Genomic DNA, 72089 nt, shown 5'->3' with positions numbered 1-72089 from the left:
TAATTAATGCCTCATGATCTGAGGTGGAACAGTTTCATCCTGAAATCATCCCCCATATCCCATCCCCTAAATCCCATCTGTGAAAAAACTGCCTTCCACAAAACCTGTCCCTGGTGCCAAAAAGTTGGGGACCATTGGTCTGGACTTACCAGGTAAGTTAAAGACAAACCTTTAAGGAATTTTCCATTTAGTATCTTGATAGCCCTATATGAAGATATTTGGACTCATTCATATTTTTTGTTTATTTTTTTTTGTTTTTGTTTTTTATTTTGAGATTGAGTCTCACTCTGTCACCAGGCTGGAGTGCAGTGGTGGAATTTGGCTTACTGTAGCCTCCACCTCCCAGGTTCAAGAGATTCTCCTCCTCAGCCTCCCGAGTAGCTGGGATTACAGGCACGTGCCACCTCTTCCAGCTAACTTTTGTATTTTTAGTAGAGACAGGATTTCGTCATGTTGGCCAGGTTGGTCTTGAACTTCTGTCTTCAAGTGATCCTCCTGCCTCGGCCTCCCAAAGTGCTGGGATTACAGGCATGAGCCACCGTCCTGGCCCTCATATTTGGTTTTGCTTATATGTCTTATAAGATTACTTCACAATGGTTCTCTGCTTCTAAATGTAGTTTAAACAAAATTTCTCTTTGGATTTTCATTACCTTTTTGGCTTGTCACAATGAGCAACAGAGATTGGTAACAAGAGAAAAACAATCCACCTGACTGCAGCAGCCCGGTTTCTGATCCCATGCACCATTTACTAAATTAGAAAATGGGAAAGAACCAGGCTTCTTTTTCTCCAAGAGAGTTAGTGAGTGGTAAAAACGTTTAGGTGGTGGGTGAGGATAATGTTTCTTATTGGTAAAAGGAATTTTTATTAGGGAAAGAGACCAGGTGAGAATAGAACTTTAAGGGAAGCACAAGGCCATTTTTTTGTTTGCTTATTTTTGAGACAGGATCTCAGTTTGTCACCCAGACTGGGGTGCAGTGGTGCAAACATGGCTCAGTGCAGCCTTGAGCTCCTAGGCTCAAGTGACCCTCCGCCTTCGGTCCCCCAAGTATCTGGGACTACAGGTGTGTGCCACCACACTTGGCTAATTTTTGTATAACTAGGCCATTTTTGATAGAAATACATATGACATCTGAATTTCCTCCATGTTGAAAGTCCATATTTATTGTTCTTATTTTTCCTTGCACTTTTCTTTCATTGTTCATTAATTACACGGGGAAATAACACTTCAATGCAATTTATAACCATTTTTGGCAAATAAGAGTAATAATGTTGTTTACACTACTTTGTATGACACATCTAAACAATATGAACTTTTTGTTGTGTAGACTTTAGTTATTGTTCAGTACAGTGTCATCTGATGTGCATGACTATGTGTAGTCTCTTTCTAGAACGGTATAATTTGCTTAATATAATGAATCTCTTTTAATAGAGAAATTTTACTTTTAAAAATATAAATTATTGGGTTGGTGTAAAAGTAATTGCAGTTTTTTCCGTTAACCGCAATTACTTTTGCACCAACCTAATCCCTGGTGAACAGTGGCAAATGAAATGTGGCCACTTCTGTAGTGGGATAGGGGACTGTTTGTTTTATCTTCCCCACTGACTCTCCTGGCTGAAGTAGTTTCTACCAGGAAAAGAAAAAAATAATTACAATGAGACCCCATGGAAAGAAAACCTGTGGTGCAAACCTTGCTCAACGTCCAGAAGACAGGAAGCAACCAGCCCATACTGTTGAGTTGAATGCTAAATGGATCCAGTGTTTGTTTTTTGATTGTGTTTTGACTAAGTAAAAGCATTTCTCTATACACTTGTCCACTTTGGGATTTATCTGTTGATCTTTCTTTGCTTGTTTTTGGTCTCTAAAGATTTCAGTTATTTATAAGCAGATGCTTTTTCCATTATCTTTCCTCTATTCTTTGTATTAGCATTCCTAAAACGCACACTATCAGTATATCTTACCAGTTACACTAGAGGTTGGTTTGCTTAAAAAGTAATAGTGTTGGCCTGACGCAATGACTCACTCCTGTAATCCCAGCACTTTGGAAGGCTGAGGTGGGCGGATCACGAGGTCAAGAGATCGAGACCATTCTGGCCAACATGAGGACACCCTGTCTCTACAAAAAACACAAAAATTATCTGGGCGTGGTGGTGTATGCCTGTAGTCCCAGCTACTTGGGAGGCTGAGGCCAGAGAATTGCTTGAACCTGGGAGGTGGAGGTTGCAGTGAGCTGAGATCACGCCACTGCACTCCAGCCTGGCGATAGAGTGAGACTCAGTCAAAAAAAAAAAAAAAAAAGCAATAGCGCTACTTCTAGCCAAGTACCAACTCATTGTTGTCAGGCTGGAACCCAGCTGCTGTCCTGACCTGTGGCTTCAGCTCTGGGGCAGAGGATGCAATGTGTGCCATGCAATGCACACAGCGATGCAATGGTGCGCAGGAGCTGGCCTCCACTGCTTCATGAGAGCTGCTTGTATGCATCTTTTTCCAGCTTCATGTTAACCATAGTAGGAGTATTTATACTATGGGAGTCAGCAAACATTACAAATCAGATCTTTTTTTCTTTTTCCTCCAGGAAACCAGTAATTAAGCATTTACCAGCACACTGCTGGTGAGATATGAGGTGGAGAGAGAAGTTGAGGTGGGTGGAAAATGAGATCATGAACTATTCAAAGGGCCCATAATAAAACAAAACGGTGAACCAAAGCAGCTTCACGTTCTTCAGTCCTCATCAAGGCCAACAGGTCTCAGAGACTGCTCTTCGCTGAAGTCACTGTAACATTGCAGAGGAGCCTGGACTCAGAATTAAAAGACCTGGGTTCTGGTCCTCATGCTGCTACTGCATGCCTGTGTGACCTGGACCACTCGTTTAACTTCGCCCAGTGTCAGTTTTCTTCTCTGAAGCACAAAAGTTTAGAGGTGGGGTGCGGCCTAGATCCTCATTACTCAGTGTGCTTCATGAACTGGCAGAATGGGCATCACCTGGGAGCTTGTTAGGCCAACCTGAGGTCTACTGAAACAGAATCTGCATCTTAACACGATCCCTAGCTGTGCTGTGCGCGCATTTGGGGAAACACTGGAGTTAGGGAGTGGTCCTCCAACCTGGATGAATATTTGGAAAGATTAAAAAATATGTATTTTGCTGGGCATGGTGGATCATGCCTATAATCTCAGAACTTTGGGAGGCTGAGGCAGGAGGATCACTTGAGCCCACTGCAACCTCTGCCTCCCAGGTTCAAGTGATTCTCTTGCCTCAGCCTCCTGAGTAGGAGTTCAAGACCAGCCTGTGCAACATAGTGAGACTCTAGCTCTATCAAAAATAAAAAAGTTAGCTGGGCATGGTGGTACATGCCTGTGGTCCCAGCTACTCGGGAGGCTCAGGTAGGAGGATCACCTGAGCCTGGGAAGTTGAGGCTTCATTGAGCCATGATTGCACCACTGCACTCCAGCCTGGGTGACAGAGCAAAACCCTGCCTTAAATAAATGAATATATAAAATAAAAATACATTTTTCTGGCTTTTATTCCCCATAAGTTGGGTCAGAATTTCTGGAGATGAATCTTAGACTTTTTATTTTTAAAAAGTGCCCCCAAAGGGATCCATTAGCCTAAACAGTTCCCTGTGTTTTTCTATTTTTTTTTTTTTTTAAGATGGAGTCTCGCTCTGTTGCCCAGGCTGGAGTGCAGTGGCTTGATCTCAGCTCACTGCAACCTCCGCCTCCTGGATTCAAGCAATCCTCCCATCTCAGCCTCCCGAGTAGCTGGAATTACAGGTGCCTGCCACCATGCCCAGCTAATTTTTGTATTTTTAGTAGAGACAGGGTTTCACCATGTTGGTCAGGCTGGTCTCAAAGTCTTGACCTCAAGTGATCCACCTGCCTTGGCCTCCCAAAGTGCTGGGATTACAGGTGTGAGCCACCGCACCCAGTCTCCTTGTGGTTTTCTTAGTCTGTGGCTGCTCTGACAAAAGTTGCCAGCCTTCAAGATATGCTCTCCTTCTCCCTGCCCAATGGCGATAATTACTAGAATTGTGAAAAGCAATTCTTGAAGGGTTTAGGGAGTATTTGTAAACCACCTTTATTTCATAAAATTTAGGAAGGCACTGTAAAAAGCTTAGATTTTAGAGTGGATAAAATAATCTTCTAAATATGAAAAAAAAAATTGCCAGCAGAAATAGCTTACTTCATGAGGTTGGAAGAGAAACTTAAGGAAAATAAATGACCCCATAAATGCATCTATCTGTTGAAATCCTAGCTGGCATGAAATTCCTGGTCAGGCAGAGGGTTTTAGATGTGCTTGTCTGAGATAGTGAAGCTTAATGGACCCAATGTGGCTGAAAGACCAGGAAATCTACTTTAAGCCACAAATTATGAAATGCAGATATATAATTATTTTATTGTGATTCTTCAAGCGAATACACTTGCAAGATATAAAGCAATGGCTTTCTCATGAAGTAATTTTATGATCATGTGCCCTTTTCATTTTAAAATTTGTTGTGACCAAATCCAGCTATCATATAAGCAGCTTATTCCTGACCAAAAACCCACTTAAGGATATCAATTAGGAATTTACTTTGCTTCCAATAATAAAAAAATTGACTTCTAAGTAAGAGGGGTTCTTTTCTCACATTCAAAAAGAGGACCCAGATGTTGGGAGCAGTGTTGCAGGATTCTCTGGCCTTACCCTCTTGTTGGAAGAGCTGTTGCAGCTTCAGACTCCGTTGCCATGCGCTTCCAGGCAGGAAGGAGCTGAGGAAGGTCAGGGCCAGCCACACCTGCTCTGTATAGGGATAGCAAAGTTGTCTCACTCTGACACCCAGCAGGATTCTGCTGACTTTTTGGCCAGAATTAAGTCACATGGTCTCCTTTAACTAGAAGAGACTTGTGGAGTAGATGAGTTTTAAATTTCAAACTACATTGCCAGTTTTCTACTTTTCATTCTTCCCCTCCTCCACCCGCCAAGAGACTGGACCTCAGCCAGGGGCAGTGGCTCATGCCTGTAGTTGAAGCACTTTGGGAGGCAGATCCCCTGAGGTCAGGAGTTCAAGACCAGCCTGGCCAACATGGTGAAAGCCTGTCCCTACTAAAAATACAAAAATTAACTGGGCATGGTGGGGTGTGCCTGTAGTCCCAGCTACTCAGGAGGCTGAAGCAGGAGAATCGCTTGAACCCAGGAGGCGGAGCTTGCAGTGAGCTGAGATCATGCCATTGCACTCCAGCCTGAGTGAAAAAGTAAGACTCTGTCTCTAGGCTAGAGTGCATAGGTACAATCATAACTCACTGCAGCATCAAATTCCTGGGCTCAAGCGATCCTCTCACCTTAGTTCCCAAGTAGCTGAAACTACAGGTGCAAGTCACCATGCCTTCCTACCCTTTTGCTTTTACTCTTCATCCACAGTTCAAAAGACATTCTCTCTTTACTTTAACAAACAAAATTTTATAGTTCCTACAGTTGTCTGCTTAGCAATTAACCCTGTAATAAAATCTTCTCAGATTATTTCCACATCATGAATTCCTCATTTTCTAATAATGTAGATGCACCTTTTATATACCACCACAGCAGCTATTGATGTATCTACTGCTCTACTATAGTAGATCTTTTTTTTTAAGTTAATCACCTATGCTCCTCAGAAACAAGTTATTCTTGTAATACCTCCATGTCTTGAGTGCACTGTGCCTAGGAATGCCTGTTTAGCTGAACTGAGAAAAACACAGACTGTGTCACCCTATTCTTCTCAGCTATGCAGAGTGGCATGTTCAAAACTCTGTATGCAGCCCAAGCCTACATCTCATTGGTGCCTTTGTTTACACGGCAAACTCTTTCTGACATGTCATACAAATCATAAGGACCACAAATACAAATCATAATTGTAGATGTCATACATTTCAGTGATCTCTGTTGAAAGATTGAATTTGAGAGGTTTGCACAGCATCCAAAGAATTTTCCCGAGGAAATTAGTGATTAGAATGAGGCTACAATATTCCATCTCTTAGAAGAGTTGCCAGGAAATGAACATGCTGCATGCATGACAAGCATGAACCTGACAAGCATGAATCCTGAGAATACTGACAAGCACGAATCCTGGGAATCAGTGGCCTGGAATCCCGTTGGTGGAAGAATGAAGGTGCAGGCACCAGACAAACCCCATAGCAGGCAGTGACATGTGGGTTAGTTTATGAGGGAAAGAATCAACAAACTACTTATTATGTGTGTTTTCTCTCCTTCTTGCTTCTCAGCCTTCTGTTTCAATTTTTTTTTTTTTTTTTTTTTGAGATGGAGTCTCATTCTGTTGGCCGGGCTGGAGTACAGAGGCGCAATCTCAATCTCAGCTCACTGCAACCTCTGCCTCCTGGGTTCACGCGATTCTCCTGCCTCAGCCTCCTGAGTAGCTGGGATTACAGGTGCGTGCCACCACATCTGGCAAATTTTTTTTTTTTTTTGTATTTTTAGTAGAGACAAAGTTTCACTATATTGGTCAGGCTGGTCTTGAACTCCTGACCTCATGATCCACCCGCCTTAGCCTCCCAAAGTGCTGGAATTACAGGCATGAGCCACCATTTTTATACTTATCCCACGCTTTCTGTATTTTTCAGACATGCATTAATGAACTAGATAGATAATTTTTTACTGGCACTTGCGTATTTCTCCTAATGAATGTATCCCTGAAATGTATGTGTGAAATACATTAGTTTGAAAACTATCACAAGTGGTGAAATTGGTGATTCAGGAATTAGGAGTTCAAAAATGAAAAAAACAAGGAAAAATCAGAAAGGATTAAAAAATCTACAGGGAAAAATAAAGCTATGATGACATACATGGAAAGTGAGAAATATCAGTTACAACAGTCAAATTCAAAAGTCGAAAATATATTCTGCCTCTTTATGGCATAATTTATCAACAGATTACATTTCTGAGGAAGCATTCTGTTCTTCAAAGTGTAGCTATGTCTACAAACAAGTTAAAGGGGAGAAAAGTCTAACAAAAATAACATGAAGTTATTATTCTTAAATGACTTGATGTTACATGGCCCCTGTGACTTAACTTTTCATTTTCAGCTAGTTGGTGTACAATCAAGTCAGCTGCTTACATGGATAAAAAATGCAACGCATAGCTTATTAACAAATATGTGGTATATATATTATCTCATTCTTGATACGCATTCAGAAGAAATAAAGGATCTTGTTGCGAAAAAAGTGTTGACCACATCTGGTAAGTTGCCATTGTTCACCTTCCAAGCAATTGTGTTATTTTGGTTTTCAAGGCCCTGTAGTTCTAGGAGGCAATTCCCTAATAGTCAAAAAGGGCATATTGCCATGTTTCCATTGTCAGTGTTGCAGAACCTACTACTGTTTAGTACTTTTTAGAAGGAGGCGTACTTAAACACAAATCTTGTTTTAGGAAGGTGCTTCATAGAAAGAAAGTTGGGGAAAGTACCAGAGTCACTTCTATATATTTCGAGATCTGGGATAATTTGCTAAAAATAAAAAAAGAAAATTAAAAGAGAGAGAGAGATCTGTTCAGATCCATTTCAACAACCAATGGTTTCTATGGGATGTAGAACTTTTCGTTAGCCAAGAGAAGGAGAGGTCACACTCACACCATATGACTTCCTGGTGGAATGTGAAAACCCAACATTCAGATGATCATTTGAAACATCATCTTTCCCTTGTTCAGATTTTAAAAGATACAAAAAATACACACATGACCCAGCTATTCCACTTTTTGGTATACATCCAAGAAAATTGAAAATGTATGTCCACACAAATACCCATATGAAATATTAATAGCAACATGATTCATAATAGCCAAAAATGGAAACAACCCACACATCCGTCAGTTGATGAATGGATTAACAAATGTGATCCACGATCTGCTCATACAATGGAATATTATGCAGCATAATAAGGAGTGAAGAACTGATTCATGCTACAAACATGAACGAACCTGGGAACCCTTACTCTAAGTGAAAGAAGCCAGACACAAAAGGCCACATATTGTGTGATTCCATTTGTATGAGGTGTCCTGGTCAGGCAAATCCATAGAGATGGAAAGTAGATTACTGGTTCCCAGTGGCTGGGAAGAGAGCGAGAATGGAGAGTGAGGGCTCGTGGATAATGGGACTTTTAGGATGATGATAAACATTTTAAGAATTAGATGTGTGGAAAGTTGCAAAACTTTATGACTGTACTGAAAACTACTAAATTGTACACTTTAAAGGGGTAAATGTTATGGTATATGAATTATAGCTCAACAAGGAAATTATTTAAAAAATACTCCTGGTACCAACTGACTGTTAATGTAAAAGTGACGTTATCACATAGATGAGCCTGAGATATGACTCCCAAGCACTGCATACGTTTTTAAAAGGAAAGAAACCGAAAAGGAGTCTATTTCAATATGGTGAAAATTTTAATGAACTGAAAAATGTTTGTTTGTTGTTCCTTCCATATAGACAGCCTCATTTCTCAGCCAATTAAAGCAAATAAACTATACAGATTCACAGGATCTGCCATGGGCAAGTCTATGGATGGAGCCTGGTTGTCTCCGCCCCCTCCTGTCTCATTTCTGGGCTTTTCCTGTCGTTTTATTTGAGTGCCCTTCAGGTACTGAGTGCTTTTATCAAGTTGTGCACTCTTCTTTCTCCATGCCTATGTCTGCCTCCACACTGCCTCCGAGAAGCATGTCTCTGCTCTCAGCTTAACCAAAGCTGGAAATTTGGGGTCCCATGATTCTAGTGCTATCAGTTCAGCCCAAAGAATGACAGGTGAAACTTCAGGCAAGCAGAGAGATATCCTTGTGCTTATCAAGAAAAGCACTGAGGAGACAGCTGATAGCGGACTCACTCTCAGTCCTTAGCATGGCATCTGCCCTCTCTGGCAGCATTGGTTGGCCATACCATAGGTTTAAATGGCTGGATATTTAATATCTCACAAGGAGCAGTCTCCACAAGATTAAATTATATTAAAAGTCCAGGGAACTTTGGGTAGTTTAGTGAACATTTCTTTTCTTTTTTGAGATGGACTCTCACTCTGTTGCCCAGGCTGGAGTGCAGTGGTGCCATCCCAGCTCACTATAACTTCCACCTCCCAGGTTCAAGCAATTTTCCTGCCTCAGCCTCCTGAGTAGCTGGGATTACAGGCAGGTGCCACCACACGCAGCTAATTTTTGTATGTTTTAGTAGAGACAGGGTTTCACCATGTTGGCCAGGCTGGTCTCAAACTCCTGACCTCAAGTGATCCACCCACCTCGGCCTCCCAAAGTTCTGGGATTACAGACGTGAGCCATCATGCCCAGCCTAGTGAACATTTCTTATGTTAAACCAAATGCTATTTAATAAGTTTAAGCTTCAAGTGGGCTGAGTTTCACATCATTATAAAGGATAAATTTAAGTTTATCTTTGCTGTCCTCACAATCATCCCTTTACTCCCTCTTCCTTTAAGATGTTTTCTGCCTAGGAGGTTACTCAGACCCTTGCACATGTGGTCTCCTGGCAGCAGATCCATCTCTGATATTTGCATACAGTGCAAGAGCACAGATGAAGGCCTCCACCCTTGCAACTCATAGTTTGCCTCTTTTATGTTCTTAGCTGCTGCTCAGTCTGGCAACTTGACCCCCACGCACACTCATGTGTATGCGAACATTGCAGCTCAAACCCAGGAGCCTGCAAAGAGTTGCCTTTTGGCCTTTTTCAGGTTAGGAATGCAGTTAACAGCTCTAATGCTGTGACTTGAAAAGTAGCCCACACAGGCTGTGGAAGCAGCTGAGGGTATTTGGGAGAAAAGTTCAGAGTTCAAATACCTGAAGTATGGACAAGAAGGAAGTGCCTTGGTTCCAGGTAGGCATGTCCCCTTGGCTTCATGGGTCTCTCCTCTCTTAAAACTAAAGCAGGCACCTCAGGCTGGGGTACCATTTGCCTGGGTCCAAGGGGAGAACTGTCTGGAAATCTCATTCCACCAGTCTGTCAGCCAGACCCAGCCATGGAGCTGTGTCTTAACCCCTAGAGGAAGCAGAGCTGTGCCTTCAGCCAGCTCCTAAATCTGCATTGTTTTCTCTGCAACATTGGACACATTTTATTAATATATGTATCTATACTGCACGCAAATAGGTAAGAGGACCCTGACTAATTCTCTTGTTAGAGGAAGACAAGAAGTCCATGAGATTTGGGGAAACCAGGCCAAAGTTTGGGTCCTAAAGAGACCTCCTTCGAACACATACACACCTCTTCTTCCACATGTGGGTAGTTACTAAGCTCTCGTTGGCTCTCACCAAGACAACCAGCAGGACTCAGGAGTTTAATGTATTTTTCTCACTTCGATGGAGCAGTAAAATTGAGGTTTTATTTATTAGAAACCTAAAATGTTTTTGAATATGTCGGGGTAATTTAGAAATTGGTGTGAAATGTAATTGATTTGTATAAACATGAATGTTGTAGATTTTTCATTAAGAAGCATTTGCACTGTGATTTGTTTGTGCATGTGTGCCCTGGGCTTTCTGGATGCTAATGAACAAAGTGCTATAGTGTGCTGTCTACAAAGCAAAATTCATTATTTTCATTTTTGTTTTTAACTCTTTTCTCAAAACGAGAACAAGGAAAGCTGCTGGAAAGATAATTTCTAGAAAGAAGGGTGAACTCAGCTCTTTTGGATAATTATGTTTTTCCTTCCAAAGTTGTTCAGCAAAAGCTGAAGAACTTGTCTATTACACTCCCAGTACTTTCTCTAATTGGTCCTGGCTTCATATATATGCATATCTATACACATACGAAATAGTCTTTCATGTATATGTGAAAAGAGTATTTAGAATAATTATTTGTATTGCATATAATTAAGTAGGGCTGTGTCCTGGTCTGTAATCACTAGGGACTCCCTTCTGAGAAAATACTCCTGACTTAACCACACAATTTCTTCTACATTGTTGTGCCTTCAGGGATACACCCTCTGGACTACATTAGTTTTCTCAGACAGACCAGAAATGATTACCAAGGGAGGAACCTCTTCCCATCCCAGCCCTCCCTTTTCATGTCTTTGATATGTGTGCCTCAATTCAAAGACTCCTATAAGTCCTCATCTGGACTGCTACATTCATTTTCAGAGCCCAGGTAAAAACAAACAAAAAAACCCCTCAAAGTCCCTTCAAAAAGCAAGGGTGGTGTGTTGGTGGGGGGAAGATTTCCTTTCTTTCTCTCTCTCGGCCTGTCATGGGGTCTCTTACTTGCTATTTAATTTGATGCTCTCTCTGATACAGCGGTATTCACAGGGTGAGTGCAGATGATCCCAGGTAGTTGAGGCCTGCCCAGCCACTTGGTGCATGGGGTGTGTGCACCCAGTTTCCACCCTCCCTGCATGGATGCCCAGGCCCCTGCCTGCCCATATGGCTGTAGTCACTGGAAGGGGGTTGGGGAGCAGAGAATGGAGGGGTGGGAGATAATGAGAGTGAGTGGGCAAGCTTCTCACCACCGTTCCCTTGTTCTTTTGGACTTCACTTACAAAACGCAAACTCAAAGATGAAATTGTTATGCGTTTTTTTCTTTTTTTGAGATGAAGTTTTGCTGTTGTTGCCCAGGCTGGAGTGCAGTGGTGCTGTCTCAGCTCACTGCAACTTCCACCTCCAGGGTTCAAGTGATGCTCCTGCCTCAGCTTCCCAAGTAGCTGGGATTACAGGCACCCACCACCACATCCAGCTAATTTTTATATTTTTAGTAGAGACAGGGTTTCACCATGTTGGCCAGGTTTGTCTCGAACTCCTGACCTCAGGTGATCCACCTGCCTTGGCCTCCCAAAGTGCAGGGATTACAGGCATGAGCCACTGTGCCAGGCCGAAATTGTTATGCATTTTAAGGGGCAGCTGCAGAGCATTGAGCCCCAAGTGTGAGGGCTGCTTTTTGAGTCTGGGTCTGCCCTGGTCTTCACTCTTTTCCTCTTTCATGTCTTCTCTAGTGCCTAGCTTGGAGCTGGGCCCAGCATGGATTATTAATATACATGTGCTGAAAGCAGCTCTCTAAACGCAAGTTGCTTTGGACTCAAACTTGGTGCTACAGTCAATTGCATTCAGGGGACATTTTCTCTGAGATTGTCTCCTATCACATACCTGCCAGTAACCACCATAGAAAAATGAGGGGTCTGGCCATGATATTCATCTGTAATTCACATCATTGCTCTGACTTCAGGAAGCACCACACCTACATCACCCCTGAAATATGAGCAACTCTCTTGTCATACAGAATTCCACAGAAGGCTCCATAACTTCTGTGCCAGGCTAATAGTGCTCTGATTTCCTTTTTTCTGCCTGCAGTGATTATCCAGGGACTATAGATGGGGTCAGCAGCAGGCCCAGTCACCTGCATTGCCTAATGACTGACTGCCTCAGCATCTCCTGAGCAGAGGTGAGAAGGAATTGTTTACAGCCTGTTATGGTTAGTCTTTGTGTCCCTACCCAAATCTCATCTTGAATTGTAATTCCCAAGTGTTGAGGGAAGGAAGTAATTGGATTATGGGGACAGTATCCCCCATGCAGTTCTCGTGATAGTGAGTGAATTCTCACGAGATCTGATGATTTTATAAACAGTAGTTTTTCCTGTGCTCTCACATGTTCTCTGTTGCCTGCCACCATGTAAGACATGCTTGTTTCCCCTTCTGCCATGATTGTAAGTTTCCTGAGGCCCCTCAAGCCATGCGGAACTGTGGTTCAATTGAACTCCTTTCCTTTATAAGTTCCTCAGTCTCTGGCAGTTCTATTTTTTTTTCATACCTCAGGTTCTGAGGTACATGTGCAGAATGTGCAGGTTTGTTACATAGGTATACATGTGCCATGGTGGTTTGCTGCATCCATCCCCTCATCATCTACTTTAGGTATTTCTCCTAATGTTATCCCTCCCCAATCCCCCCACTGCTATCCCTCCCCGAGCCTCCCCACCCCCGATAGGCCCCAGTTTGTGATGTTCCCCTCCCTGTGTCTGTGTGTTCTCGTTGTTCCACACCCACTTATGAGTGAGAACATGTGGTGTTTGGTTTTCTGTTCTTGTGTCAGTTTGCTGACAATGATGGTTTTCAGCTTCATTCGTGTCCCTGCAAAGGACATGAATTCATCCTTTTTTATGGCTGCATGGTATTCCATGGTATATATGTGCCACATTTTCTTCATCTAGTCTGTCATTGATGGGCATTTGGGATGGTTCCAAGTCTTTGCTATTGTAAACAGTGCCACAATAAACATACGTGCACATGTGTCTTTATAATAGAATGATTTATAATTCTTTGGGTGTATATCCAGTAGTGGGATTGCTGGGTCAAATGGTATTTCTATTTCTAGATCCTTGAGGAGTTGCCACAGTCTTCCACAATGGTTGAACTAATTTACCATACCACCAACAGTGTAAAAGTGTTCCTATTTCTCCACATCCTCTCCAGCATCTGTTGTCTCCTGATTTTTTAATGATCACCATTCTAACTGGCGCGAGATAGTATCTCAATTCTGGCAGTTCTTTTTTTTTTTTTTTCTGAGACAGAGTTTCACTCTTGTTGCCCAAGCTGGAGTGCAATGATGTGATCTCGGCTTACTACAACCTCTGCCTCCTGGGTTCAAGTGATTCTCCTGCCTCAGTGTCCCGAGTAGCTGAGATTACAGGCACCTGCCACCATGCCTGGCTAATTTTGTATTTTTACTAGAGACAGGGTTTCACCATGTTAGGCTGGTCTCGAACTCCCAACATCTGGTGATCCACCCATCTCGGCCTCCCAAAGTGCTGGGATTACAGGTGTGAACCATCACACCTGGCTCTGGCAGTTCTTTATAGCAGTGTGAAAACAGAGTAATACATAGCTTAATTCTGGATTTATCTTGGCCTTCACTCCTCAAGCAGTTCAGGCATGGGGGCTCACGCCTGTAATCCCAGCACTTTGGGATTGATCTCTTGAAGCCAGGAGTTTAAGAACAACTTAGTGAGACTTTGTCCCTATTGAAAAAAATTTATAAAATATGAAGTTCCCACTTCATAGTGTAAAGACACATGTACAATTATGTGGTTTTTAAAATAACATTACTTTTCTCATAGAAAAGCTATATGTTACAGAAAATGTGAAACATCTAGAACAGAAGAAAAAAAATCACCAGAATTGCCATCTTACTGTCCAGAAATAATTATTTAGCATTTTAGCACATGTATTTTGGTGTTTTTACATATATGGCTATGGTGCATATGTTACTTAGATATTGTAAATATTGCTTTAAAACACACTTTCATTCACTCAATAATACACCATGAATATCTTCCTTATATTATTATTCATCTAAAACATTATTTGAAATTTTTGGGTGCATGCCACTCACCTGGGAGCATGTGGAAAATCGAGATTCTAAAGTCTCTCACTCACAGAGATTCTTATTAATAATCTCAGATGGGGACTCATAAATCTGGTATCTGCCTTTTGAAGAAGCATCAGAAGATTCTGATGGAGGTGATTCCCAGAGCTTGCTCTGACAAACACTGATGTACACTATGACTTTAAAATGCTGCATTGTGTTCCATCACATAGGTGTGCCATAATTTATTAAACCAGCTTCATATTGTTCATTTGACTTTAGTTTCTAAATTTTCACATGCATGATTAATTCTTCAAATAAATATTTCTGAATATCTTGAGCTATTTCCTTAGGAAAATTCTGCCAAATGGAATTACTGGGCCAAAGGGAATGCAAATCTGAGCAAAGTAGATAGCAGTGTGAATGAAAAAGCAAATCAGTAAGCTGTAAAATATGCCGCTAATATGATAGAACAGCTGCCATTTGTTGAGGAACTTTTGTATACCTGGCCAGGGGTTCTTAAATTTTCCTGTGCATCAGAATCACCTGGATGGCTTGTTAAAACCAGGTTGCTGCTACCGTCTCTCCGTCCTCATTTAATTCATTAGGTCTGTGATGGGACTGGGAATTTGCAATTCTAACAAGTTTCCAGGTGATGCGGATACTGGTTCTAGGCCGGGCCACACTCTGGACACCGCTAGACACTATTCTAGGTGTCTTATTAAACTTCACAGCAGTCTTTTACAGTCGATGACTGAGATGCAGAGAGGGTCTGCGGTTATGATGCTAATGATGGCAGAGCTGGGATTTGATTCAAAATCTGATGATTCAAAAGCTGATGGTTTTCCCACAAGGCAACCTGGTTTCTTACTTCATTTTACTGCCCACAAATAAAATATTTTAGATGTCTTCCTAACAAGCACGGAAGGTTTCAGGGTCAGCCCCACCCCTCTCCCACTCCAATCTATTAGGGATATGTAGGGGAGGAGAGAGGTTAGGAGGTGTTTGGCTGAGAAATTCCTCAGGGGAAACTGGTTGGATGAGTTACACTCCACTGTTCACATCAATATGAAGGGTTACCTCCCTCCCCTGCTGTGGTTTCAATGACGTGGACATCAAGAGAATAATTTCTCTTCTCTTACTGTAACCACGTAATAATCCTTCCTTGGAAGAGAGCTCTGTCTTCTCCAAAAACCACCACACAATGGCCTAAATAACCTGTTTGTTCAGGCAACTCAGAAAACAAATTGCATCAGTGCAGAAAACAAAGCACGCCTATCAAACTGGTTGGTTAATGATACCCAGCAGCACAAACACTCAGTGGATTGGCAGACTATGAGCCAGGTTGGCTTCTAACAGACCCAGCGTAAGACACCACGAATCACCAAGTGAATCAGACATATCATAACTAAAGACACTCAAAGACATAATTGTGCAAATTTTACCTGTTTGTTACCTTGGGCTCTGGCCCATCCTGCTGTCTTTCTGTGTGTTGATGGTTGTGTGTATAGATTATTTGTGTGTCATTTAGTCTCCATTTATTCATCCTGTAAGCTGAGGACTCTGCTAAGCACCCTACAAGGAGAAAAGGAATATTGTCTGTTTAAAACGTGTTTGGTATGGCTTCTTGGATAGTGTCACTGGATGTGGTTACCTGAGAATAATCCATCCTTACTGTTCCATTTTCTAACGGAAAATGCACTACCTCTAGCCATGTGAAATATAAATTTAGTCTGGAATGCTTTATCATGTAAGACAAGGCAGGCTGTACATTCCAAGAGATATTTTGTCTAGAGATGATAAGGAGCCTTGCACAGTCTTTATTATTTTCGACAACCCCCTAACTGGATAAGGAAAGGTTTTAGGTCAACAAGACTTGGGAAGTCTGTTTGCAGAGGAACTAGCATTCATAATCTGAGTTGCTCCAGCTGCCAGAACTAGTGTCTAATTGATTGTTTTGTGGCTGAAGGACTATAGATATACTTATCTGACATAAGAAGAAATATTCAATGACATAAGGCATTTCCTATAATGAAAAGAATTAACATTCCAACTGCATTGTTGCCTGTCAGGAATGCATTCAAAGACATTTCTGTATTAGGTGGGAAATTTGGTTAAAAGCCTTTCTCTCTCTCTCTCTCTCTCTCTCTCTCTCATATAAATGGCATTTTGTTTTTTGGGTTTTTTTGAGACATTGCTCTGTCACTCAGGCTGGACTGCAGTAGCACGATCTCAGCTCACTGCAACCTCCACCTCCTGGGTTCAAGGGATTCTTGTGCCTCAACCTCCCAAGTAGCTGGGATTACAGGTGCACATCACCACACCCAGTTAATTTTTGTATTTTTAGCAGAGACTGTGTTTTGCCATGTCGGCCAGGCTGGTCTTGAACTCCTGATCTCGTGATCTACCAACCTTGACCTTCCTAAGTGTTGGGATTACAGGTGTCGGCCACTGTGCCTGGCCATGAATGGTCTTAAAGGAGGAATTAAAGGGGGTGGGTGAGAACAAGAATCATGACTCCAAGGGAGTTTCTGGGTAGGACATGGGAGAGGGCTTCGAGTGTGTCAGGAATATATAATCTGTAAAACCACAGCATCCTCCTTTTTACAAACAATGCTTTCAGTTTTTGCACTGCATTTAGTGTTTTTCATTGCAGAGATTTTCCCCAAACCCAGCAATTCACAAAGTTACACATTCGTGGAATTGTTGAAATATTAGTATGTAGTTGAATCTTAGGAAACTGAAATCCAATTAGCTAGAATCATTGTAAAAATCCTATTTTTAAAGAAAATATAAGGAAATTACCTAAAACAAACACATATTACTGACAGTATAAAAAAGAACATTTTTTTCATGATATAGCACAGTTTCAATAGAAATTCCGCTTAATATAATTTTAGACTATGTTTATTGATAGCTATAATGATTCATAAGGAATTCTTTCATCAAAAGAAAATCTCATTGCTATTCTACTAAGAAAATGAGTACTAATAGATTTCAGAAATATTCCTAGTAATAAAGGTGAGAACAAAGGGAGCCTTCTATTTACCACTGATATAGCCAGCAAGTATAATTAGCCAGTGTACTCCAGTTACCTAGGGTATATGAAAAATTCAACCTATTGATCAGTAATCATACCATGAATATCAAATACTGTTGATAAAACTGATATTATATAGATCAGAAAATATAGCCCTAACATTCCCAGATACTAGTGTTAAATAATCATTAGCATTTTTAAGATTTACATTGTACTATATGTATAAGGAGATGTGAGTCAAATTTCTTCAGGAATGTCACAGTAGTATTTCCAGAGTCCAACTTATTTAAATAGAGAGGCAGTGAGGAGTAAAGTTTTTTGTTGTTGTTTTGTTTTTGTTTTTGAGACAGAGTTTCACTCTTGTTGCCCAGCCTGGAGTGCAATGGTGTGATCCCGGCTCACCACAACCTCTGCCTACTGGGTTCAAGTGATTCTACTGCTTTAGCATCCCGAGTAGCGGGCATTACAGGCATGTGCCACCACACCCGGCTAATTTTTTTATATTTTTAGTAGAGATGGGGTTTTCTCCACGTTGGTCAGGCTGGTCTTGAACTCCCAACCTCAGGTGATCCGCCCGCCTCGGCCTCCCAAAGTGCTAGGATTACAGGCATGAGCCACTGCGCCCCTCCGAGGAGTAATGTTTACTACTTGGGCTCCTATGTCTGGGTTCAGAGTCTCTGAGCCCCTCCATGTTCACGGCTCCCCAGATGCATGCCCTTGGGTAAATCATTTCTCTCTGTTCTCTGCGAAGTGGGCAGGGCAAACACCAAGGTTGTAGAGGTGTGAAGATTTAGGGAGATAACGTGAATGAGATGCTTTTCACAGAGCCTGGCACTGAGGAGGGAACAAATTAAGTCTTAGCTATGGTTATTAAATTTCCATTTGATTATTCATGCTACAAATGTATAGATCTGTGTGTGTGTGTTTTTAATTTAAAGGGCAACTATGACCATTGGTAGTAAATGTCTGCATAGTAACATGTCGTTTAGCCATAAATACTTTAGAATCAGGCTAATAAAAATATTTGGTATTAACACAAAGTTTTATACAGCTGTTTATTTACTTCTGTATTTATGAAGCAGGATCTTGCTCTGCGGCTCTGGCCAGAGTAGCTGGGACTACAAGCAAGTACTACTACATCCGGCTGATTTTAAAAAGAATTTTTTTTCTTTTTTTCTTTTCTTGTTTTTTTCTTTTGTAGAGACAAGGTCTCACTCTGTTGCTTAGGCTGGTCTTGAACTCATGGTCTCAAGTAATCCTTCTGTCGTGGGCTTCCAAAGTCCTGGGATTATATACATGAGCTACCACACCCAGGCAACTTGATAATTTTAAAATGAAGTATATAAAGACCTAAACTAATCTTTTTTTTCAAAAGGCTCAACAATCTTTCAAACATACAGAGTTGATTAAAAATACTCATTTTAAATAAGAATAAATAGTTCTGTATCTATATAAAGGTAGAAAACTGAAACCATACAAACAGATACTAACTGAGCAGTAAAGGTCTTCATTGACATTTTAAAATCTTTCCCTCCTCCCACAAGAATTTGTGTATCTTTCTAGAATTTTTTAATACACGTACAAGCATAAAAATCTGTGTGTATTTATTTACAAATGGAATCACTATACCCACTATTTTTCATCTGGATATTTTTAACTTGAAAGTATATCTTAAAAATATTCCCATTCTTTTAAAAGATGCATGGTATTCTATTACACAGATATTTCATAATTCATGAAACTTGATAAAAGTTCCTAAATGATGATGCTAGAGTTCCAGTTTTTAATTATTACAAAGAAAACTGGAAAATGTACCTTTGTACATATGGGTGTATTTTTATAGATAAATAAGGATAAATTCCCAGCAGTGAAGATCTAGCAGACCATGTTAATGACACTTAAAAAGCAAAGTTAAAATCTACATTTAATGAGATTACTTAGGGCAGATTGTTAAGTATCTGGATCACGCAGGTCGTCTCCTTTCCTCCTTACTAGACATCATATCTTGCTAGAGATTAACTTAGGGCATACACTTTTGAAGCCAAGAGTTTAGGACATTGGACTCCCACCATTTACTAGTGAGACAAGGTAGTTACATTCTCTAAGCCTAGTCCTGCCTGGTGGGGTTATTGTAAAATCAGCATTGAGCACAGCATTATTTATCACTGGTGTTTTAGTCCATTCTGCTACAACAAAAAACTAAAACTCGGTGGCTTGTAGACAACGGAGATTTATTTCTCATGGTTCTGGAGACTGAGAAGTTCAAGATCAAGGTGATGGCAGATTCAGTGTCTGATGAGGGCTCACTTCCTCTCAGACAGCACCTTCTTATTGGCAGGAGGTGCCAGGGGTTTCTCTAGGCCCTTTTTACAAGGGCACTAGTCCCATTCATGTGGGCTCTGCCCTCGAGGCCTAATCACCTCCCAAACGCCCTGTTTCCTAATCACCTTGGTGGTTAGAATTTCAATATAAATTTTGGAGGGACAGAAACCTTCATTTCATTACAACTGCTAACCCCTCAATAAATGATAGCAATAAATAGTTAATAATTTCTTATTAATACTTTCTAATTAATCTAGTGATAATGATTATTCTTAAGGAACACTACACCAGGATTTTCCAAATATCCAATTTTCTCATATCGACCAGGGCAGTGTTAGTCACCATTTATCATTTACTTGGTGTGTATTCTCTCCTGTGCTTCAAGAGTATTGTTAATTTTTCTCCTGAATTTATCTACAGATTTCAAATATCTTCACATTTTCTCCCAGAACTATTTCTCAAACAGGGAAGTCAGTTTTATTACCCTGCTTCAGGCCTTTACCCAGTCTGGAGAAAGGCTGGACACCCATTCTACAAGAAACCTGGTCTAGAGCTGGACATAGAGGGGAAAAAAATCAAATTCTTCTTTCTTTTTTTTTTTTTTTTTTTTTGAGACGGAGTTTCGCTCTTGTTACCCAGGCTGGAGTGCAATGGCGCGATCTCGGCTCACCACAACCTCCGCCTCCTGGGTTCAGGCAATTCTCCTGCCTCAGCCTCCTGAGTAGCTGGGATTACAGGCGCGCGCCACCACGCCCAGCTAATTTTTTGTATTTTTAGTAGAGACGGGGTTTCACCATTTTGACCAGGATGGTCTCGATCTCTTGACCTCGTGATCCACCCGCCTCGGCCTCCCAAAGTGCTGGGATTACAGGCGTGAGCCACCACTCCCGGGCTTCTTTCTTTTTTTAATCAAATTGTTCACTGAGTATTTAGTAACAGGCAAAAACCGTTTTTGCAAGAATATTTGTGAAGGTTACCATGTCTGTTTGGAGCTCTGCTCTCAAACCCTGGCACTGGAAAGCGGAGGCCTGGTGATCCGGGCTCCTTTGCAACCCCACGCCAGGCTCTGCCCATCAGGTACCCCATATCGAAGAGGGAACTGAAAAGTAGGAGCCACATGGAGTCTTTTATTTATAGTTTTTTTCTTGGGAGGTGACAGTGACAACTGGAGCTTCTGGCAGCAGGGGTGGACGTTCCAGTGTTTGTTGTCCAGTGTCAGCCTGGACGTGGGCTGCCTCTGCCCAGTGGCAGTGTGGTGTCAGGGGAAGCGGCCACCGAGACCCTCTGGACTGTGCTGCTGGGTCCACAGCCTCCAAGCCTGGCTTTCTGGCTTTCTTGCAACAGTTCTGAATGCTGCTCCATTCCTTTGCTGCTTAAAAAGGTTGAATGAATTCGGCCTTTTATAACTGTGCCCCAAACCCTAATTTCCCCAACCCCCACACTCCTCCCATTTCCTCATTTCGGTGCATGGTAACTGTCCTAAGCCAGTTGCTTGGATCCATCCATGACTTCATGCTTTCTCTCCATTTGTCTCAATGGCAGCATTAATTATTTCTAGAGACGGGGTCTTGCTCTGTCACCCAGGCTGTAGTGCAAAGCCAAGATCACGGCTCATTGCAACCTTGACCTCCTGGGCTCAGGGAACCCTCCTCCTCAGCCTCCCAAGTAGCTACAGGTGCCTGTCACCACACCTGGCTCATTTTTAGTAGAGTTGGGGTTTCACTATGTTGCTCAGGCTAGTCTTGAACTCTTGGCTTCAGTTGATTCCGCTGCCTCAGCCTCCCAATGTGCTGGAATTACAGGCATAAGCCACTGCGCCCAACCTTGTCTTTCTGCATAGGCCCTCAGCCCCCATAGCCTATTGTAACCCAGGTACTAGAGTGATCTTTCAAAAAGTACATCAGATTATGCTGTTTCTTTTCTTAGAACCTTCCTCACTCTGATGAAAGAATCCTACTGTGGCCTACAAGAGCCTAACTTTATCAAGTAGCGGCTTCCTTCTTCACTCACTGCCCTCCGCACACACTGGCCCCAGATCTACAACTTTCTCCCAGGCAGCTCCCACACGCTGCCCCATGGCTAGTCTCAGAACACCCCAGCACATCACCCCTGCAGGGCCTTCTTGTTGGATCTCCTGTGCCTGGAGCTTCCTTTCTCCCAGACGTGCACTCCCCACCATTTCTGCAGTATCTATCTTACTGCCTTATTTCTTCAAATGCCTTTCCTTAAATCTCCCCAGGTCACCACACCCAGCTATCTTACTCTGCTCTGTTTTTTCCCACAGCATTTCTTTTTGAAAATTTTTTTTCTTTTTTTTTTCAGTTCCCAATGTGACAGTATCCATAGCATTTCTTATCCTTCAAAATATATATCAATTTGCTTATTTGCTTATTGTCTGTCTCTCTCCCTGTTAGAATATAAGCTTCATGAAGGCAGGGACTGATTGATTCCTGCTATACCCTTAGGGTCTAGAATGTTGCCTAGGTCATAGTAACTATAAAAAAAAATTTGTTGCATAATTAAATGAATGAATAAATGAAAATGGATGCATATGGCATTCTCGATTGTCTGAGAGTTTATAAGGAAGTCATTACCAGTCACTCACAGAAATATTGTAAAGGCAGCAACCTTAATGGAAATCAGTCAGAAGCCTTGAAGGAAATGACTGACTTTACTGATGTTCTTCATTTGAATGAAAAAGAAAAGCTTACGCTAAGATTTACTAAGATCTGACTGAAGGCTTTCTTAAGCTTAGTTGGAGATGTCCATGGTACAATTTAAGGGGCACATTATGGAACCACCTGCCTAAACCAACTATCTTCTCTGGTTTATCATAATGTCTAAACTTCTCAGTATTTATTATTTTATTTATTTTACAAGTATCCCAGGCCCTATTCTGAGGAACTGGGATATAGCAATCAATGAGTCAACACCCTGTCCTCACGGAGCTCACATTTCAGTTGGGAACAGACAATAAAGGAAGAAACACATGTGTAGTAAGCAGCAGGTGGTGTTAAGAGCCAGGAGAAAAATGACAACAGGTGAGGGAGGTGGAGGTAGAGATGAGGGGCTGTGTGGCTTTTCAGACCACAGTTAGGGAAGCCAGTGTTAAGGAGGCCCGGACGAGGCTTGGGAGGAAGCTATGCAGACAGCGTTCAAGTTGCATGGAGGGGAGTGAAGGTGACCTCTGGCTGTCTAGGAGATGCAACCTAGGCATCCACCATACTCTTGGAGTTTGTGTGTTTTTGTTTGTTTTTGAGACAAGATCTCACTCTGTCACCCAGGCTGGAGTGCAGCGGTGTAAACACGGCTCACTGCAACCTTAACTTCCCAGACTCAAGAGATCCTCCTACCTCAGCCCCCCAAGTAGGTGGGACTACAGGCACATGCCACCACATCCAGCTAATTTTTGTATTTTTCGTAGAGACAGGAGTTCTGCCATGTTGCCCAGGCTGGTCTTGAACTCCTAAGCTTAAGTGATCCACCTGCCTCAGCCAGCCCAAGTTTGTGTTTTTAGCCTAAATTCTGTGTACGATGTTTTACTCTACATTATGTTGCACATTTCACTTTCAAAGTAAAGTACTATAGTCATATACAGGCTGTGCGAACTTGAGTTCTTTCTACATATATCTCAAAATCAGGAAGATGCATGCTGCCATGCCGATCATTGGTCAGGTGCCAATCACTAACGGTAAGGAGCTGGGAATTGCACCACAGTCAATAGTCAGAGGCTACACAGCTTTTTGTTATTTGTTGAAATAAAAACGAAAATGAAAAGCAAGGTGAGTGAGTATATAGCTAGAATTTTTATTTCTCTCTACCTCCAGTTTTTCAAGACTTTAGGTTGTAGCATTCCAGTTTATTGGAAACAACCTTCGTTTCAATTATGTGTACTCAAAGCCAAATTCAAGTCAGTTTTCAGGATGTTTGATTTTTCTCCTGCCAACATTTGGCTGATTATGTTGAACTTTATGTTTTCTGCATAGCTGTTTTGTGCCAAAAAAAATGGTGTAGGTATAACTATCAAAGGTTTGTAATTTTTTTCATACACTAACTGTGTGACTTGAAACAAGCCCTATGACCACTCTGTTTCACTTACACAACCTATGAAATGAGGATAATGTTGTAAGGCTGGTTGCCTCGCTGGGAGCACGGACGCAGACCACCCCCCACCCCCCTCTGCCTTCTTTTCAAAAGCTCGGACAAGCCTGGACAAGCCTGGACAAGCTCAGGCAAGCTCAGACATGCTCAGACTTTTTCCCTTCTCCCATGCTCACACAGCCTGACCCTCCCTTAAAAGAGCCCAGTATGCAAACAAGGTGTGGTAACCTTAGCATCTTAACAACCAATAGCAGCCAAGTCTTAATAACCAATAGCAGCCGAGTCTTAACAACCAATAGCAGCCAAGTCCTAACAACCAATAGCAGCCGAGTAATTCCAACCAACAACAAGCCAAGTCCTAGGTAAAGGCTTGTAACTTACCCAATAGCAGTCCTGCTCTCCCACAACCAATCGAGCTGTTTCACTCCCTATAAAACCCCCTGTCTGAGAGAAGTCCATGCGACTTCTCCGGCCCCTCCTGTCGGACCGCAGAACTTCATCCAGGAGCCTGAATAAATTCCTTCGCATCAGATCTTCTTGTGCTGGCCTCAGTTTCTTCACCTTAAACTCGGCGAGAACAGACCTTACAAATGTCTGACGTGTATCCTTTTTCAGAAATATTCTGAAAGCATACTTTATGCTCATAGAGGGAAAATGGCACATTGCATTTAAAGCCTTATTAATCTTCTCACCTGAGGATAATTTTTATGTCTCCATATGCTTTAGTAGATAGCCTAAGATTATGGGAAAATAGGAAATGTTGAATTATTTTATGGGCAATTTCTAGGAAGTGCTTTTTTTTTTGAGACACAGTCTCACTCTGTCACCCAGGCTGGAGTGCAGTGGTAAGATCTTGGCTCACTGCAACCTCTGCCTCCTGGGTTCAAGTGATTCTCCTGCCTCAGCCTCCCGAGTAGCTGGGACTATAGGCACACCTGGCTAATTTTTGTATTTTTAGTAGAGATGGGGTTTTACCCCATTGGGCAGGCTGTTCTCGAACTCCTCACCTCAAGAAATCCATGTGCTTTGGCCTAGGAGGTGCATTCTTCTCTTGATCTTTCTCCTTGTGTGCTGAACACAGTAGACCATTTCACTGGGGCCACCTGGTACCGTAAGGTGACATATGGATGAAGACAGTGGCCTGACTGAAGATTTCTCAGGATCAAATGAGTGGGAATCTGCCTGCTTTCCCTGGACTGCTTTCTTCAGGTCATCTTTCACGTGAGAGAAAAGTAGATTTCTTTTCTTTTCTTTTCCTTTGAGACAGAATCTCACTCTGTCACCCAGGCTGGAGTACAGTGACATGATCTCAGCTCACTGCAACCCCCACCTCCTGGGGTTCAAGTTATTCTCCTGCCTCAGCCTCCTGAGTGGCTGGGATTACAGGTGTGCACCACCACACCCAGCAATTTTTTTGTATTTTTAGAAGAAACGGGGTTTCACCATGTTGGCCAGGCTGGTCTCAAACTCCTGGCCTCAAGTGATCTGCCCTCCTTGGCCTCCCAACGTGCTGGGATTATAGGAGTGAGCCACCACACCCAGCTTGAGAGAGAAGTAGATTTTTTTTTTCTGTGTAAACTGAAGTCATTTTGGATTTTCTATTATAGGTAGCCAAATCTAACCTTCACTAATAAATACTTGTGATTTGAAAGCGTTTGTGTGCTTTTAAAAGACACTATATATGCCTTCTCATTTTACTTCTTCAATAATCCTACAAAGTTCAAGGAATGAGAATTGTCATTCTCATTTTCCAGTCAAAGAAATTGACCTTGTAAGAAGTCGAGTGACTTGCATGTGGTCAACTTAGCAAGTAGAGAAGCTGGAATGAATAGAAGTGTATTATCTCTTTACAGCAAATCACACATATGCTTGCATGTAGACACACAGACATGGTGCACAGGCTTTGGAGTAAGACAGACCTGACTTGACATTTCGTGTCTCATTCTTGTAGCTTTAAGCAAATTACCTACTTTTGCTGATTTTCATTTTCTTATCTGCAAGGTGGTAAACAACATCTCTAGTGTTTGAGAATTCCAAATGAGATAATGGTGGTGGTTCTGATCCAGGAGGTGGTATATAGTAGCTGCTTAGTAAATAGAGCTCTATTGTCAGCAGAGGCTTATCCTTCTAAAGATTATTTATACTGTGACACAAAGAGGGTTAAAAAAAAAAAGGAAAGAAAAAACATTATTCAAATATGGAAATAAAATGGAATGTAAACGAGAGCTTAGAATCAGCTTGAATGAAGTTCTGCTTCCACAAATAATTTGAAATATTTTGATATCTTTCTGGTTTAAAAGACTAGATTAAGCTGGGCATGGTAGTTTACACCTTTAATCCCAGCACTTTATGAGGCCAAAAGAGGCAGGTGGATCGCTTGAGTCCAGGAGTTTGAGACTAGCCTGGGCAACATGGCAAAACCCACCTCTACCCAAAAATGAAACCAAAAATTAGCCAAGTGTGGGGATGTGTACCTGTAGTCCCAGCTACTTGGGAGGCTGCAGTGTGAGGATCCCTTGAACCCTGGAGACCAAGGCAGGAGTGAGCTGTGATCACTCCACTGCACTCCAGCCTGGGTGTCAGAGTGATGCCCTGTGTCCAAAACAAAACAAAAAGAAGAAGAAGAGGAAAAAACTCACCAAATTAGTGGGCTTGGGTGACCATGTTTTTTGAACCCTTGGAATATCCTAAGGGTAATTTCTTTCTATCTGTATTTGGCATTAAATGTCACAGAAAAATGTGATTTGCTTTCAAGCTCCTCATGAAGCCCAAGAAGACAAAAAAGTAGCCATTCCAAAGAAACTTTATTTTATTTTCTTCTACTTATTTATTTATTTTTGAGATGGAGTCTCACTCTGTTGCCCAGGCTGGAGTGCCATGGCGTGATCTCGGCTAATTGCAAGCTCTGCCTCCCCAGTTCCAACAGTACTCCTGCCTCAGCCTCTCTGGTAGAGGGATTATAAGTGTATATCACCACATTCAGCTAATTTATATATTTTTAGTAGAGATGGGGTTTCGCCATTTTGGCCAGACTGGTCTCGAACTCCTGACCTCAGGTGATCTACCCACCTCAGCCTCCCAAAGTGCTAGGATTACAGGCATGAGCTATTGTGCCCGGCCAATTCCGAAGATATTTTAAATTTCCCTGGAAGAAATAAGAGTGAGAATTCCTAGAGTAGCACATCGAGTTTGTTCCTCAAATACTATTTGAATTTACAAATATGTGGTGTCAGGTGGGCGTTGTGTAATGGGATTTGAAGGACATCTGTGAACATCTATAGGGAGCTGAGATTTATAAATTTCTTGAGTAGGCATTTTAGACAGGCTCGATGAAGCATTGAGAGCTGATGTTTCCCCAAGTGGAATGAACACATCAGGTGTTACATGACTCAGATTCTGTTTTAAGCTAGACTCAATCCACACTACAGACTTGGAGGGTCAGAATAATAATGTGAATCAGCATGTGTTGTAAGATGCATGACATTTCTGCATCTGTCAGCAATGACAAATGTTCTTTCTCTTTCTCAGACTCAATTAGATAAGTGGATGTTTGCTTCATTCTTATTTTGAACAATTGACTATATCAAGGAACCACACCACTTATTTATGCCCATATTAAGCGGTACAGTATCTGATGGAAAGGACTCTGGTAGTTCAATTTAACGTGTAACACGCCTCACACCATGACACAGCCGGAGAGCCCAGAGCGGCAGCTGTTGGAATGAATGCCCTCTTCCTGCTTAAGTCTGACATTTCCAAGGTAGGATTTGATTACATCTAGCAATATAGAATTATGGGCAGGGAGAGGTGCCGAGACCATGAGATATTAGGAGGCTAAGATAGCAAGGTGGTGAGGCAATCTGCCTTTTAATCCCCTATGAAGCTATGGGAAGTAGCCAAATGATCTGGCTGAGCAATGCCTCTGTGACTTCAGGGTATAAAAACCACTTTCATGAGCCTCAAGTCAGGGTAAGTGGGGAAATTAACAATAAAAGTAAATAAAAATCAACCCCATTTAGACCCAGTCAACTTAGGATATTTTGTAGTACAAGTGTCAATCCGTATGGTTCCTCTGAAATGCCCACATCTCAGGAAGCCTCAAATTTAACTACCAGAAATGTTCTGAGAAAATAAAATAAGAAATTCTAAGCTTATAAATGCTTTTGTATGTGCTATTTTAGGTAGTTTTCAGAATGAGTCATTTGTCTCCTCCTACAACTCAACTTCAATCATGTTTCAGCACATTCTAATTAGTTTTGCATTATCATTTAAATTAGTATTTATATCTGCATGTATTTCTTCCTCCATTTTAAAAAATTTACCATTAAATTTCTTGGTAACTAAATTTCAAGAGTTTCCCTTACTGTTTTTTATTATTATTATTATTATTATTATTATTATTATTGAGACAGAGCCTTGCTGTGTCACCCATGCTGGAGTACAGTGGTGCAATCTTGGCTCACTGCAACCTCCACATCCCTAGTTCAAGTGATTCTCGTGCCTCAGCCTCCCAAGTAGCTGAGATTACAGGCATGCACCAACACACTCAGCTAATTTTTCTATTTTTAGTAGAGACACGGTTTCAAACTCCTGGCCTCAAGTGATCTGCCCCATTCAGCCTTCCAAAGTGCTGGGATTATAGGTGTGAGCCACTGTGCCCAGCCAGGAGTTTCCTATATGATGCAATAATGCTCAGAAAGGATAAGCAATAATAATAATATATGTGTATAATAATATATGCATGCATATGTATTATATTTTATAACTACAAAGAGTTTCACATATATTATCTTATTTAATCCTGAACACACAATAACATCCCTCCTCTTCTTCCTGAGCACAGTGTTAAAGGTTCCCTATGCAGTATCTCTAGAGATGAGAGAGTCAGGAAAGAAGGGCATTAATAAATATACTTGGATGTATTAGGGGACCATGAGAGGTAGCTGAACCAACACTACACTAGGCATGAGCAGTCCCAGAAAGAATGGCTTCTCTGCTGTTTATTTCTACTATCTGGCATTGGGCAAGTTAGAACCTCTTCAGACCTCTGTTTGCTCATATGGAAAATTAACACACACCTGCCCTGACTCCCTGCCAGAGTTACTATGAGAATCAAATTAGGTAACGTGAGAAAATATTTTATAGCTTGCCAAATGCCAAATACATATTTTTATGAACTTTCTTTCTGTACCTCACTTTTGCCAACATTTGTGGCATCAACCTAAACAGAAACCTCAGTTAATTAAAGAATAGAAAAGATAAACATTTTTAGAACCGTAAAGAAAGTTCTAAGAGTTTCTTGGCCATTTTACTTTTCTTATAATCAAAACATCAAGCCGTTCACCTGGCAGCTGGATGCTTGAATCGTAATCTAGTATCAGTTGCGCTCAAAAGGAAACCAAGATCCTGTAGGGTCTTTTACAAATCGGGGCTTTTATTTTTTATTTTTTATTATTCTCAAAGTGAAGTCTGCAGACCACCTGCATCCAAATCCCATGGCATAATTATAAACATTTCTGATTGCTGCACCCTACTTTTACCTACTGAATCAGAAGCTCCCGAAATATGGGCCCAGGAATAAACCTCTTTTTAGAAAACACTCTAGCGGATACTTATGTTCACTAGTCCGAGAAACCCAGAACTTACTGGCTGAAATTCGCAAGTTGTAAGAGAACATTTGTTCTTCATTTCTTTCCAGCAGTAACAAGATTTCTCTATCAACATTCTATTAAAAACAGATAGAAGCACGTATGTGAAATAAAAGCAGCACTCCACTTGTGTGCAAAATTCGACATCATTTTTTGGAAAGTGCTTTGAAGTAGTGCAGCTTTCTTTAATTGGATGCTGCATTTATAGGAGGACTTTGGAAAATATATTCTCTTCCAGTGTTATTTCTGACCTCTACTCAAAAACTAACAATCTCACCAGCAGTTCCATTGATAATCAAGGAGTCATTCTCCAAGGAGGAGGAGACCTCAACTCGCTTCAAGTAATAACATTAAAATTCTCAAAGTGTTAGCAGTCTGCACTGTACCTTGAAATAAAAAGGTAGGGATTTTGCCTTTGGTGTTCAATGAATATAGAATAATACAATGTCATTTCCGAAGCCATAAGCTTATTATCAATCAGCTTCGTAGAAACACAGGACTAAAAGGGATTACTCATTACTAAGTCAACAGACAACTGTGTGCCTGGCGCTGATCTAGGGTTAGGGCCAGAGGAGTAAATAAAGCAAACAAAGCTTCCCTGGCACTTACATTCTGGTTGGAGAGGAAGAGTGTGCAGAAAATAAAGAACAGGCTAATATTTAATATTTGTAACATATCAAATGGCATGTTAGTAGATGACAAGAATAATGGGAAATGGTTTACTGCAACAGAGTCTTCAGTCAGGGTTAGATTACAATTCTAAGTATGAATAATACAGCAAAAAGCAAAAAAAATAAAATAAAAAATAAAAGGATTTTTTTTTTTTGGCTGGTACACATGGGTATTAGTTTGTACTCTTGAAAGCTAATGAAATATCCATAGACCCTACTATACTGAATTTTAAACTCTGGACACTGCAAAACAGGAACACTGTCCACGTCATCACACACATTTGTAGTCACCTTTACATTAGAGGCACCATCTATAGTTATAACTGATCTCTTTTTTCCCTGAGGTATGATCCTGTCTTCTAATCATTCCTGATACCTTCTTTCACAATGGTGCCCTAGGTAATGGTGCTCAGAAAAAGAAGCCAATCAGGAGATTTGTTTTCTGTGCCCTTTTAACACTTCTAACTCAGGCACCCAAACCAGCTTGAAGAAGAAAAAACGTCAAAGCCATCCTCTGGACTCTACCCAGGGCCTATGGATATTCAGTTAGCTTGCAAGACTACAAACTAATACCCACGAGTACCTGCCAAAAACATACTTTTTTTTTTCCTTTTTGCTGTGTTATTCATATTTAGAATTGTAATATGACCCTGTCAGAAAATCGTGTTGCAGGAAATTTTTGGAAAAGAGCATGTAGCTTATCTGTGCTTATGAAGTCTTTGTTATTTTGGGAAAAAGGAAAGAAAACAGAAACATCAACAGCTATGTATTTTATTACTTACTATCATTCCAGACTAAAGCGGGGAGTCCTGTTTTTTCAGAAACACAGCAGCAGCAGAGATGTGGCTATTGTGATCAGAATTACTTGGCTAGGTGAGTTTCGGGTTTGATTTACTTTTTCATATTTGTCTTTCTGCATGTATAACATATTTTCCTAGGGAGAAAGATATGCTGAAGTTAAACTTCACATGAGTTAACTACCTAAAATTACAGCTGTTAGCAATTTTTAATAACATGCTATCCACTGCACTATAAAAACAGATTCCATTTTCATAATGTTTGTGTCATTCCACTGAACAGTGCAGTTAGAAATCCCAGAAGCAAATGCAGTACAAATTGGAGAGCAGCTGTGTAGAGGTGACTTCTAATCATAATTGAACACAAACAAGAATAAATAAATCAAGGACAAAACTTCTCAACTTCTGATGCCTGGCGATGTCAGTTTTAAAGCCAGATAAATATCAAGCGAATTGCAAAAGAAATTACACAGCAGCTAGAAGAGTGACAGTCAAACCCCCACCCTTTCTGGGAACACTCCCATGTACCAGAAACACAAGAACTTTATTTTGAAACCTGGATGACATATTTGAAACTGCTGGTGTTTTTGACTTTAGCTTCTTGGCAGAAATGCCAGCTGAGTGTGCACATAGCACAGGTGGACGAATGGCAAACAAGACACCTCACAGCTGTAGGCAAGGAGCTGCTTCTAAGGGCATACAGTCTGGACAGTGCCAAGGAAGACAGACATGGTATGAAGACGCTGGAATTTGGGGGTTTTGTCAGCAGCGTGTGCGTTTTCAAATTTATCAGTGCATTTTTGAAAGTTGATTGGGGCTGGATTTTCAGCTGAGGCTTCATTCTTAGGAAATAACGTGATGGCAGTAAATGTCAGCCTTAGCTAGTGACCCTTAAAAAGCTAAACCAGGATAAAAATAATAACTTGGCAAAGGTTCCCATTTGGTGCACTCCTTTTGTGCTCTGCCTTTGTCCTGAGCCTGCTTTGCCAAACACTCCACCTTCAAGCACTGTTTTTAGGGAGAAGAGGTCATTCTTTCCAAAGAGGCAACAGCTGAGAAAAGGACCAGCTCACAGAGGTCGCGGGGACACTCCTAGCTGCTTTAAAGCCATACCACAGGGCCTGTGAGTTTGTAACAAGACAATGTTTTCTTGTTGCTCCCTTACTTAAGTCCAAAAAAAAAAAATCACTGTTTTTATCAGCCATTTAGTCCTTAAGAGTGCCTTTAGTGATGAGACAGTGTTTCTGGAAGTTTCATGTAAGTGCTTTTCTTTTCCCACATGCAGAAGACCCAAGATGTTGCAGAATCAGAACAGTTTGTGTGCTTTTCCATATTATAGCTTGCGTATATGACTATACTGATCTTCCATTAAACGGGGCGTCTTACCCACCCTGCAGTGCACAGCATGTGTCAGACTGGAAACTAAGTACCATTTAAAAAGAAAATGTCTTTCATTATTAACAAAACAAAACAAAACAAAACAAAGAAATAGAAAATTACCTCACACCTAGCCATAGTCCTTTTTCAGATACCCTTTTGCTTCTCAGTTTTAGGAGTTATCCAAGTCTCTAGCCTCACTCTTCATTGCCCTGACTTGTGCCTGAGATGTTTTTAGTCCTTCAGCCAGTTCAAATCAGGAATGAGGTGCATTTGAGCTCGACTTCTACTCTGCCAAGCAGATAATCCCCTAATGACTGGTCAGCATTTTCATCCCAGAGAGTCAATCTGACCTTTTGGTAGCAGAGGTTGCTTTAGGTTTGTGCAAAATAACTTTAAAGACAAGTAAATTCCCACTTTGGGGGCGTCACCATCATCCCTTTCATTGCCTGCATTTCCTAGCATTTCTTTTTCCATTGTGGACATTGCAAAACTGTGATTCTTCAAAGTGGTTATTTAGTTCCTAAAACATTTAGAGTTGGGGCAAAATGTGCATAATTCTATTAAAAGGCTTATACCTCAATTTTGAAAAATATTTGAGAAAATGTGATTTGTGGGGGAAGGAAGTCTTATCTTTTGGCCCAGAAGGTGTTTCACGGAACTAAACTTCTTAATGTTAGGATTGCCTGTTAAGCACCAAAAAGTAAAAAATCGAGGTTAGAAGGGTTTCTTTTATCTCTCTCTGCTTCAAGTCTGCAGTGGTTTGAAGCTTAAGATAGAGAAGGACTTTAGGGTTTTGTTTGTTTTTTTTCACTATATTGCAAACTTGGAACCTGGAGTTATGGTACAGTGATGGAAAACACAGGTGCATTTCTGTAGATTTTTAAAATAAGATGTACTGGCTCTTTTCAATTGAGGACAGTTCATTTTGATGTTGTTACAGAACTTGAGACGATCTGCTGTAGATCAAATGTGAGATTCTGTCATCACGCCTATTTTTGTTGTATGATGCTGCTGTCACTCATAGGTTGACAACCAGTCTGACATACATTTTCTTTCTTTCTTTCTTCTTTTTTCTCTCTTTCTTTCTTTCTTGCTTTCTTTTCTTTCTCTCTCTCTCTTTCTTTCTTCCTTCACTCCCTCCCTCCCTCCCTTCCTTCCTTCCTTCTTTTTCTCTCCTTTCTTTCTTTCACGGGGTCTCACTCTGTCACCCAAGTTGGAATAAAGTGGTGTGATCATGGTTCACTGCAGCCTCGAACTCCTGTGCTCAAGCAATCCTCCTGCCTCAGCCTTCTGAGTAGTTGGGACTATAGTGCATGGCACCACACCCGGCTAATTTTAAAAATTTTTTAGAGACAGGGCCTCCGTATGTTACCCAGGTTGGTCTCAAACTCCAGGTCTCAAGTGAGGCTCCCACCTTGGCCCCTTGCAGAGGCTAGGATTACAAGTGAAAACCACTGAGCCTGGTCTTGGCATACGTTTTCTATACTCAATACATTTTCTATACGCAATACATTTTCTATACTCTCAGCACATTTTCTATACTCAACACATTTTCTATACTCAAGTGTGTGAGGAACCAAACACCTTCAACAATGTAAATGTTACAAAACTGATTGCCATTCAAATGCCTCCTGAAGGAAGCATAGGTCTCCCTTAAACCACCTGTTGCTCCAAGAGCTGAGGACTGTGTGTTCAGATGGTGGCATGCTGTCAGGAAAGTGTGTGAAGACCACTACTTCTATCCTGCTAGAGTGCACAGAGCCACCATTCCAGAGCTGCCCAGAGCCTTAAGCCCATCCACCTCTATCAGGACCTTTGTCTCATCCAGAACTTTCTGAAATCTCATCCAGGACCTGCCCTGATGCGTGTCTTCATTTTCATTCCCTATTCACCGGAATTGTTGCCAAGACCAGAATAAGACTTTCAGCGTCCCTGAGCTCCTCCATACATAAATACAAATACCATTTAGTTTTTAAACTAACATGAAGTTCATAGGTATGCTGATAGCAGAATGGCTTTTCTTTCTAGATGATTTATTGATTATAAAAGTCTGGATGAATTTACTAAAGTGAAGATTTTCTGACGTATGCTTATTCATCTGTGCCTCCAGGATAATCTAGCAGTGACTGTAGACAGCATCTAGTGGCCATTTCCCCCCGACAATTTTTTCTGCCCACTGGCATAGCAAGATGTGATTTTACTGGGCCCTAGCTGTATTTCATAGTTAATTTAAAGCCTTCTCCACATGGTCATGTAATTCTTCTTATGGTTTTATATTGCAGTTTCTTTTACTGACAAATAACCTTTCTTATCATGTTTTTCACCCATCTTGCCACCTGATTCAAATACATTAAGTCAACCTTTGTTCAGAGAAATAAGATCTAGGAAAACTTTTCAAAAAGTTTTTTAAAACATTTTTAAAAAGTAACGTATGTTTATCTAGGAATTGCTCTGGGAAAACATATATGCCTGACTCTCCATGCATAAATATATATCTAGTGCAGTGATATATGTGTGTATTACAAGTGAAATTCATGTGTTGAAGATTAGTTGGACAGAAGTGGACTTGATTAATAGAGTTGCCTTTTTTGGATTTATGCCTTAGGATTGTGTTCTTATTATGTAATACACAGGCAAAGTTATGTTACTGTACCTCTATGCAGGGCAAAAATTTATGATGTTCTGCCAAAATTGCCACCTGAGGACACAGAGAACAAAGAAACAAAAAGTCCTAATCAGATTAGAGCTTAATGAACCAGTCTCAAGCCTATTGGGAACTCACCAAATACCAAGTCATTCCAATGAATAAACAGTGGAACAAAAACTTGGAGAACAAAACGTTTTCTTAATTATTTGCATTCTTTTGGCAGCTGTAATTACAGGATATTTTCCATTGTCTGTTACCGCTTGCCCCTGTGCTGTTATGGTTTTAAGATGTGGTTTGTTCTCTTTTGCCATATAATTATGATGATCACTAAAATGAGCAAAATTTTCTTCTGAAATATATATAGGATAATAGATATATGTTTTCACTTAACTAGAACTTGTAGATGAGTGGCAGTTTCAGGTTAGTTTTTGTGTAATTTAGTACAGCCATTCATTTAAAGCATACCAAACACACAAGAGAGCATAGTATACATTATATAGTTAGAATTAAAAAATCAGTAATTTTTGTAGTTAGCATAGTGATATATTTGCCCTTTCTTCCAAGATATGAATTTTTAAGATAACATTTCTTTCCTGATGACTACAAAACAATATATGCTTATTTTAGGAGAGTGGGAAAAGCCTGCAATCTAGAGATAGCCACCGTTAATTAGGTACATGAACCCTACTTCTAGCCTTTTTTTCCTACACATTTTATTTTTAAAAATTGCATATTATAATTGTTTTTAAATTTTAAAAACATATGCATACATTGTAAGTAAATTTTCTTCTCAGTTCTATTCTTCTGTATCATATATTTATTTATTTATCTATTTATTTTGGAGGCAGGATCACACTCTGTTGCCCAGGCTGGAGTGAAATGGTGAGATCATGGCTTACTACAGCCCCGACTTCCCAGGCTCAAAAGATCCTGCCACCTCAGCCACCTCAGTAGCTAAGACTAAAAGCGTGCATCACCATGCCCAGCTAACTTTTTTTATTTTTTGTAAAGTTGGAGTTTCCCTATGTTGCCAGGGCTGGTCTTGAACTCTTGGGCTTAAGAAATCCTCAACTGGGGATGGTAGCTCATGCCTGTAATCCCAGCACTTTGGGAGGCTAAGGCAGGCAGATCACTTAAGATCAGGAGTTCAAGACCAACCTGGCTAACATGGTGAAACTCTGTCTCTCCTAAAAATAAAAAATTAGCTAGATATGGTGGCACATGCCTGTAATCCCAGCTATTTGAAAGGCTGAGGCAGAAGAATCACTTGAACCCGGGAGGCAGAGGTTGCAATGAGCTGAGATCATGCCATTGGACTCCAGACTGGGTGGATCACCTAAGGCCAGGAGTTCGAGACCAGCCTGGCCAACACGGCAAAACCCCGTCTCTACTAAAAATAAAAAAATTAGTTGGGTGTGGTGGTGCATACCTGTAATCCCAGCTACTTGGAAGGTTGAGACAGGAGAATCACTTGAACCCAGGAGGCAGAGGCTGCAGTGAGCTGAGATTGTGCCACTGCATTCCAGCCTAGGCAACAGAGTTTGACTCTGTCTCAAAAAAAAAAAAAGAAATCCTCCCATTTCAGCTTTCCCAAGTGTTGGGATTATAGGCATGAGCCACTGCTTCCAGCATGCTTCATGTCTTTAAATGGCTGCATAGTATTTTGACATGTATATACTAAAATTCAGAAATGACTTTTAGACTAGATGAAGTTCTAGTGGTATATCTAGCTTAAGATCATAGCTTCTGGTGGCAGGCTGATGAGGGCTGCAGTTTCTTAATTACCCAGAAAGCTTACTTTTATTGATTCGAATACCTTCAGATGGCCAAGCCCTTTTCCGTTTGCTCTGTTCTTAAGTGCAAAGCCTCACATTACCCATGGTTTTAGCTCTACCTATTCCATGCATTTTGTCTTCACATCAGCATCTGCCACCTTTGGTATCAAATGAACCAGAGATAAGGGAAATGGTAGAGGATTTAAATATGACTGAAAATGTCTTTCCTGGAAGGCCAATCACAGTTTAAGTGGGAGCTACGTTTTCTTTCACTAATGAGCTGTTTCGTCCCTTGTAACTAGCATTGTTTTGTCTTTGTGATGTACAACGGGCGTATATGTGCTATTTGGAAAGAAAAGAGAACAAGAAATTAGGAAAGTGGGTCGTGATGAGTCAGCTTAGTTAACTCGGAAGCACTTTACCCAGAAATCAGTGTTTTGTTTGGTCCTGGACAGGGTAGGCCATGCTGTAGTAACAAATCAACCCTGAAATCTCTGTGGCTCAGCAAAAAAAGTTTATTTATTGCTCGCCCAGGGACAGATGGAGGCTGGCAGGGATTCACCTTCATCCAGCAATTCAGCAATGCAGGCTCCTCCGCTTGTTGTAGCACCATATCAATATGTAGCTTCCCAGGTCGCTGCTAGAGGGGAAGAAAAGGATGGAGAGCTCTTAACTGCCTCAACCCAGAGATGACACGTGTCTCTTCTGCTCCCAATCCCTGGGCCAGAGCTAGTAAAGTGGGGTGCTGAAAAATGTCGGGAGTGCATGGATATTTGGAGAGTGCTGTCTCTGCCACCTTATTTCATACCAAACCACTGAAACAAAACTGGTAACTCTTCTTAGTAAACTGGAACAGAGTATCAAAAGGATTATGAGGACCAGAGCATCTGGAATGACCAATGAATCCATTAAGCCAGGAGAATTAGAACAGTCTGAGGAATCATAGTGGTCAGAATGGGAAGAAACTGACTAAAGGGCTTACTGGATGAAACTAACCAGATAGAGTGAGACCGGCGAGAAGAGGTGGCCCAGGAAGTCATAACCTCACGTTCCTGACTTGGACTTTCTGTAAGTGTGATTCTCAACCTGGTTACTCAACAGAATCATACAAGGAACTTTAGAAAAGGTAGTGTTTGGGCCTCACCTGAGGCCTATTGAATCAAAATCTCCTGAAGAATATAATATAATATTCATATCTTATATTTTAAAAGCCCTTCCTCATTATTCTGATGCAGCCACTGGTCTGTAAGCCAGGGTTTGAAAAGCATCAGAGGACGAGGAGGTAGAAGGTGTCCTTAGGATGAGATACTAATGAGAGACTGAACCTTAGAAAGGTTGTGGAAAGGTTCACACCAGTGGTCCTGTGGTTGGGTCATCACAAAGAGAAGTAAATCCCAGACCTGCCTCCTGGTACCCTGAGTCGAACTACCTCAACCATCCATCTGGTCAGATACTTAATACCTAGATGTGGAGACCATATCTCACAGTCCTGTCAGGCAGGAGTGGTCCAAACACCTTGGTCATCAGCTGTCTCTTGCTCAGGAAATTACTAGGTACCAACACTGCTATATATGCAGATGGTCTGAAAAATGAATGCAGATTAATTTTCAGTTCTACATAGAGCACATCTGTAAAATATGACCTTTGGTTAGTGACTGGAGTGTTTATCTACAGTGTTGGTTTTTGCATGTGGCTTTCCCTAGACATGTCAAGACACAACAGGACTAAAACCTGTTGTAGTTTTTGGGCCTCACCTGAGGCCTATTGAATTAAAATCTCCTTGATCATAGCCTACTGCAGCCTCGACCTCCTAGGCTCAAGTGATCCTCCCACCTGAGTCTCCTGAGTAGCTGGGACTCCAGGTGCACACCACCACATCTAGCTCAGTTTTGGTTTTGATTGACATTTCACAACTCTGATATAGTGCATTTGTTACTGAGCTACGTAACTTTATATGGGAATACTCATTAATTGACCTTGACATCACCCCAAGCTTTGCCCTCCACTCTCAATTTGGGATATGATATTTACCTGCTGCTTCAGTTCTTACCACCCTGGCCTACAGACCAGTGGCTGCGTCAAAATAATGAGGAAGGGCTTTAAAATTATAAGATATGAATATTATATTCTTCTAAAAAAAAAAAGCTGCTGCACTCCAGCCTGGGTGACAAAGTGAGACCCTGTCTTTTTTTTTTTTTTTTTTCAGACAGAGTCTCACTCTGTCACCCAGGCTGGAGTTCAGTGGCACAATCGCAGCTCACTTCAACCTCTGCCTCCCAGGTTCAAGTGATTCTCCTTCCTCAGCCTCTGGAGTAGCTGGGATTATAGGCACTCACCACCACACCCAGCTAATTTTTGTATTTTTAGTAGAAATGAGGTTTCACTATGTTGGCCAGGCTGGTCTGAAACTCCCAACCTCAAGTGATCCGCCCACCTCGGCCTCCCAAAGTGCTGGGATTACAGGCATGAGCCAGCACACCTGGCCAGAGACTCCGTCTTTTAAAATAAAAACAACAAACAAAAACTGAGCAAAGACAGATGAATTAGCTGGAGTAATGAACCCCAGGAGGAAACATGAACAACTGACTAAAGTCTAGTGGAAACCCAGCTGGTTTGTAGTCGCTTTTACATCACCCGCACATGCCTTCCTCCTCCATAATTTTATAGATGCTGCTTGAAGCACAACTGACTGTAGAAGGTGCCCTCTTAGTCTTACGGTTTTCTCTGAAAGATGATAGCCTTGCTTTATACAACTGCTCTGTTTGTTATAGCCATAGTCATGCTTCATTTAGACAACAGCAGTGGATTTTCAGAGTGATTCATCTGTTTTCCTTGTACCTAACCACCCTCCTATTTGCTTCAGGTCCTGCATGTGTCTGGCTGGGCGAGCTGGAAGAGTAGGGTTTGGGTGATATCTGCTTCTGAGCCATGTTTCAGGACTGTGGATATTTTTAAGCTGAAGGGGAGAAGTCCAATGGAAGGCATGCAGGGAGCTTTTCATCTACTTGAAGGAATAGACTTGCTCTGTATTACTCCGAAGAGACCAATATTTTGAAATTCCAATAAGGTAGGCTCAAAATGAAACATCCTGAACATCTGAGCTGTCCGCTTCCTGGGGCATTACTCAGCTGTTTGTGTGCTTCGCTGAGTTCTTTTTTTTTTTTTTTTTTTGAGATTGAGTCTTGTTCTGTCACCCAGGCTGGAGGGCAGTGGCATGATCTTGACTCACTGCAACCTCCACTTTCCAGGTTCAAGAGGTTCTCCTGCCTCAGCCTCCCGAGTAGCTGGGACTACAGGCACTCGCCACCATGCCTGGCCAATTTTTATATTTTCAGTAGAGACAAGGTTTGGCCATGTTGGCCAGGCTGGTCTCGAACTCCCAACCTCAGGTGTTCTGCCTACCTCTTCCTCCTAAAGTGCTGGATTATAGGTTTGAGCCACTGCGCCCAGCTGAGCTCTGAATGTTGAGGTTCCTCAGATTTCAGTCGGGGCCTCTCTTCTCTTTTACACAGTTTTTCTTTAGCACCTCATCAAGTTCTGTTGTTTTAAATGCCATGTATGTGTCCGAATGAACCCATTGCTTTCTCCAGTCAAATCTCTCTTGTCTTACATATTCAACTACCTCAATGACCTTCCACTTAAATGTTCCATGAGCAACTTGAACTTAACATAGGAAAAATAAAACCCTTGATTTCTTCTTCATCCTGTCCTGCCCCAAAGTCTTATTGTCCTCCAACCTGCCCTAGATTAGTCAATGGCACCAACATCTAACTGTCACTTAACCCCAGACTTCTGCCTCTCTCTGCCTGTCACACTCAAACCACCTCAAGTCAATCACCTCCAGACTTGAACAAGAACACAAGTGTCTCATTCATTGAGTTCCCTCAAACCACTGGCACACAGTCCATTCTTCCTAAGTATATGATGAATGAATGAATGATGTAGAATGATCATCTGGAAGAAATAATAGTGGCCATTCTAACTTACTGAGTCTACCATGCGCTAGGTGCTTTAAGTATTACGTTTCTGTTCCTAATGACAACACTTCAAAGTAGGTAGGCAAGTTAGAAAGCTCATAGAACTGAGAGTTTGGTATGGCTTTGCTTTTAAGTTTTATTAGGTGCTTTGTATGTTTTTTGTTTTGTTTTGAGGCAGTGTCTCTCTTTGTCACCCAGGCTGGAGTGCAGTGGTGCAATCATAGCTCATTGTAGCCTCAACTTCTTGAGCTCAAGCGATCCTCTTGCCGCAGCCTCCTGAGTAGCTGGGACCACAGGCAGGGGACATTATGCCTGACTAAATTTTAAACTTTTTGTAGAGATGGGGGTCTTGCCATATTGCCCGGGCTGGTCTTGAACTCCTGGCCTCAAGTGATCCTCATGCCTTGGCCTCCCAAAGTACTGAGATTACAGGCATGAGCACTGTGCCCAGCATGTATGAGTTTTTTTAATAGCATATATAGGCATAGTGCTGAGGGCTTTATATGTCTATTATCTCATTTAATCCTTACCAACTACATATAGGGTAGCTTTTATGCACCATTTCATTGGTAAGAAAACTGAGGCTAATGCAAATTAAGGAATTTGACCTAGGTAAAACAGCCAGGAAGTGATGGGACTGATATTTAAGCCTTGGTCTATATGGTTCCTACGGCTATATATTTCCCTGCTATATGAGAGAGCAATCTCTAACAAGAATACCACTGAAGGGATGCCAACATTTTCTGAATTGTTGTAGTAAATGATCTTTTGGTTTCTTCAAATTGGGATTTTTATCATTATATTGTGCAAAGAGTCTTTTCCTCTACTTTAGATTCACTTCATTAGACATCCCTACCATTTTAAAGAAAGTGAAAATAACTTCCCAAATTTCATAGAAAACTTAGAAATGCTCTAAACCCACACACAAATTGCACCCACTGTGACTGTGAAGATCTCCTTCTGGTCAGGCATGGTGGCTCATGCCTGTAATCCCAGCAATCTGGGAGGCTGAGGTGGGTGGATCACTTAAGATCAGGAGTTTGAGACCAGCCTGGCTAACATGGTGAAACCCGGTCTCTAGTAAGAATAAAAAAATTAGCCAGCCATCATAATGCACTCTTATAATGCCAACTACTCAGGAGGCTGAGGCAGGAGAATCGCTTGAACCCAGGTGGCGGAAGTTGCAGTGAGCCGAGATCGTGCCACTGCACTCCAGCAACCTGGGTGACAGCGAGACTCTGTGTCAAAAAAAGAAAGACTTTGTCCTTTTTTTTTTTTTTTTTTGTATGCTTTGGCACAAGTCAAAATAGAATTCCTATCTTTTTAATACCTAAACTAAGTTAACCGGCCTGGCAATGGTTCCAAAAGCCATGCCAGCAGATACACAGAGCAAGATGTCACCCCCCGGGGCTGACTCACCACACAGAATACCTAGTGATTTGAGGAGTATTGTTCTCTAAGATACAAATTTACTAAAATCTATTCTAAGTACTTGAATAAAAAAAGATTATTACAATTAGTGTACCTTTAAAAAGAGAAATTTCCTACCTACCTGTAGATAGCTCCCTGATACCAGAGTTCCCATTCCTTACAGTTATACAATCATGCAGAAATTATTTTATGCTAACTTCTGTACTCCGACATCATTTTTAAGAAGGAGGTTAGTAAAGGTGCCCACTAGACAAACTTCTGCAATAGGAAAAGAGCACTGGGATAGTCAATGAAATAACAGAATCGAAGCAACGGGAAACAATGCCTGTAAGCAATTCAAGCTGGGAGTGATAAGCCTACCTGTGAAGTCAGGAGATTGAGGTTGAGGAAGAAGCAACAGAAACACTGATTCCTCTCTCTACCTATTGCAAATGGTTTTGGAGCTTGTAAGCCTACATGTTACTTTTCCCTCCAGTGGGCCTGTATGACGCTGTCAGATAATCACTTCAAATTGCTCTTTCAATTCACAAGCCTCCAGCATTCTGAAATATTTTCAGACATTATTTGTACCTATATAAGGATAGCAGCTACTTTTCCAGTGCCTACCTGGTGCTGCTGTAGGTCAGTTTGGGATTTGAATCCAGGGATTCTGGCTCCATACTGTGCTCTATCCACTACACTGAACTGCCTCTTCATGAGAAGCTTTTTTAAGAAGTCCCCCAGTTAGAGGAACTCATCCACTGGCAACTCACATCGGTGCGAAAGTGGAGCAGCAAATCAGATCGGGAATTGCCATCTCCAACACCAACAAGGGGCCCTAGAGTCACCAGCACCACTCCCTGCCTAGCTGAAACCTCGAAATTTAGAAAGAAATTCACAGGCTTGGCTCATTGCGAGGGTGAAGGGAGGATGGTATGAAGAGTGAGTTGTTAGAGCTCTTTTTGAGTTGGGGGAGGGAGGCTGCCCCTATGCCTGGGAGGTGGATGGAATTACAGAAGAGAAATCTTGAGATGGGTAGAGTTCAAATGGATGAGAGTTTTAACTTTCCCCTCTTCTAGTTTGGGAGGTGCTCCTAAACTTGTCCCCTGTTTTCAAAATAGAGATATTTGCTTTGAAGTGTTCACTGGTGATTTTGCTTTGTGGACACGGAGAGGACAGGATGGCCAGGAAAGGGAGATTCATCCCACCTCTTTGTTTCCATGGTTCCCATGCAGCTATAGGGTGGACTAACACTCCGTATCTGGAAGATGTCTCAATCGTGAGAGAAGGGAGGTGAAAGGAAGAGCTCAGGCCAGAATGAGATAACATTCCGCCTGCACCTGCAGGTCAGAGCAGCTCTCTGTGAACTCAAATGTGATTGTGAGTCATCCGGGGATCTTGTTAAAATGCAAATTCTGGTTTAGCATATCTGGGGTCGGGCCTGACATTCTGCATTTTTAACAAGCTCCCTGGTGAGGCTGATCCTAGGGTCTATGTAGAGACCACACTTTCAGTAGCAAGGAGCTAGAGGACATGCCAGCTGGGAGGCAGAGGGACATTATACACCTGGGATAGGCACGTATTTTCATTACCGTTCACTGTATATTCCTGAGAGAAGGGAACTTGGGGTGACTGTCCTTCGAAGTCTTTTATCTCCCTGCTGCACAGTTTGAGTCAAGGCAGATAGCACTTTTATCTGGCCCTAGAGGCATCTGTTGGGGGCCCTGGGACAGTTACCTGTACTTTTTGTCAACACTAATGCTGTCCTCCACTTCTGTGAATTGTGGGGAATATGGTCTGTTAAAGGATACTAGAGGCAAAGCTGAAGGGCATTGCTAGAACTACTGATTTTTTTTTTTTGTCTCATTGCCCGAAAGGTCAGCACGCTTCCACAGCTCCAGTTTCCCCAGAGTTACCAGGGGAAAATGGATCAGAGTTTATGAGAGTTTTAACTTTCCCTCTCCTAGCTAGCTTAAGCTCTGGTGAGAGGAATCATTTGTGAATTGCACCTCCTTCAAACATCAGTGAAGGCAGTTATTATTTGGGTTGTCCAAACTGTTTCCATGAGGAATGGAATGGAATTAGGAAACCTAAATTTAGATAAGATGCAATGAAACAGTCTTCCTGAGACAGAAAAAGTAATTATAGAAAGGCATTTCAAAGAAAAGCCTTGCTAATGTTTCTCTGGACTTTCCTCAGGGACAGATTACAGGGAGTGGAACCTGCCTGGATAGCCCATTATTTTTTTTTCTCAAGGCAGTCCCATGACCTGATAGCTACCACAGGGAGCCAAGACATTGTGTGGAATCAGGCCATGCGTGGGGCCAAGATAAACTGTGCTAATGCCCTGCCTGTTCTGGATGGCTTAGGGCCTGGCCGTTGCCTCTGTGAGCACAGACCCCCTGTACCCTGCCCCTCTTCCTGGACAGATGAGTCTCCCACAGTGACCACCCCACAGGACCACAACTAGCAAGACAGAAGCCATGTGTTATTTTATTAAATAACAACATTCTTAGAGAATTCCCTGTATCTTGAGTTTATTTTTCCTGCAAAACATTTTTTTGAACATAGCTCAAAAGTCAAAACTGGCCACGCACAGTGGCTCACGCCTGTAATCCCAAGTTTGGGAGGCCGAGGTGGACTGATGACCTGAGGTCAGGAGTTGGAGACCAGCCTGGCCAACATGGCAAAACCCTGTCTCTCCTACTAAAAATACAAAAATTAGCTGAGTGTGGTGGCACACACCTGTAATCCAAACTATACAGTAGGCTGAGGCAAGAGAATCACTTGAACCCAGGAAGTGGAGGTTGCAGTGAGCTGATTGCACCATTGCACTCCAACCTGGGCAACAGAGTGAGACTCTGTCTCAACAACAACAACAAAAAATCAAAACTATATAAGCCAGGTATGGTGGCTCATTCCTGTAATCCTAACACTCTGGGAGGCCAAGGAGATGGATGATTTGAGGCCAGGAGTTCAAGACAAGCCTGGCCAACATGGCAAAACCCCATCTCTACTAAAAATACGAAAATCAGCTGGGTGTGGTAGCGTGTGCCTGTAGTCCCAGCTACTCGGGAGGCTGAGGCAAGAGAATCGCTTGAACCTGGGAGGTGGAGGTTGCAGTGAGCTGAGATCATGCCACTGCACTCCAGCCTGGGCAACAGAGAGAGAGCCTGAAAAGGAAGAAAGAAAAGGAAGGAAGAAGGAAGAAGGAAGGAAGGAAGGAAGGAAGGAAGGAAGGAAGGAAGGAAGGAAGGGTGGAAGGGAGTGAATCTAATATTAAAACCACACTAAGAAAACACTTGTCATCTGTTGGACTGGCAGAATCCAGAAGTGTGATACACACTCCCTTGGAAAGGCTGTGTAGGAACCGGTACCCTCATACATTTGCTGATGGAGAATCAAATGCTACAATGTTCCAGGAAGACAGACTGGCAATAGCTATCAACATTACAGATGCATTTACCCTTTAATCCCCCAACACCGTGTCTCCATATCTAGCTGTGAGTTACACCTGTACACATTAAAAAAATAGCACATGAAAAGGATGTTTCTGGCAGCATTGTTTGCAATAAAAGAGACTGAAAACTACTCAAGAGTCTAACAACTAGGAGACTGGTTGAATAGAATCTAATACATTCATGTATTGGAATAATTGCAGCTGTCAAAAAGAGCGAGAAGCATGTCTACATATGGACATGGAGAAAGCTGTATGATAGTGAAAAGAAAGGCAAGTGTAGAACAGAAAACTCTACCTTTTGTATAAGAAAGAGAAATATAAAAAATATTTATATGTGTGTAACAAAATAGTGTAAAGATAAACAGAAACTCAAATAATAATGTAGAGTGGGCAAGGGAGGAATTTGTTGGATAGAACAGAGAAGGGCAAAACATCCCAGTGTACCTTCTTAGACAGATTTTGTTTTTTTGACAGAGTGTCTAAAAACACTTTTTTTTTTTTCAGACAAGGGTGAGCCACTGCGCCCAGCCTGATTACTTATCGTGAGCACAACAGAATATTGTCATACCTTTAAGGGCCATTTGTGAACTTCAGTTTCATGTCCTTTCCCCGTTCCTATTATTGTTGGTTTTACAAATCTTGATTTCTGGGAGCTATTAGACATTGGGGAGATCAGCGTTTACAAATTGCAATATTTTCAGTTTTTCTTTTGTCTTTGGATTTTGTGTGTGCTTTTTTTTTTTTTTTTTTTGCCATGTTTAAGGTTTTTATTTTTATGCATTTGATTTTATCATTATTTTCTCTTTAGGTTTTGGAAGTGGAATCATAGGTAGCTGGATCTTCCCCACTGTAGTTCTATAATAAGATTTATCTATATTCTCTTAAATACTTGTTTGATTTTATTTTTTCTGTTTAAATTTGTGGTCCATTTGGTATTTATCATGGCGTATGATATGATAGCTCCAACATTGTCTTTTACTCCATTGTCTTCATGCAATTTATTAAAGATGCCATCTTCACCAGTGCAATTTCCTACATGTGTTTGTCCCTGATTTTGGAATTTCTACTCTGTCCCACTGGTCTCTCCATTCATCGGTCAATATTAAAGTGTTTTAATCAGTAAGGTCTTAGATTAGATGTAATATCCGGAGGTTTTCGAGGTTCGTTGGCCATTCTTGCTGGAATTTTGTTAGCTTCATTAAGTAGAATGAACATTGTAATGATGTTGAGTCTTTGTATCAAGAAACATGAGATATATTGTTTCATTTGTTTAAGTGTACTTTTTTTTTTCCTTCAACAGTGTTTTAAAGTTTTTCTTAGGTATAGGTGTTGCTCATTTGTTAAGCTTACTTCTAGGTATTTTATCTTGTTTATTGTGATTATAAACAGCAAAAATATCTGTTTTTCTGTATATCATTTGCAAATGTGAAGGCTACCTACTTTTTCATATTAATTTAAATGTTGCTACCTTACAAATATTGCAGTTTTGTCTTTCAATTCTCTTATGTGTTTTAAAAGGCAAATCAAATATTATACTATTTGCAAATAGAATTAGTTTTTTATAGATAGATAAATTTTATTTTTTCCTGCATTCATTTTTTATTTTGTTCTTTTCTTTTTTTAAAAAAGAAATTTAGTGTGTGTGTGTGTGTGTGTGTGTGTGTGTGTGTGTGTTTTAAGTTCCAGGGTACATATGCAGGATGTGCAGGTTTGTTACATAGGTTAAATGTGTGCCATGGCGGTTTGCTGCACTCATGAAGCCATCACCTAGGTATTAAGCCCAGCATGCATTAGCTCTTTTCCCTAATGCTCTCCCCCAGCCCCGCCCTCCCCCAAAAGGCTCCAGTAAGTCTTGTTCCCTTCTCTGTGTTCATGTGTTCTCATTGTTCAGCTCCCACTTATAAGTGAGAACATGTAGTGTTTGCTTTTCTGTTCCTGCATTAGTTTGCTGAGGATAATGGCTTCCAGCTTCATTCACGTCCCTGCAAAGGACATGATCTCGTTCCTTTTTATGGCTGCATAGTATTCTATGGTGTATATGTACCACATTTTCTTTTTTTTTAATCCAGGCTATCATTGATGGGAATTTGGGTTGATTGCATATCTTTGCTATTGTGAATAGTGCTGCAGTGAATATACATGTGCATGTATCTTTAGAATAGAATGATTTATATTCCTTTGGGTACATACCCAGTAATGGGATTGCTGGGTCAAATGGCATTTCTGGTTCTAAATCTTCGAGGAGTTGTCACACTGCCTTTCATAATGGTAGAACTAATTTATATTCACACCAACAGTGTAAAAGTGTTCCTATTTCTCTGCAACATCACCAGCATCTGTTGTTTCTTGACTTTTTAATAATCACCATTCTGACTGGCATGAGACAGTATCTCATTGTGGTTTTGATTTGCATTTCTCTAATTAACAGTGATGTTGAGCTATTTTTCATGTATTTCTTAGCCACATGTATGTCTTTTTTGAGAAGTGTCTGTTTATATCCTTAGTCCACTTTTTAATGGGGTTGTTTGTTTTCTTGTAAGTTTGCCTAAGTTCCTTGTAGGTTCTGGATGTTAGACCTTTGTCAGATGGATTAAGAGTTAGTTATTCCTCTTCCTTTTCAGTTCTTACACTACTGATTTTCTTCTGTTATCTAATGGTGTAAGTTAACAACTTCAATGAAACATTAAATACCAGTGGTCTAATGAGCATCCTTGTGTTGTTCTGGGCTTTCTATTTATATGTCTTTTTTATGTTAGCAAAATACGTACCAAGTTTTATTTTATTGAATTTTAAAAATTAAGAATGGACATTCTATTGTATCAAATATCTCTTTAATATTTGCAGAGATGATTTGTGAATTTGTGAATTTTCTCTTTAAATCTTCTTAAATTTGACAAATTGTATCTATTGACTTTGTGATGCCAAGTATTCTTAGATTTATGGAGTAAGCCCCACTTGATTATGGTGTATTATTTTATTATTATTATTATTTGAGATAGAGTCTTACTGTGTTGCCCAGGCTAGAGTGTAGTGGCATGATCATAGCTCACTGTAGCCTTTATCTCAAGCTAGCCTCCTGCCTCAGCTTCCCAAGTAGGTAGGACTACAGTTCCATGCCATCCTGCGTGGCTATTTTTATTTTTATTTTTTTTTTGTAGAGATAGGGTTTTGCTACATTGCTCAGGCTGATCTCAATCTCTTGGCCTCAAGCAATCCTCCTGTCTTGGCCTCCCAATGTGCTGGGATTATAGCACTACTCAGTACACCTGGCCAGGGTATTTTTATTAGTAGTACTAATAAAAATTATAGTACTACTCAGTACACCTGGCCAGGGTATTTTTATTATTATTATTATTTTTATTTTTGAGATGGAGTTTCACTCTTGTTGCCCAGCCTGGAGTGCAGTGGCTCAATCTCAGCTTACCACCATCTCTCACCAGAGATAAAGAGGGACATTTTATAATAAGAAATTTATCAACTCACTAGAAAAACATAACAGTTATTACATAAAGTGCTGAAAGCCAAAATTAAAGAACAAATGTAGAAAGTGGCAAGCACTTTAGTTTACGTGCCTAATAACAGAACTTAAAAACAAAAATTGCCATTACTAAACTATAATTGGAGACTTTAATGCCATTCTTCCAAAGATAAAAGAATAGCTAGACAAATTAAATCAGGAACACATAGATCTTTACAAAATTATCAACCCTCTTGATCTACTTGATATTTATGGAATCCTACACCCAACATTTGAAAGAATACAAAAGGCACAATTTTTTTTTCAAAAGCGATGTGGTATATTTGCCAAGATGGATGATATATTCAGCCACAAAACAAGTCTCAGTCAAGGATTCTAAAATAATGAAATCATACTGAGTATGCTCTCTGATTATGGTGGGATTAAATTAGAAACAAATAGAAACAAGATATCTGGGAAAAGCCCAAATATTTGAAAATTAATCAATATCCTCCTAAGTAATTAACAAGTTAGAGAAAAAAATTGCAGGAAGTTAGGAAATATTTTGAACTGAGTGATAAAAATGCAACATACCAAAATTTGAGGGATGCAGCTAAAACAGTGATTGAAGCAAATCTATAGGTAGATCTTTTCGTTTTTCTTAGATCTTTTTATTTCCTGAAAAGGTATTAATTTATACATGTAAATGTATAAATTAAAGAAAAACAAAAAGATCTAAAATCAATGATTTACCTTTTGCCCTTATGAAATTACAGAAAGAAACACAAAAATTAAGCCCAAATAAGTAGAAGGGAGAAAATAATAAAGATAGCCGAAATCAATGAAATGGAAATTGGACAAACAATAGAGAAAAAAAAACTTATTCTTTTAAAATGTTAATAAAGTTCTTAAAACTCTAGCCAAATACGCAAACCCAAAATTACCAATATCAGAAAAGGGGACATCACTTCAGATTCTACAAACATTAAAAAGATCATAAGAGAATGCTATGCATGGCTTTTGCCAACAAATTTGACAATATAGATAAAATAGACAAATTTCTTAAGAAAAACAGATTACCAAATCAGAACCCCCCAAAAATAGAGAACTTAAATATCCTTATATTAATTATAGAAATCCAGTTCATAATTAAGGACTTTTGCACGGAGGTAACTCCAGGCTCAGAGGTCTTTACTGGTGATTTTCAGTAAATTTTTAAGGAATAAATAAAACTAGTTTAAAACAAAGTCTTTCAGAAAACAAAGCAAGAGGGAATAACTGATTCATTACACACAGATAGCATTATCCTGATACTAAAACAAAACCATCATGAAAAAAGACATTATGTTGATATGCCAACCTAAGTGGTAAATTATGTAACAAAATTTTGGCAAATCGAATCCAGTAATATGTGTAAAAACAGTAATACATTACAACGAATAGGGTTTAACAATGGAAAATAAATCAATGTATTTCACCACATTAACAGAGCAAAGACCAAAAAAATAATAATAATTATTATTACAACTGAGATAAAAAAAAGCCATTTCATAAAAATTTAACACTTGTTTATAATAGAAACTCTTAGCATGGTAGGAATAAAAGGTGGTATTTTCCTAAATCTGATTTCAGAATATTTATGAATATTTAATGGATAACATTAAGCTTAATATTGAAAGAGAGAATACTTTTTCCTAAGATCAAAAAGGAGGAAAAGATGTCTACTTTTACTGTGTTACTCAATATTTCACTAGAGTCTTCATTAATGTAATATATGAAAAGTAACAAAAGACATATAAATTGGAAAAGAAGAAGTAAAATTCTATTTGTTTATATATAAAACGATTTTGTACATAGAAAATTTTAAAGAATCTACAAAGAGTTACTAGAACTAATGAGTGAATGCAAGATGGTAAGATACAAGGTCAATAAACAAAATGTATATTTATATAAACTAACAGTGAACAATTAGACAACTTAAAAAAATTCCATTTATAGTAGCATAAAAATACTTGGCGATTGTTATGGTCTGAATGTTTGCGTCCTTCTTCCCCACCACAAATCCCACAAATCTGTATGTTGAAACTCAATTCCCAATGCAACAGCATTAAGAGGTGAGGCCTCGGCCGGGCAAAGTGGCTCATGCCTGTAATCCCAGCACTTTGGGAGGCTGAGTCAGGCAGGTCACAAAGTCAGGAGATCGAGACCATCCTGGCTAATGCGGTGAAACCCTATCTCTACTAAAAATGCAAAAAAATAGCTGGGCATCGTGGTGCCCACCTGTAATCCCAGCTACTTGGGAGGCCGAGGCAGGAGAATCGTTAGAACCTGGAAGGCAGAGGTTGCAGTGAGCCGAGATTGCACCATTGCACTCCAGCCTGGGTGACAGAATGAGACTCCATCTCAAAAAAAAAAAAAAAAAAAAAAAGAGGGGAGGCCTTGAGGAGGTGACTGGGTCATTGAGTGTGGAGCCCTTATGAATAGGACTAGTGTTCTTATGAAAGAGGCCCAAGAAAGCTTGTTTGCATTTTCCACCATGTAAGTATGCAGTGAGAAGTCACTGTCTACAAGGAACAAGACACTTTCTGGCACCTTGATCTTGAACTTCCCAGCCTCCAGGACTCTGAGAAGTAAATTTCTATTGTTTGCAAGCTACTCAGTTTGTGGGATTTTGTTATAACAGCCTAAATGGACTAAGACATGAATTTATCAAAAGATGGTAGGACCTTTACGCTGAAAACTACAAAATCTTTCCGAGAAAAATAAAAGCAGACCTAAAAAACATAGACATACATGTTTGTGGATTAGAAGATTCAACATTGTTAAGACAGCAATTCTTCCTAAATTGATTTATAGATTCAATGTAATACCAATAAAGATACTAATAGGCTTGTTGGAAAAAATTAATAAGCTGCTTGTGAAATTTACAAGGAGAAGCAAAGTCAAAGAATGGCAATAATAATTTTTAAAATGAAGAACAAAGTTGGAGGATATAGCCAGGCATGGTGGCTCACACCCGTAATCCCCACAATTTGGGAAGCCAAGATGGGTGGACCTCTTGAGGCCAGGCATTTGAGACCATCCTGGCCAGCATGGTGAAACCCTATCTTTACTAAAAATACAAAAATTAACCAGGTGTGGTGGCACACACCTGTAATCCTAGCTAGTCAGTGGCAGAGGCAGAAGAATTGCTTGAACCTGGAAGGCAGAGGCTGCACTCCAGCCTGGGGGACATAGTGAGATTATCTAAAAAAAAAAAAAAATCAAAGTTGGAGGATATACATCTCTGAGTGGAAAAATATGAACTGTTCCTCTGCTGCTCACCCACCATGACAGTTAACACAGAAGACTTCTGTGACCAAATATGCGATTTCTCCCCACCAACAAGCAAGCAATCAATTCTGCAGTGTACACCAGCTGGGTGTCCTCTAATTCAATTCAATTCTAATATCACTTACCTGGAGATAGCATCAGATCGCACAGATTGAGAATTAGGTCCCTCAAGACTAAGTCCCATTTTCAATGCCAGTCACATGTTCCAGGGGTTTTACCTGTGCTTTTGACTTACCAAGTAGAAATTGGGGTTTCCATGCTCTGCCCCTTGTATTAAATTAATTTTCTAGAATGACCCAAGGAACTCAGGTAAATATTTATGTTTATCAGTTTATTACAAAGGACATCACAAAGGATATAGATACAGAGATGCATAGGGTGAGGTATGGAGGAGGGGGCATGGAGCTTCCATGCCCTTCCAGGAACCTCCATGTGTTCAGCTATCCAGAGGTAATAAAACCTATAAAGGTTTTATTACATAGGCATGATTGAGTAAACCAAACTATTGGTGATCACCAAGACACTTGTGATCAACTTAACTTTTGGCCTATTTCTTTTCTCCAGAGGTTGGGGGGTGGGCTGAAAGTCCACTGTGATCAGTCTCCATCTTGAAGCTACCTAGTGGCTGTCAGCCATCAGTCAACTCATTAATGTACAAAAGGACATCACTTTGGAGATTCTAAAAATTTTAAGGGGAAACAGATCTGAGACCAAATATATGTTTCCAAACATATATTTCCCATTATCACAATACTTAATTTCAGAAGTTACGATAAAACTACATTATTCAATACAGTGTGTTATTGGCATAAAGATCAATAGATATAAAGACAAATTGATCAACAGAACAGAATGGAAAATCTGGAAATAGACTCACACTTATATGATTGATTGGTTTGCAATGAAGGTGCCAAGTAATTCAATGTGGAAAGGATAGTCTTTTACCAGTGCTGAAATAATTATATATCTCTATGGATTAATAAAAAATTAACCTTGATCCTTACCTCATACTATAAGCAAAAATTAACTCAAAATGAATCATAGAACTAAATTAAAAAGCTAAGACAATAAACCTTGCAGATAAAATCACAGGAGAAAGTCTTCATGACATTGAGTTAATCAGAGTTTTCTTAAGTAGGACATGAAAAGCACTGATCGTAAGACAGCATTGATGAAATTGACTTTTGCAAAATTAAAAACCTATACTTTTAGAAAGATACAATGAAAGGCATAAAAAGGCAAATTGTAGATAGAGAGAAAATATTTGCAAAGCATATGTCTGTCAAAGGGCTTGTGTCCAGAATCTATAAAAAAATCTTACAATTCCATGGTAAGAAGGGAAGCACAATGAAAAATTTGGCAAAAACATTTGAAAAAACTCTTCACATAAGGAGACATACGGATGGCAAATAAGCATATGAAAACCTACTCAACATCTCTAGTCAACAGGGAAATGCAAATTAAAGCCACAGCAAGATCCTACTACATACTCACTAGAATGACTAAGGTGAAAAAGACGGCTAGTATCAAGCAATGGTGAGGAATGTGGAGTAACTCATGCCGTTTAGCGGAAATGCAAAATGTTAGTCTTTTTCAGAAAGCTGACAACCCCAAATATTGGCAAGCATTTAGGGGGGTGCAATACCTCTCATTCATTGCCAGTGGAAGTATATAATGATGCAGTCGCTTTGGAGAACTGTTTGTTAGTTTTTAATAAAATTAAACATGCCAGGACTTATCACTTCTACTCCCATGTATTTACCAAGAGAAACAAAAATGTAGGTCTACAAGAAGACTCATCCAAGAATATTTATAATCCTAAATTGGGAAAGAGAGCCCAGACGTCCATTAACAGGAGAAGGGATAAACAAACTGTGACATTCATATGAAAGAGTATTGTATGCCTGTAACAAAACATCTCATGTACCCCATAAATATATAGATCTACTGTGTACCCCAATTTTTTTAAAATAAAGGAAAAAAGAATACATTTCAGCCACAAAAAAATGAAGAACTACTCATACTTATATATGGATGAATCTCACAGACTAATGCTGTGTGAAGGTGAACACATGGTTTCATTTACTGTATATGAAGTTCAAGAAAAGGCAGCATTAATATATTGTTATATAAATCAGAACAATTATTGTCCATGAAGGAACTGACTGGAAAAGGGTGCAAGAAAACTGTTTTGAAGCCATTGAAATATTCTATGTCGTGACAGGGCTGTTGGTTACATGGATATATAAATTTGTCAAAACTCATCAAACTGTACACTTAAGATGTGTGTATAAATCTTTAGGAAAAATTATAAAGTGAGATATTGTAGGAAGAAAAGAAGAAAAAAGACAGGGAATGGTGGAGACATTATTACTAATGTGAATTCAATTTTCCCTTCCAGTTTGGAACTTTTTTTTTCTTTTTATTTTTTCTAGAAACAAGGGAAGTAATCTTCCTGCCTCAGTCTTCAGTCCTCAGCCTGCTGGAATTACAGTCATAAGCCACCATGTCCAGCCCAAGGCAGGAGTGCGGTGGCACAGTCTCAGCTACTGCAACCTCCTCTTTCTGGGTTCACGTGATGCTCCTTCCTCAGCCTCTGGAGTAGCTGGGATTACAGGCATGCACCACCACACCCAGGTAATTTTTTATTTTTAGTAGAGACAGGGTTTCACCGTGTTGGCCAGGCTAGTCTAGGACTCCTGACCTCAAGTGATCTTCCCGCCTCAGCCTCCCAAAGTGTCATGTTTAGATAATATTAAACTGTAAGGGGCTGAAGTTAATATTTATTGAACTCAATTATTAAACTCTTATTATATTCTTAATATGTTCTAGAAAAATATTATAGACACCATATGTACAATATTTTATTTACCCTTACAGAAAACCTATGAGGGAGTTCATATTACATAAAGTCAGGCCGGGCACAGTGGCTCATGCCTGTAATCCAAACACTTTGGCAGGCTAAGGCAGGTGGATCACCTGAGGTCAGGAGTTCAAGACCAGCCTGGGCAACATGGTGAAACCCCTGTCTCTACTAAGAAAGCAAAAAAATTAGCTGAACATGGTGTCAGGTGTCTGTAATCCCAGCTACTCAGGAGGCTGAGGCAGGCAAATTGCTTGAACAGAGGTTGCAGTGTGCCAAGATTGTGCCATTGCATGTCATACTCCATGGAAGGAAGGAAGGAAGGGGGGGGAGAGAGAGAGAGAGAGAAAGAGAGAGAGAGAGGAAAGAAAAAGAAAGAGGAAGAAAGAAAGAAAGAAAGAAAGAAAGAAAGAAAGAAAGAAAGAAAGAAAGAAAGAAAAGAGAAAGACAAAGAAGAAAGAAAGAAAGAAAAAGAAAGAAAGAAGGAAAGAAAGAAAGAAAGAGAAAGAAAAAGTCCGCTCAGGTCGAGAGAGGTTACATGACTTGCCCAGAGGCAGACAGTTAGTGTTAAAGTTAGATTAGAACCCAGTTCTGGATTTTTTTCCATTTGACCCAATTCAGTTAACACTACAAAGAAACAACTTTCTCACTGCCAGTACTGCCCACTCCAAACTTCCTGTTCATATCGCCCCTTCATTTCTTTTGGTTACCATGTTGATTATTAGTTTGTCTTTAAATCATTTCGCAAGGATTTACTGTACTGAACACCTCTTCTGTGCCAGGAATGTGTTAGGTGCCTGCTGGGAAGGATTTCAAAGTTGCGGGTGGAGACAGGAATATAGACATCATTGGCAGCATGTTAAGAGAGGGTCAGTATAAGATGGGTGTAGCCTCCAAGAGATCCTCAAAGCAGACTAGGGGTACTAAAAACAGATACTCAGAACAGGCTGGGGCAGGCAAGACTTCTTGAAAGGATGTGGCCTGTGCCAAGCCAGCCAGGTGAAACAGCAGTGGGGGATGAGCCTGCAAAGGGAGCTGCCCCTGCATAGACATGGCATCACAGAGAATGTACTCTTTTTTGGAACTGCGTGTCATTTTATCCAAAAAGTAGATGGATTTCCAGTGGCAAAGGAAAGAACAGTGGGGACGAGAGAGTTCAATAGGGGTTTACTCATTAAAGTCCCTGTATGCTGGCTTTGAATTTTATAAAGAGGCAAGGGCAGGGCATCTAGGGAGTTTAAGCTTCTTAGGCAAAGGGAATTGAACGTGGTTGTGTTTTGGGAAGATCACCCTAGCAGGATTAGAAAGGAAGAATCAAGCTGGTGTTGCTATAGTGCTGTCAAAACCTAATGAGTGTCTGACATAAGACAGCGCAGTGAAGAAGGGTGAACCTGCCTTCTAGTCAGGAAGAGATTTCTTTCTCTTTCTTCCCTTTGTTGGTGTAAAGAGAAGAAAGTAAAGCACAGATGGGTTTCAGGCTTGGGCCTGAGAAGCTGGTGGTGGTGCCTACTGAGATGAGAATGCTAGGGGAGCAGGTCTGCCTCATGTTCCTTCCTAACCAGGGACAAAACCTACAGCGTGGACTCCAATTGCTCCTGCAGCCGTATGGTGCAGCTATTCAAGGTGCAATTGTGTTGTTCTTCAACCTGAATATACTATATTTTTGTCTAATTGTTTGATCACATCATTATTCCCCTATTAATAACCTCTAATATGAATTTGAAGAAATGAGACTACTGGATAAATGACATTTATTGATTCTCTAAGAAAAATTATCTTCTTTGGCTAAATGAAGTAACTTAGTTAAATGATTTTTTTTTCTAAGAGTCGGAACTCATACATGTACAAAAAGCCTTACCCTTTCTTCTTTTCTTTTTCCTTTTTCTTTATCCTTTTCTTTTTCTTTCCTTCCTTCCACCTTCCTTTCTTCCTCTCTCTTTCTTCCTTTTTTCTTGTTAATTTGGAAGAAAATTTTCTCCAAACTTGAACTTACTCCAATGACTGGCTCTAGCACAAACATCACGCACTCTGAAATCTGAAGTTAGATGGACATGTGATACTGAGGTTGACATCTCCAGTAAATTTTCCATCAAATGTCCCCGACTTACCACCTCCTGCTCTTCACATAATCCATGGTTTAACTTCTGCAGGACGGATTACATTCTAGCCCCAGCTGGTATGCAGATACCATCTCATGGAAAGAAATTTAAAAATAATTGTAAACTCATTAGATGTGGCGGTATCTGGGTGAAGAGGAGGACACTGGATGAGGGGACAGTGGATATAGGAGAAGAGAGAGGGCACCTGTTTCCACTTCTAAGAGAGGGTACCAAGATTACATCACTGCACTCCAGACTGGGTGGCAGAGAGAGACCTTGTTTAAAATTAAAAAAAAAAAAAAGAAAGAAAGAGAGGGCTTCAGAACTGTGCTAAGTAAAGCTGCTGCTGTACCAGTGCAGGGTAAGCACACAGAACACACATCTCCACATTTGACTATGACACAATACTTTGGCAGAAGCAATAAAACTATTTTTAAGGAACCTTTTTTGGGGACTTTCAATGGTTGCTTTATTACAATCAATACTTGTTATACGAAACTAATAAAAAGAACAATGTCCTGGGAAACTAGTCCTGAGCTCAAATCATGAGTTTTGTATTGATGTGGTATCCGAATCAAAAAGACTTTTAATTCCCCAGGCTTCAGTGTCCTGACCCATCAGTGAATGACAATAATTGCTACCAAGCAAGATTTTATGAGAAACTCCTGAGATAGCCTTTGTGAAAAGTTTCCCAATATGAATTTATTTTATTATTCCCATTTATTATTTTTGAGAAACATTTTTCAGAGTCAGAGGGTATTTAAGTTTTTAAAAAAGCAAGGCACAAGAAAAATTAATTTATGGTGAAAAATGGTTGCATGTAAAATGCTGATCTCTCCATAAAACTTTAAAACAGTGAGTATTTTAATCCTTAGTGGAGACCGCAACAACATCTTCCTGCACAGATAATTTTTGGTTTGGCTCTTGTGGAACAGATATCACATGGAACATCAGTTAATGAAATAAAAACCTGAACTATGAAAATCTATTTTAGTTTTTAAAAAAAAATCACAAATATTATTATTATTAATATTATTTGCAGTGGGATAAACCTCATGGCAGATACAATGGTTTTGAACCTCTGCTGTGATGAAACATCTAGCATTTTAACATTTTCGCTTTATTTAAATTCAGTTTTATTTTTATAGCATGTATTCAACTGCCAAAAGTAATATCACCTAATTTCAGTTTTGCTTCTACAAATCACAAGCAAAGATCATGATGTACATGCAAATTTATATAAATCAAGTTCATTGGGAATCAAAACCTTTTTCTACTTATTTTTCTTCTTTTTCTTTTTTCCACTAAAGAGCATGCACAGAGACTTTTTCTACTTTGATCACTAGATTGAAGCTGTTGCACCTATATTCTGGCAGTGGATTTGGATAATGTTCAAGTTTTAGGTTTTGCTAACAAGAGTTATTAAAGCAAACAAACCAAAATCCTCTGAATAAATTCAGTGTATCCCAGACCATTGCCTCTAGGCAGGCAAATCTGGTTCACTGGGGACAACTCAGGAAGTGATAAGTGAACCTGTACGCACAATCTGTATAACCAGACTGAATATGACAGTACTCAAATATTAACGGAGTAAATGTTAAAACATTCCCTTTTGACAGGAATGATTAGATCTCAGAAACATATTACAAATAAATAGCCAGGGCTTAATTTCTTTAGAACCCTTATACCTGCTTAACGTTCAACTCACTAGAGAGATTAGTGTCTAACTTGTCAACAAAAACACAGACACATGAGCGCACACACAAAGGAAGTACTGCGGCTGTCACCCTTTGTCATTTACTCCACCAGTTGGGGCAGAAGACTGTTAACTGCAGGGCACTTTGCTGGATTTGATCAAGCTTCCTCAAGAAGATACCACAGTATGGTCTTTACCTTGAAGAGCCTGAAGGCCGTGAAACCTCTACTTCACATTGCCATCTGCCAAGGTGCAAATCTCATTTGAGAACAGTAGGGTTGGCCGGGGCAGTGGCTCACGCCTGTAATCCTAGCACTTTGGGAGGTAGAGGACAGAGGATCAACGGAGCCCAGCAGTTTGAGATCAGCTTAGGCAACATGGTGAGACCCCATCTCTACAAAAAATAAAAATTAGCCAGGCGAGGTGGTATGAGCTTGTAAACCCAGCTACTCAGGAGGTTGAGGCTGTGGGATCACTTGAGCTTGGGGAGTGGAGGATGCAGTGAGCTGAGATCGTGCCACTACACTCCAACCTGGGTGACAGCATGACACCCTGTCTTAGGAAAAAAAAAAGAATAATAAGATAACTATTCTTATGTTAGGGACAAAAATTGTTAATTTCACTACCTCTATTGTTATTAGTAAACACAGTTTCACTGTCATAAAAAGTGACACAGCAACATATGAACAAAACCTAGTGGAAAGAACATGGGAAGAGAAAAAACAATAGTTGGTGTTTGAGTAATGGGATTGGGGGTGAATTTTGTTTTTACATTTTTTATTATTTTTGATGTATTTGTATCTTTAAACTTCTGGTTCATTAACACATGCTCACTCATGGAGAATTTTTAGTTATGTGAGCATGAACTCGCTTTGTTTATTTTTGTACTAACTGTGAAAGAGATGCTAACAGAAATTACAGATTTAAAAAACATTGTTTGGAAGGGGAGGTGGTTTGCTTAATCTGAGAACAAATTATTTTTTAGCATTACCTTAGACTCATCGTAGAAATATACAATCTAAATTCTTTGTTATAGCCACATTTGTCAGGACCGAAGATGCCAGTTGTGTTTTAATCATAAGACCACAGTATTGTAAGTACTTGAAAATGATATATTTAATTTTCTTTAAGAATCTCCTATAATCTTATTGTACCAATTCTAGGCTTTTACCTTCTTCTCCTAGCCCCCCACCCTCACTCCAATCTAGCATTGCTGGAGCAATCTTCCTAAAGACTAGCTTCCTCGTGGCACTCTCCTGCTAATACTTCAGTGGCCCCCCAGTGCCACGTGAACATTTTAGTGGTTTTTTTTTTAAGATGTAGTTTTGCTCTCTCACCAGGCTGGAGTTCAGTGGTGAGATCTTGGCTCACTGCAACCTTTGCCTCCTGAGTTCAAGCAATTCTCCTACCTCAGCGTCTCAAGTAGCTGGGATTACAGATGCATGCCACCACACCCGGCTAATTTTGTATTTTTAGTAGAGACAGGGTTTCACTATATTGGCCAGGCTGGTCTCAAACTCCTGACCTCAAGTGACCGGCCTGCCTGGGCCTCCCAAAGTGCTGTGATTACAGGTGTCAGCCACCGTGCCCACCCCCTGTGAACACTTTTGGTTGGCTTTTTCTCAAAGTTTTCTATAATTCGTTCTCACATACTATACTACCTTCTCTTCTAAATCCCCAACACAAAACTTGCATTTCTCCTACTGAAAAACCCTTCCCTCTCCTTTCAACTCATCTAAGTTTTAGCTTGCCTTCCAGTTTAATTTCTGTGCCATCCAACTTAAGAGACCTTCCTGAGAATCACAGCAAAATTTGGTAGCTCTTATTTCTGAATTTTCATAAAAACTTATTACACATACTTCTATCATCACACCAGCATAAATAACATTGAATTATTTAAAAATTCTAAATATACGTATTATTTTTTAACCAGATTAATGTCCCTTACAACAGCTACCTTTCATTATACTTACCTCATATGTTTCCTAGCACCTATTTATTATGCAGCCAAGAACTGTTAAATTGTAGTAGCATGGCCTAGAGTAGACGATCCATGAATACTTGTTGAATGAATAAGGGTAGACAACACTGTACTCAGCCAGCAAGCAAGATGCTGATTCCAACGTTGCTCTATTTTAATCACAGTGATAGTGGCCAAGGCAGTTAATATTTTTGGTTCCCCGTTTTCTCATCTATGAAATGAACCAGAAAAAGAGATGATATTTTAATTCAGGCTTGTCCCACTTCCAGTGAATATCTATCTCACTCTATCACCAAGCCTTCCCTTGAGAATCCTTGTCAGCGGTGATCTGAGAAATTCCTTTCAGCAACCCCTCACGCAGCATTCACAGGGGGAATCTGCTAAGATAACTTACTTCCTATTACTCTTGCGTTTCAGCCTTTGTCCTATGTCTGGAGACTTCGTGGAAGCTGGAGCACACAAATAGCTACAGCAAAACTTGAGGAATGGGCATGAATAGACTGGCTTCGGGGAATCTGCCAGCTTGGCTGTGTGGCCAAGGTAAGAGGCAAGCCAAGGCAGAGCTAGAGCTCAGAGCTGGAGGGTAAATTAAAGCAACACATGTAGAAATATTAAGCCTGAAGAGGCGACAACGTTGAACTCTAAAATGCAGGCCAAAGCTCAGACTTCAAGCTGTCTGGCTGCTCCTGGAGTGCCCAGAGGTCAAAGTCCAGCAGGGGCAAAGGTGGGGGTGTGGTCCTGGAATGTGGAGTGTTGGAAGGATGTGCAAGAGGAGGCACTTTAAGATCCAGAGATTCCAGCTGCCTGGTGTACCCTTGGAGGAATAAAGGGCTAGGAACTGGATAAGTCAGGCTCAAGTCCAAGCTGCCTAAGGAATCAGAGAAAGAATGGAGCTCAGAGTGAAAGATCAGGGCAGTATCTAAAAATCCAGGATAGCAGCAAAGCTGGCGGGGGCCCCTGACTCTGGTAAGGGCAGCCTGCAGCCATGCCACAGGAGGCCTGATTGATCACTGCAAGGTTCTTTGAATTGACTGCACCATGGATTACACTGTAGTCAAGCCATAGTGACTCCTGTGACCCACACATACACCTCCAGATGGCCTCCTGGAGCCAGAAAGTCTGAGATAACAAGAAAACCACAAAAATAGAAGACTAACTGGCCCCTGCAGTGCCTGATTAACTGACCTTGCAACATTCCACCACTGCTTCTGCCTCAACTGATAAATCAACGTTGTGACACTGGACCCTGTGGCCTGATTAACCGACCTTGCGACATTCTACCACTGTTCCTGCCTCAATGGATAGGTCAACCTTGTGACATTGGACCCTGTGACACCCCACACCCCCAGCTTGCAAAAAAAACACCCTAAACTGTAACTTTCCATTGTCTGCTCCCAATCTATAAAACCAGCTCCTATCCCACCACCCTCTGTTAACTCTCTTTTTAGACTCAGCCTGTTCACATCCGAGCGAATAAACAGCCTTGTTGCTCACACAAAGCCTGTTTAGGCAGCCTCTTCATTCAGAGCACACTTAACAATCACGTCTTGCGTTTGCAGACAAGGATTAGTAGGGTATGAGTAGGATTCTGCTGGTGCCAAGGAAGGCAATGCCATCTACATCTTTAGAAAGTTTTAACAAAGGCCTGAAGGACACAATCTTCTCCAAAGTCCCGATGTCGCTGTTTGCTGGCAACAATTCGAGCCAAAAGAGAAGTGGCACAGAATGCGCCAGGGATGTGCTGCGTATAGCCCCGAGGACCACAAGGGCTTCCTGGGTCAAGTCTGCCATCTCTGGCTAAGATGGGCTCACCATCTAGGACTTTGACCGAGTCCTTGGACCACCAAGAATGCCCCACCAAGAGCCTCCTTCTTCTGGTGGCATGTGCCTGCTTCCCAGGGAGAACTCCAGAAGGGAGGAAGCTATGAGGAGGTGGAGAATGTGGCAGGGATCCTAACTTTCTTGCTGAAGGAAGTTCTTACCAAGTACCCATCTGCCTTCAGGGAAGAAAACATAACTCATTTTTGTCTTTCAAATTCAATTCTCAAAACCAAATCCTGTTTTCAGCAATCTGTGTCCCAACGCCTTCCTCGGCAACAGCATTTTCCCTGTAGAATTAGTTTCCAATGATCTTTCTTAAATAATCCACAGAAAATTAAAAGGAATCCAGATACCCACCACATTTTGTTTCCTTAGTGAGTAATTATCACATTTCTTTGGCTGCTTAAATGCATTCTCTGAATCAGGTAAAGGAGATCGTAATAGTTAATCAACAACAAGTAATTATTGAGTACTTAACAATAGTCTAAGCACTTAATCATACTTAAAATTGACTATTAATGAACCTCATAAACCATTTTGCAACTCTGAAAGTGAATTTCTCTGCAGGCTTAGAGATTATTAAGCCATTTAGATCTTACCAAACAAATATTATTCATGCTTTAATTCCTGGGAAAAGAGATTTAGAAAATAAGGTTAATGTTCAGTTGTCCTTTCCTGAGTTTAACAATTGCATATTACATCTGGGATGCTCTGAACTCAAGTTAAACATTCTTCAAGTTATTCCCACATTCGTCATTTTTATTATATTACTACAGAAAAGGGCTAGGTGTGGTGGCTCACATCTGTACTCCCAGCACTTTGGGAGGCTGAAGCAAGAGGATCACTTGAGCTTGGGATTTCAAGACCAGCCTGAGAGGGAGACTCTGTCTCTACAAAAAATTAAAAAAAAAAAAAAAAATCAGCCAGACATGGTGGCATGTGCTCATGGTCCCAGCTGCTCAGGAGGCTGAGGTGGGAGGATCATGTAAGCCTGGGAGATGGAGCCTCTAGTGAGCCCTGGTTGTGCCTCTGCACTCCAGCCTGAGAGACCCTCTAGTGAGACCCTGTCTCCAAACAACAAAATAAATAAATAAATAAATAAGAATGCAAATCCAAGACATCAAGAAATAGCTTTGCTTTAATGTAGGCATTTAAGGTGAATGGGTCACATTTTCTTTTTTTAAAAAAATTACTGACCCACAGAAGAACAAGTCAAAAAGCAGACTATTTCATATTAGTGCTTTTTTTTTTTTAAATAAAAAGAGGATTAATATAAATTGCCTTCTCACCTGTTTTTAAAATAAAGGATTGAATGATAGACAACACGTCTAGTAGCATGACAAAAGCCTTTAACATGATAGCTAGAAAAGGTAAACAAAGAATAAGACAGGGTGAAGAAGAAAGAGGACAGAGAGAATATGAATATTATCTACCTCTTTCTCAAGATAAAACTAATATTGCTTTTTAAAAAGATGTAGTTCTTTAAAGCAGAGGTCAGCAACCTTTTTCTATAAAGAGCCAGATAGTAACTATTTTATAATTTGCAAACCACATAAGTCCTCTGTTTCATATGGTTGGTTTTGTTTTTTAAAGCAATACTTAAAAAACATTGAAAATATTCTTAGCTCACATCTATACAAAAACAGGCAGTGAGCTGATTTGACTCACAGGTGGTATAGCTTGCTAATTCCTGCTTTGGATTTTAAGAATGAGGCAGATGTTGCCAGGATTTGCTCAATAGTAATTTAATACAAGGTTTGCAAATAAAAGTATTCTTGACATGAAAACTTGCTATTTTTAATGGAAAGACATATACAGCCCTTTTTCAGAAAGTGGAAATTAATGCATAAAATTTTATTTTCCTAACATAAAAGATCTTTTTTTCAAAAAATGGCTTCTCCATCTTGTGGCCCTTTGATTATGAAAGCTCTGAAAGCTTCAAAAAGCTTGCAAATACCCAACTTCAGGAACAAAATCACCCCTGAGACCCTCACCTGAAGGCAGGATCTTTCCCACAGCTTCAGGTCTTCCTAATCAGAAGCATTGTTTCTTACACTGGGCTCCAAGGACAACACCTAAAGTCATTGAAGTTCACAAAATTCTTCTTTTGTGTTTTCATTTCTAGAGATAAAAATAATTCATGTGATCAAATTCAGGATCATCTAGATGATTGCTGTCAAAATAGACCTGATCACAGGTATTTTCAGTACCCACTGAATTCTAGAGCTTTGGATACTTGTCTAGTCTGTTTGTGCCACTATAACAAAATGCCACAAACTGGGTGCTTATAAAGAACAGAAATTTATTTTTCACGATTCTGGGGGCTGGGAAGTCCAAAATCAAGGCAGATTTGGCGTCCTCAAGTGATGGATGAATCAAGGGGTCTCTCTGGGGGCTCTTTTATAAGGGCACTAACCCCATTTGTGAGAGCAGAGCCTAATTACCTCCCTAAGGTTCCACCTCCTAATACTATAACCTTGAGACTGAGAAGGGAAATATGAAAATACCATAGTACTAATAATAGGCATATCAGTGAGGAGCAATATCACAGTATCATGTAGATAGGAAGATTTTGCTGCAATTTGGTTAAAACAAGAAGTTGTGGGTGGACACAGTCATCAGACAGTTCAGTAGCGGTATCCATGTACTCACTCAAAGGAGCTGCACTGCAGTCATGGAAGCCCTGTGCTTGTTACTAGCCGTGATTTAATTTCTGCAAAGCCAATGATCACATTCAAGTATGCTCATTAGCTTGAATTTTACTGAATTTGGCTTATGTAAGTAGTTTGTAAATTTATTTTGATTTTCTACTTGTATAAGACGTATAATTATAAAAATGTCGGCTCAGTACCACAGGTCTGTGAGAATCTGTGTTCTGTAAAAAATGCCTATTTCTTACTTGGTGAAAAACATTAGTCAATGTTTCACCAAACGAAAACAAAAACAAAAACAAAACCCAAAGCTATAGAGCAGATATTGACTAAAATGAATATACAAAAATCTCGACTGAAGATATTTTAAGTCAGAGCTAACAGTCTATTTCAGGTATTGACAGAACAAATTCCAGAAGCAGAATAATTGAAACTGTCATGCTGAAATTAATTATAATTGGAAGAATTTGACTGAAACTTGTTACCACCTTTACCAAAATATAGCCTTTCTTTCTTTCTTTTTCTTTCTTCATTCTTTCTTCCTTCCTTCCTTCTGTCCTTCCTTCCTTCTTTTCTTTCTTTTTCTTTCTTTCTTCCTTTCTTTCTTTCTTCTTTCTTTTTTTTTTTTATTTGAGACAGAGTTTCGCTCTTGTTGCCCAGGCTGAAATGCAATGGTGCGATCTCGGCTCAATACAACTTCCGCCTCCCGGATTCAAATGATTCTCCTGCCTCAGCCTCGAGAGTAGCTGGGATTACAGGAATACGTCACCAAGCCCGCCTAATTTTTGTATTTTTAGTAGAGATAGGGTTTCTCCATGTTGGTCAGGCTGGTCTCGAACTCCTGACCTCAGGTGATCCCACCTGGCTTGGCTTCCCAAAGTGCTGGGATTACAGGCAGGAGCCACCGCGCCCAACTAGCCTTTCTTATTCTATCAAATGTATTGAATAAAATTGTGAGCACTTTCTTGTACAACTTCTAAAAATTTAGCTTTGCTTTTGTTATCTGAATATTGTACAGGAATATGAGCATGCAAATAAGATCTTTATTTAGTTCTAAGTTTTTTTGTAACTAAATCTGGTGGCATTAAATAATAAATGCATTTTCAAAATATGGATAGTCTCTCATTTGATTCAAATTCGATGAGTTGTTTTGCTGCATCTATTATACAATTATTGTCTTGGTTTAAATATAACCTAATAGCTGACTCTGCTTTCCTATGCTATGCTGGATTCCTAGCTAAAATGAAATCAGTATGCTAGTAAAATATTTTTCATACATAGTATTTGTAACTTTGCTTCTCAATTCTATAAAAGAATTCCCTTTGGTATCTGTATTTTTTTCTCTTGTGTGTTAATATGCATATAGTCCTTCTTTGGTTAACTACCCCTTTAAGGTAGGCTAAAGGGATAAAAGCAGTAGCTGGTATGTTTTGGTCTCAGGCTGCCTCTACTCTTTTAAGAATTGTTGAGAAACTTAAAGAGGTTTTGTTTATATGGATTAAATCTATTGCTATTTACCATAGAATAAATTAAAACTGAAAAATTTTAAACTATTTTAATGTATTTAAAATAATAATAAATTTATTACATGTCAACATAAATAACACATTTTCTGAAAAGTAATGATATTTTCCAAAGCAAAAATAGAAATATGCCTTTATTTTACATTTCTGCAGATCTTTTATGCCCGGCCTAAAACAAGATAGCTAAATTTTAATTTCTGTTTCTGCACTCAATTTGTTGTATTATGTTAATTTGGTTTAAGTATTTGAAGAAAATCTTGTTTCATACAAATGTGTAGTTGGAAAAGAAAACAGTATTTTCACAGCATTTTCAAATAATTTATTAGGAATATTCTTCTTTGATACTATACTAAAACTCAGCAAGTGATAGCTTCTTTCAGGTTCGTTCCAAAGTGATATCTGAAACTATATCAATACAATTTTCGTATTCTGTTACATCAGACTTCATTGGTCTAAAAAATTCATTGCTCTATCTGGTACTTTAGACAGACATTTGACTCATGACTTTTGTAATATTAAGTATTGGCCATCTGGAAAATTTGGTTCCATGAGATATGCTGATCTTGTAAATGTTGACCTATGTCACTATGCAGTATCAAAAATCATCATCGATCTCACCAGAACAACAACAACGAAGTGTTGAAGTTTTCAAAGCTGTCAAGTTCGTAATGGCAGCTACAAGTTTTCCAAATTCTAATTTTCACTTGAAAGCCGAGATTTCATTATTCACAGCAAATACTGCCAAATCTTTTCTTGAAATGACAGACCCACTTTGTTTCTTTTTTAAAAAATGTCTGCCAATACCAGTGTTTGAAGAACTACAGTTTGTCTGTCAGTTGTTCTTTCAAATAAAATAGTATTTCATGAAAAGAGTGGCTAGTTCAGCCCCCTACTTAGTGGCATAAGTGCTTTTCTTTGAGACAACCACCACACTTCAGTAAGCAGCAGAGGTGCTTTCTGTGTACTTGACATAGTTTGGATGTGTATTCCTGCCCAAATCTCATATTGAAATGTAATCCCCAGTGTTAGAGGTGTGGCCTTGTAGGAGATGATTGGACCATGGAGGTTTCTCATGAATGGTTTAGCACCATCCCCTTGGTACTGCCCTCACAAAAGTGAGTTCTTGGGAGATCTGTTCATTTAAAAGTGTGTAGCACCTCCTCCCTTGCTCTCTTGCTCCTCCTCTGGCCATGCAACGTACCTGCCCCACCTTTGCCTTCCGCCATGATGGTACATTTCCTGAGGCCTCCCAAGCAGAACAGATGCTGGCATCATGCTTCCTGTACAACCTGCAGAACCATGAGCCAATTAAACTTATTAAACCTCTATTTTTTTTTTTACAGTAGAATGGACTAATACAGTACTCCTCATTACACCACACAGAACATTATTTTAAAGATCTAGATGTAATAAAATTAATATATATTGCTTCATCTAGGACATTCTTCAGTGAAACTAGCGGCCCTTCTTCAGAACTCTTTAGGCAGGAAGCAGTAGCCGTTTCTGTGCTTGCAATTATCTTGAATTACGTCAAGCTCTCCCAAGGATTGTCTCGCCCCACTCCACCAGAGTGGTTGGAGCTTCTGCAGCTCAACAAATATCAACCAGGTATGGAGATGTTTGTCTCTCCTTATTGTGGTCCCATCCAAATCTTTATAGGCTCTTGTGGTGGTTAATTTTATGTGTCGACTCGGAGGATGTTTTGAGATGAGATTCACATTTAAATCAGTGAGCACTGTATAAGCAGATTCCCTTCATGCTGTAGATGGGTCTTATCTAATCAGTTGAAAGTCTGAATAGAACAAAAAGACCAGCCTTCTCAGGCAAGAGGGAATCCTCCAGCAGACAGCCTTTGGATTTCATCTGCATCATCAACTCTCCTGGGTCTCGACCTCCCAGCACACACTATAGATTTGGACTTGCCAATCCTCTTATTTGTGTGAGCCAAATCCTGAAACAAACACACAAACAAACACATATGATATTGGATCTGTTTCTCAGGATAACCCTAATACAGCTGTTATCTTGGTCCCCTGTACTGGACTTGAAATTCCTTGGTGGGAGACACAGTACTGCCTACTAGGCCAACAACTTTACTCTCACATCTTAATCCAAAGGTGGCTGCTGGATTAATTCAACCCTCTTTTTGTATTTCTTACATAGATTTGTGTAGCATATCTCCTTGAACATGTAGGAATCCTTATTCCCTACTCTTCTTACCATTGGACCTTAAGCTAGAAAAGTTCCAAGACTACCTATTAAGTCCCATTTGATGAATTTTATGTAACCTAACGTCTTATATAGAAAAAAAAAAACACAGATAAGCGATTTTAGAGCGTGGTTTATATGGCCTTTTTGTTGCAAGAAAGAGACTTATTCATGCTACCTCAAGAGATGGAGCCAGAGTGTTATACCCTGTGGAATAATACCTGTGGAAACAAAGAAAATAAGAATTTTTAACTAGGTTTTCTCTTCTAAAGTTTACTATCTAAACCAGAGTCCAGAAAAAGGCTCACAACCAGGAATTACAAGACAATAGCTTCCTATGAAGGCTAGAACTCAATTTATTTTCTGAAAAGTGATTCAGGATTCTACACAGTTCTGATGACTGGTGTTCTCTTACCAACTTCTTGAGTATTCTGTTTGCCTTTGCATCTCTCTGTGTGCCTACATTCTTCTGCTAACGTATAGCTGATTTTTACTAGGTAACTACTTCCAAGTCTCAAGAGAGAGGGTTGGGTTGGTCAGCTTAATCACCATGATACTAATGGGCAGAGCTTTGGTATCAGACCACCTCGTAAGCTGTCGGCCTGATTAGGTTAGCTGCCTTTGGGTTAGGTATGAACCTTAGTCCAGCTGTCTGTGGATGGCAGACTGATGTGGAGCAAAACATGTCCACCTGTGCTTAAAGAACTTCCTAGATTGGGAGGCTGAGGCAGGTGGATCGCTTTGAGCTCATGAGCTTGTGATCAGCATGGGCAACATGGAAAAACCTTGTCTCTACTAAAAGTACAAAAAAATTAGCTGGGTGTGGTGTGGCGTTCCTGTGGTCCCAGTTACTTGGGAGGCTGAGGTGGAAGGATGGCTTGAGCCTGGGAGCCAGAGGTGCAGTGAGCTGTGATCGTGTCATTGCACTTCAGCCTGGGTGACAGAGTGAGGCCTGGTGTCCTATAGACTGATTGTTTTAACACAGTGTAAACTTCAGGTGACCTTAGGCAAAGGGATGAGGAAATCTTCTACCTCCCTTTTGGAGAAGAATTTCTCTTTTAATGATTCCCTTCTTATCATTCTTTGTATTAGTCAGCTTAGGCTGCCATTAACAAAACACCATAGAGTGGGTGGCTTAAACAACAGACATTTATTTCTCTCAGGCAACGTTGGAAGCTGGGAAGTCCAAGGTCAAGGTGCCAACTGATTCAGTTCCCCAGTGAGGACTCTCTTCCTGGCTTTCAGACAGCCACTTTCTGGCTGTGTCCTCACATGACAGCGAGGGAGAGGAAGCAGGCTCTCTGGTGTCTCTTCCTATAAGCACTAATCCATTATGAGAGCCCTCATGATCTCATCTAAACCTAACCTCCCCAAAGACCCCATCTCCAGACACAGTCACATTGAGGGTTAGAGATTCAGCATATGAATTTTTTCAGGAGAGGTCGACACAATGTAGTTCATAGCATTCTTCCTCCATCCTAATTCCTCATCCCTTGTTGCGTGCCCCGAACAGAGTTTCAGATGCCAGGCCCCCACTCTTGCGATTCTAACTTTACAGGATAGTTGTCCTCTGTCTGATTTATTTGCCCAGAATCCTGCTTTCTGTGATGGAAACTAATGAACTGTGACCCGATCCATGAAAGTGTCATCAACAGAAGCTCGTGGGAGCATGAGGCTCACTCTTGTGTGCATGGTGGATATTCCTGTAGCTGGGGGTAGGTCAATGCAGGAGAACTGACAACGGGAAACCTTGAAATGAGATTGGCGTGCTGGGAAGTGAGAAGGAGAGCTTCAAATAATAAGCATCTTGGTGCATCTAAGTATAGTAGGCCCAGGCTGGGCCCCGGAAAACCTAAGAAAAAGTTAATAGAAAACTAAAAAATTATTGGCATCATCACACCTAGAAGCAACTAGAAAACTGGTAACTTTACATGCTCCATTATAGTCCTTAAGTCAATAATTATTGACTTGTTCTCATACATGATTACATATCCAAAACCAATCCAATGGACATTTCACTTGTAGATTCATTTTCTTCTCTCACCTATTTTAAATGGCATGAAATTAAGCTAAAGAATTGCTTCATTGATCTATCATTTAATAGAAATAATCAATTAAATGTTAAATGCTAATGGAAAGGAGACCAAATATTTAGGATAGAGAATGATTTTTCAGATGCATGCATCACACGTCACACTCATACAGTGGATAACCCAAGCTCTGTTGAAAATTAGTATGATGGTTATGTTAATTTAGATGTTTAATCTCCTCCTCCTCCTCTTCCTTCTCTTCCTGCTTCTTCTTCTTGTTCAACAGGGTCTTGCTCTGTCACCCAGGCTGGAGTGCAAGGTGCAATCACAGCTCACTGCAGTCTCGATCTCCCTGGCTCAGGTGATCTTCCCACCTCAGCTTCCTGAGTAGTGGGGACTACAGGTGTGCTCCACCACACCTGGCTTAGATCCTTGATCTACACACTTGCCTTCAAGATTTAAAGTTACTGTAACAGAATAAGAGTTCGCCCTGTGCATTGTTTGCAAAGTAAGCAAGATCCAGGGGAATCCTTTTGTATGTGACAAAGGAAACTTAATGCTGACAACATTCAGCAAATTTCCTTCAAGTTCCCATTGCCTCTGTAATATTCAGAGACACTCAGAAGAAAAAAATATATATATTTCAAGCTGTTAATGGAGCCCTCAGCACTGCCTTGTGCTTTTTGTAACAAAATTATAGATTTACTCACAAAGAACTGTGAACGTTTCATCTATGTTTAATTTTTAAAAGTGGTAGATAAGATTATGGCTGTGTATTATACAAACTGGGCCTGACTGTCACATCCAAGAGCTGTAGAAACTTCTATAGGTTATTATGGTATCTCTGGGCCTTGGTGTCTTCAGATGTCTGGTTGGGATAATATACATCTGCTAAGGTTGTTAT

General features: G+C 40.3%; 1 long non-coding RNA gene across 1 annotated transcript; it reads right to left on the bottom strand.

Annotated features, from left to right (window-relative positions):
• Positions 1 to 15740: 15740 nt before the first annotated feature.
• Positions 15741 to 57205, bottom strand: LOC105732451 (uncharacterized). Its single transcript, XR_010336550.1, has 3 exons — positions 57035 to 57205; positions 30860 to 31011; positions 15741 to 15870 (listed from the first exon to the last, which is right to left on the bottom strand). It is a non-coding gene; the product is annotated as an uncharacterized LOC105732451 (long non-coding RNA).
• Positions 57206 to 72089: the final 14884 nt, after the last annotated feature.

The sequence above is a fragment of the Aotus nancymaae genome, unplaced genomic scaffold, assembly GCF_030222135.1.
Source record: "Aotus nancymaae isolate 86718 unplaced genomic scaffold, 86718_ANA_hifiasm-v0.15.2.pri h1tg000040l, whole genome shotgun sequence".
Lineage (NCBI taxonomy): Eukaryota > Metazoa > Chordata > Mammalia > Primates > Aotidae > Aotus > Aotus nancymaae.
Note: the sequence above shows the minus strand (reverse complement) of the source record. Positions and strands in the feature narration are given on the sequence as shown.